At 35.9% G+C, this 72,089-nt stretch overlaps 1 pseudogene; it reads right to left on the reverse strand.

Moving 5' to 3' along the window:
- Positions 1-29,682: 29,682 nt before the first annotated feature.
- On the reverse strand, positions 29,683-38,722 carry LOC107874103 (annotated as a pseudogene).
- Positions 38,723-72,089: the final 33,367 nt, after the last annotated feature.

Below are 72,089 nucleotides of genomic sequence, written 5' to 3' on the forward strand. Positions count from 1 at the left end.
AGTAAATTGCTTTTAACTGTCTCGTGAATTCCCATGGACAAGATTAGATAAATAGGTAATTAACTCTATCGCACATCTTTGTCCACATTTCATGCAGTGAATGTTAATATGCATGTTTACTTGCTTGAACTGATTGAGCTGTACAAAAATATCATAACAATAAGAATCTATGATTTGTCGGAGTGATAGAAACACCAAAAGCCTTCAGAAAAAGTAATTAAACTCAAACTCTATTAAAGGCAACCTACAAGAATAGTTGACAACTTTATCAGTTGTTTAATTTTAAAGGTCATTACCCCAAGAAAGTCTGACAAGAAATGCATCAATTATCGACATCAAAATAAAATGCAAACTTAATGAATATTTTAAAAAAATTATTTTGAAAACTGTCAGATGAGGAGCAATAAGAAAAAAAATGGGTAGAGGCGGCATACAATGATCAAGTATCTAGCTATTTGAATCAATAAATAATAACATGACCAACATTAATATTCCTTGAGTGAACCTGCATCTAAATCATAAAGGCCAAATTCATCGGTAGCCCCTAAACTTGGCACGATCTTTCACTTGTTATTTTATGTAGTTTGGGTACAAGAATCTATATAATTGCAACACCAACTTCAACAATAGTTCATGTATAAACAAGAACACCTTTGAAATTCTTTAACACCTTCAATACAAGATTACTTAATAATCTATCCAAGAAGTGCATTAGATTTGAGAAAATAGATGAAAGAAAATTTAAGGCCAAGTCCCCTGGCTTCACGGAGTGTCCTTAAGAATAATTTCCCTCACTGTACCCGAGGTTATGGAATCTTCCTCCCAGGATAAAATGGCCTACAATTCGAACAATAGCGGTACCTCAAATTGTCGGATTCTAGAAACTCACTCAACAGTTTGATTGATCACACATAATGTTTTTAAGACAAGAAGAGAGTTTTTATTTCAAAAAAATTTCGTATCTAAACCTGTGGATGAAAGCAGGTTTATATAGCCTTCATATGCCTCTTCTGAAAAGTGACAATAGTTCACTTAAAAGGTGTGACCTTTCCAGAAAATCATGTCTGTTCGTCCAAAGATTGCATTTTTTTCGAACAGACAAACCATTTCATGAATCAGTGTGTCATTTCGTTGAAGAATTGCATCCTTCCAAAGCATCAATTCAAAACAGTGCATCCTTCTGAAGCATCAGTTCGAAACACTACATGCATGCATATAACTGGAGGATCAAAACACAAAAAATTTAATGCATTTTTATTTTTCCTTCGGATTAAATTTTTGTCAAATAAATTTGTCCAAAAAGATATATCTCATCAATCGATCATTTAACAAATCCAAATCCAAATCCAAATCCGAAGCCGAGCCAAGCGAGCGACGACGACGCGAGGCATCTCTTATTTCTTGCCTCACTTACCATGTGGAGTAAGTATTCTTTATTTTAAATACTCACAAGTTCTCTTCTTCCATCAATGTGGGAGAAAGAGTGAACTTTCCAATTTGGGAGTACACTTTCTAAATTACTGTCTCCTTTCTCCACCATTTTTACTCCATTTTTTCATTCACACTATTTTATATACTTTGAACCCAACAATATCCCACATGAATGGTAAATGACTATTTTTTCATAAAATTTTTACGGACAAGTATGTGATCATCAAGCAAAGACTGATTGTATCTAGAAAGTGGGTTTCCCTTTGAACTTTACGTAGTGAACATGCCTCGGATGTACTCGGTCAATCAGTTGATTTTATATCTTTGAACCGTCGAGTTTTAGTGTACACCTAGACAACACATGTTACACAACCAGCCTTTTATCTTTTATGGTTTCCACGGTTTTGTTCTTTTCAGCCATGAACACATCCTGGTTTTATGAGAGCTTAGAGAATGGGCCTTTACTAATATTCTCCTTGAAGCGGCTTCCACTTCGCCTTCACATAGGTGATTTCTAAACGTTCAATCCTACAGATTAAACTATTTGGTCAAATCTGCCAAATTTCGATAATCATTAAAAGACTTTTCACCTTAAGTCTTATCCTTGTTTACTAAACATTATCTACATCATGAGAATGTGTTAGGTAATTGACAATGTTGAACCTGTCAGACACAACTTTGTTTGATCTCCTTGAACCTAGCTCTTGGGATCTATAGTCTGCTAGGTAGAGTTACTGCCAAACTGACTTGTCCTAGGCCTTAAACCCATTCCCTTGGATGTCCTTTCCACTCCTTCTCTAGATAGAAATTTTGTAAGTGGATTCGACACATTATCCTTTGACTTAACATAGTCAACAGTGATAATTCCACTAGAGAGAAGTTCCCTAATGGTATTATGTCTCCGTCGTATGTGACGAGATTTATCGTTGTATATCATGCTCCCTGCCCTACTTATTGCCGCTTGGATATCACAGTGTATACATACTGGTGCCACTGGTTTGGGCCAATAAGGAATATCTTCCAAGAAATTTCGAAGCCATTCTACTTCTTCACCGGCTTTATCCAATGTGATAAATTCAGTTTCTATTGTAGAGCGAGCAATACAAGTCTGTTTGAATGATTTTCAAGAGACTGCTCCTCCATCGATAGTAAAGACATATCCACATGTTGATTTTACTTCATTCGATCCGTAGATCCAATTTGCATCACTATATCCTTCGAGTACCGCGTGATATTTATTATAATGCAAGGCATAGTCTTGAGTGTATTTAAGATACCCTAAAACTCTTTTCATTGCCATACAATGAGTTTTGTTGGGATTACTCATGTACCAACTCAATTTACTAATAGCGCATGCTATATCTGGTCATGTACAGTTCAGTATATACATTAAACATCCCAATACTCTTGTGTACTCCAATTGTGAGTCACTTTCACCTTCATTCATTCGAAGTGAAAAGCTCACATCCTGAGCCAGTGTACCACCTGAGCCATTAGCACATCGCGGAGCCAGCCAAAATGGCAATTATCAAAAACCAGTGAGCCTCCGCGATATTAGAGCTTTACGCCAAAGCTCAATTTCAGAATTGTCCTTTCTAGTGTGACTCTACGATCATGGCACATCGCGCCAAAGAGAAATTTCATAACCAGTGAGGCACTGGGATGGCACCGCGTCATGCCATCATCCCAATTCCCAATCGTCAGTTTCCATTGACATGGTGCGATAGCGCTGTGTCATGCCAAAGGCCCAGATCAAGATTTTTTAGTTAATTTTTAGTTTTAAGTTCCGAGCTTTTAAATCATTCTAGGGGTAATTGAGTCTTTTTCCATGACCTTAGTCAGCCTTTAACACAAAAATCAACCCTAATAAACCTAATTACACCATTATTCATTCAGTTTTTCCCCCAAATTAAATCATTCTCTCTCAGGAGGCAAAAACCCTAGTTCAAGAATCAAGGTCAATACTCAAGAAACACACCAAGAAATTTAAGAAATTCATCCATTAAGGTAAGTTAGATGTTCATTCATGGATCCTTACCTTCCATGGAGCCCAAGAATCCCTTTTCAAAATACAAGATTTATGATTTATGATTTCCATGTCTGAATTTGATTGAATTTATGTTCATGATATTGTTTGAGTTTAATCCATGATTTAGATTACAAGTTCTAAGAATTGATTCTAGTATATGTTGAATTACATGATATTCATGATAAACCCTTCAATTTGCAATAGGATTGTTGTAGCCATGTTAACCCTAAGTATTTATGAGTTAATGAACCAAGTATGCTTCCCATGTGTTTAATAAATTATCTATGAGAATAAACTAATACCATTATGGCATGCTAACATGTATTCCCAATTTATGTGCAAGTTAATGCATTACAAGTGTTTGATGAAGTATCTCTATGAATGAATTATAACCAAGTGAACATTGTTATGTTATTCAAAATTATGCTCTGCCTTACTTTTCTTGCTATCAAGTCCTGAGGGTATTTAATACCAGATAATTTAGCTGTTTATCTAGAGCCAGTGTCAGTTACAGAATAGTATTAGTCATGTCACGATTAGTAGTACTCTCAGTCCATTATAGAACTCAATAGAACTCATTCAGTTATAGAACTTAGGAAAACTCAGCAAGCTTAGTATCAGTCTAGTCCAGTTCAGTATACCCAGTTCAGTGTCTTTTAGTTAGGAGTAAGATTCAATACCAAACGAGCCTAAGGATGGGAGCATACCCTTTAGTTAGGACTGGGTCCCTAGAAGCAATCCCTAAGTTCCATAACTACATAACCATCTTAGGTTATAAGATGCCACCCGTTAGATAGGACTGACAAGATCAGGGATCACCTGCTAGTTTAGGACTGATCTCAGGGCCCCCCATTAGTTAGGACTGACTCCACAGCAGTTGTCTTTACCCGCGGAATGGTACTGACACCCTTCCAATTGGGGTTACAGATTGGACCCCAGCTCAGTTATTTATTAGTTCAGATTGGGATATGTCGATTAGATGATTACCTCCCATATTTTCAGTTTCAGTCTCAGTCTTCAGAATAGAACTCAGTTTAGTTCTACAAATTAGGACTGTTAGATACAGCCACTCAGTTATCAGTAATTCAGATTATCAATGATCTTAGATTATCAGTATATTTGGTTATCAGTTATTAGATCCAATTCCAGTATACTCAGTCATAGTATATACAGTATGTTCAGTAGTTATAGATCCTCCGTGTATGCTAATCCAGATCTTGCATATCATGCAGTTAGTTATTGTTCATGCATATAAACCCCTGCATTCAACCTTACCTCATTTAGAATGCCAGTACATTCCCAAGTACTGATCGCATACCAGTTTCTTGCGCTATGATATTCCATTTCATAGGTTTGGATGCTCAGGTTTCTGACCGCGCTTAGTTAGATTTAGCTACCAGTAGCAGATTTAACAGTGAGTCCTCACATATATTATGGGTATGCTTTTATTTCAGTACTTCAGCTTAGCAGTATTTTATTAGATGGAGTTAGTTGGGGGATTGTCCTATCAACTCCATTTTCAAACAGATCCAGTTAGAGGCTTTTTAGACTAGATTTTCAGACAGTATTTTAGATTCAGATGTTATTATTCATTATTAGTATTTTAGATGTTTTGAACCTTATGGCATTTCAGCTTATTATTCTGCAATTATTTCAGTATTATTGTTCAGTGCTTATAATAAATATCATTCATGGGTTAACTTATGGTCCTTCGGGGTCGCAAGCACCGTATGATGACTAGAGGGTAGTCCTGGATTGTTACAAACTTGGTATCAAAGCCTAAGGTTTAATAGAGTCCTAGAGAGTCTGAAAGCCATGTCAAGTAGAGTCTTATGCCTAGGTGTGTAGCACGCCACACTTACAGAAAGAAGGCTATAAGATGTTTTAGGAAAAATTTCCCTTCTTTCAGTATTCATGTCGTACGAGTGAGTGTGAGATCAAGTTAAACTCTCAGTCTAATCCATTTTTTCCTTTCGTTTATAGAATATGCCTCCCAAAAGGACTAACAAAAGAAGAACCAGAAACCAGTCAGCTTCTCAACCAGTCAGGAAGATCCCCTGGACGAACATGTCTCTCATGCAGAGTTCAGAGCTGCATTCACTACCCTAGCCAATTCAGTCACAGCTCAGAATGAATGGCCAACTGTTGTTCCGGCTAACCCAGTGGACAATACTACTGCAACCAGAATTTGAGACTTCACCCGGATGAATCCTCCTTCCTTTACGGGATCTAAGTCAGAAGAGGATCCACATGAGTTCCTCCATCAGGTTTAGAAAGTCACAAATATCATGGGACTGACTTCTAGTGAGAGTGTTGAGTTAGCCGCCTATCAGCTACAAGATATATCCCATACGTGGTTTAAGTAGTGGAAGGTAGACATGGGTATGTATGCAGAGCCCATAGAGTGGGAAGAGTTTACTACTGCCTTCCTAGATAGATTCTTTCCCTTCGAGCTGAGAGAAGCCAAAATGTTAGAGTTCATCAATCTCAGACAAGGTAGCATGAGCATAAAAGAGTATTCCCTTAAGTTTACTCAGTTAGCCATGTATGCTCCCCATGTAGTAGCAGACAATAAGTCCAGAATGAGTAAGTTCATATCTGGGGTATCAGATAGTATGGTTAAGGAGTGTAGAACAACAATGTTGATTAAAGAGATGGACATATCTAGGCTTATATTCTATGCTCAACAGATTGAGGAACATAAGCTTAAGAAGAAGGAGAGAGATAATAAGAGGGCTAGAATAGGTAGTTTTAATTTCAATCAGCCAAAGTCAGAGGGCGCTAACCATTTCCAGTTTCATCCAAAGTCTTCAGTTCCAGCTCTATCCTCAGCCAGTGCTCCAGTCCTTAAGTTCTAGGATGACAGTCATGATTGGGTGCTAGGATCCAAAACCCAGGGTAGTGTGAGCAGTAGTCGTACCTATCCGCTTTGCAAAGAGTATGGTAAAAATCACCTAGGTATGTGTAGAGCAGGGAACGAAGTGTATTTTGGATGTGGTAAGCCAGGCCATAGGATGCGGGAGTATAGAGTAATGGATTAGAGGGGAAAAGATTTGCTTCAGTAGGGCGGCACTTTTAGTACCACTAGTGGTCAATGCCAGAACAGATTTTATACATTCCAGTCTCACCATGATCAGGGAAGTTCTCCTGATACAGTTATGGGGTACGTTATAAGTTTTTTGTCTTTATGTTTATCCCTTGTTAGATACCGAGGCTTTACTTTCTTTGTAAACCTCATATAGATGTCAACTTCGGTGTCAGCTACTACAATTCTTATTCAATAGTTTAATATTACTACAATGTCGTGCTTTTAACATCTAACCCTTGTTGTTTTGGGTACCCTAAGGCAAAATATTGGGAGTTTAAATTTCCTAAGCCCTCATTAACTCAAAAATCATCCAACGCTTAGTTTTAAACAGATGAAGGAAGTGTATTTTTTCTCCAAAGTGCAATTAGGTTTCTTTAACTTCTAACTTCGATTCCAAAGACTTCTTCAAGCATTTTATCTCTATGTATGTGGGATTTCATCAATTGGTTCCTTCCACCAATTAAGTCCTAAATATTTCTCCAATACATAATCTAAATTCACTCTTCAAGTTTAGGGTTCCATTAAATACACGAGTGTAACACCCCGAAAATTTGTCCTGAGGCGTCACACGGTGCTTAGGACCATAGGTGGTCCAAAGCTAACCCTTCTACTTGCATAACTCATAAGAAACTAAATAATATGCATAAAACAACTGAGTTTACAATATGGAAACATAATAATGGTGGAATCTGAGAAAAATACAATACTGATATAACTTTTACATTCTGATAAAGTCTAAAAGAGGGACTGAAAATACATAACTCATACTAAGTGACATCTGTGAAGCCTCCACTATACTGACTATAGATATCTAGGATGTGACCCCAGCTATCACTAATCAATATATAAGTATAAGAAAGTGAAGTAGATAAATAACATCTAACTAAAGTCCTTGAAGTAGGAGGACTCATCATCTGCTGGCTGGAATCTGCAAGCTGTCTAAATATAGTATGCGTGCTACAACTCGTACCTACATTATAAGACAATATAGCATATAGACATATATATGGATCAGTACTTTGAGGATGTACTGAGTATATGGGGTAAAATGCAAAAGTAAAACATCATCCTATCATCAGAATTTGTAAATTAATGCATGCTAAATGTAAATGACTCACATAACCTGGAGTGTCTGAAATACTAAAATCTGAAGTAATAAGAAGCAAATCATACTTTATAAATCTAGTGAGTTATAACATTTAGTTCTAAAATCTGTATTCTGTTCTATTCTCAAATCATTTAGGCTAAAAAAAGTCTGAAACTTATTCTGCATAGTAAAAACTTTATCTCAAGACTTTAAATAATTAAAACTATTTTACAAGTGGGGGACATCTATTTGGGAGGTTCTTCTAACAGACATGTACACCATGTGAGCATCCATGGTGTCCCACAACTAGCCCCCGTAAGGTTAGGGCTATTCTACCCTTGCCATCGGAATAGAACAACCTCATCTCAGTGATCACAATCTCAGTCATCCACGTAGAACTGGGAATAATCTAAATCCTATGTTGGCACGTAGTTTTGGGGTATGAAACAGTAGTAACATACCCATCTCGGTGCTAAATACTACTTCTAATCTCATTCTCAAAATCTCAAGAAAAATCTAATTTAAAATTAATCTAATGGTTTATAATGAAAACCAACTATAAATTTGTAAAGTGGATTTTAAATCTGTTTTGATACCAAAAGGTCAAATCTTTCTCAATAATCTAAAAGCATTCTAATCAAGGGGTGCATATAGCACAACAATTCATTAAAACAATAATATTTAAATGGGGTCTATTGAACCATGCATCAATCTCATATTAAAACATCTCAAAATTCATTCTTGGTCATGTAAACATTCATAAATCATCTTAAAATCTAGAAATTTCAGCAATATTCATGGAAACATAAACATAATTATGTAATTCAACTTCTAAAACATGAAAAATCTCATAATCTTGCAAATAATGATAATAGGTATAAATTCTAACTTGAATTTCATTAAAAATCATATAAATTACAGTAAATTTGTAATTAAAATAAAGTTTTGGGCACAAAGATGAAAAAATTATCCTTGTTAAAATCCCACATACCTTAATAGTTTGGATTTGATGAATTGAATGTAAAAGCTTGAACATTGAATCATTTGGAGATGATCTTGATATCATTATTGAAGTTCTTGGATTAGAAACCCTAAATTCTTTATCTTTTTGTTGAAGAGAAGAGATGGGGTTGATGATTCTTAAGGGAATTGATTAGGGTTGTTCTTGAGGGAATAAATTGAAGAATGGGGTCAAATAATGCCCTAATTGAAGCCTTAGATCGTGTTTTTATGACTTGGGTTGAGGTGGGAAAAGATCCCATTGCCCATTATTAATTTAAAGAAAAAATTCGTAACCCGCATCCCGGTTTTGTCCTTTAACGCGATGCACTATAATCGCAGCAGCTTACTACGTCACACTAAAATGGCTATAACTTTTTGCTCGGGTATTGGATTTTTGCGAAATTGGTATCGTTGGAAATCTAATTCAATTATCTATAATTTTGTGGGTATTGGGATGGAAAATTCCATGTATATAAAAAGTTGTACACATTTAATGTAGACCTTTGTAGGATTGAATGCTAAATTTTTTATAAATCTGATGTTCTTAGCTCCACTTAGCTCTAAGTGACTTCTATGAACATTATTCACCTAAAAAGGACTTCACATACTTAGGATTACACCTTTATTGCAATGCGGTGAAATTGCATTACGTTACTGGAAAAGGAGGAGTGCGAATTTGCACTCTGGCGCGACGCAGTGCTATCGCCTTGCGCCACTGGAAATTAAAAATTGGGAATTTAGACATCTCCGTGACGCATCAATATCACAGAGGTTCACTGGAATATGACGATTGTTATTTTGGCATCCACCGCGATGTGGTGAGTGCCTAGGTGGGACACTGTATTACTAAATATGCTTTAACTTCTTTACCGAGTGCCGGAATTGGGCGAATTTGGTATTGATGGAAAGCTTATTCAATTTACCACACAATGGAAGATCTAAATCGGGAAAATTTCATATGTAAAAAAAGATATTAAATTTTTAAAGCAACCCCTTTGATATTTTAGGAGCGAAATTAAGCTAGAAAAAGTATGGGGTGTTACAATATCTCCCCCTTGGAAACATTCGTCCTCGAATGTTGATAATTAAGCTGAAAATACTAAGGAATCTGTGGTTATAAGCTATCATGCACAACTAAAATAAACTGAATAATTGAAACTTAAACATAATGAGCTGCTAAACTGATCTGTGAGTGCATGAATTCTTATGAAAATAGCTAAATGGCTGAGATAGAAACGAGAGCATCAACTTATGAGTAACCATTACTTTAGGCTGGATCTGATTTCATAAGAAAAGAATGAGAGGTTTATGACATGAAACTCAGGGTATTACAACATCTTCCCCTTGGGATCGTTTGTCCTTGAATAATACTGATTTGATTGAAATACTAGGAAATGACTGAGATGACGAATGGGAAGTTTACGAGTTGAATCATGACTGATCATCTAGATTCTGAAACTGATGCATAAACTGAGCTGAATTTCCAAGGTACACAAAGTAAGCAAATTTCCTCTTAGAATGATATGACTAGATGGGAAGATTGAAAACCATAGAAACTTGCCTATATGGCTGCTAGACTGAATTATTGGCTAAACGGGTTAACTCATACTGTACATTTCACTTCGACAACTACATTCAACCTTTTACTAGGATCTCACTAACGCCCAATACATCCATCCATATAGATACAAACATGACATTCAAGCTTATCTTCATAACCACGTATGCAATTCTAAACAAACACACATAAAAGAATCTTTCTCTTATTCTCCAATACCTTCATCAATAATATCATCCATGCACTATTCAATTCTTAGGAAAACACACATAATATATTCCTAACTAACCAAATTATACTAAAAATTTTACATCAATATTCCTCCATTTATAGACCTACATAAAACAAGCATACAACAATCTTCCTAGACCTGACATATAAAATTTCAACTAACCATGACATGTATCAAAGACCTGGCCTCAATCTTACTTCACATTTACTGTCTTAGCTAGGATAAGAATACAACCACCTTTCATCAACAAGAAATATTTACTCATCACCACTATCCTTACATAAAAAGGAGTCACTGAAAGGCTAGAACATGAGACCTGAAACATGAAGGGATACTATGTATAACTTGACACCTTACAACGGCCTGAGGAATAGGTCATTCACGATATGAATTCATTAAGGAGATTTAATCTGAGGAAGAACATGATATAAATCTAAATTTTGCTAATCATTAAGAGTGTTGTATAAATACTAAAACTGAACTTACTATAAAGCATGAGTACATGAGTACATGAGTCATGATTTGCATGACCTAAGCTCAGAATCCATGATTTCATGGAACATAATCTATTCTGCTGAGTGAATTGGAAATGCTTATGCTAGGAAGTGGAAGTATACATGATTTTTCTATAATGTGTATAAATATGAATTTTGGTCATGGAACCAACATGTAAGGCATGAGTAGATAGAGGTATTGGGATAACTGAAGATACTGAAGTAGGAATGGGTTGAGCCTCGTCCTCACTTACTACACTATACTGACATTACTACTAGAATCTGGAAGTCCAACTTGGTTACTCATGTAGGGCAAGATGATGAACTCCTGAACTAACTTCTTCAAACCATCCTCCACGTAAGCAGCACTACCTATAGATATCCTACTGAGAGCATAAGCCACTATATTGTCTTTTCCCGAATGATACAAAACACTCATGTCATAGTCTTTCAACAACTCTTAACACTACCCATAGACATTCTGCTGAGAGCATCAGCCACTATATTGGCCTTGCCCGAATGATATAAAACACTTATGTCAGGTCGTTCCGGGAAAACACATACTGCAGGATTTTATGGTTTGTGAGCAGATAAATATGTACAACATACAAATAATGCCTCCAAATCTTTAAGGCAAACACTACAACTGCTAACTCAAGATCATGGGTGGGATAATTCTTTTCATGGGGCTTAAGTTGTCTAGAGGTATAGTCTATGACCTTACCTATCTACATCAAAACACACCCCAAACCAACTCTGGAAGCAACACAATATTCCACAAATCCATCTGAACTATCTGGTAAGGTCAAAACTGAGGCTGTAGTGAGTCAAGTCTTCAATTCTTGAAAACTTTTCTCATAAGAATATGACCACTAGATTTTGACTTTTTTTTGAGTCAATAGGGACATGGGGGATGCAATAGATGAAAACCCTTCGACAAAACATTGGTAATAGCCAGCCAAACCCAAGAAACTCCTGATATCTGATGGAGAGATGGGTTTGGGCCAGCTTTTCACTGCTTTAGCCAAAACTCTAATGCCATCACTGGAAATAATATGACCAAGGAAATCTATTAACCTTAGCCAAAATTCATATTTACTGAACTTTACGAATAACTGATGGGCTCTGAGATCTATAACACTATTCTAAAATAGTTTGTATGATCATGTTCGCTATGGGAGTAGACAAGGAAGTAACCAATGAAGACTATGATGAACATATCCTAGTACTTCTTGAACACGTGGTTCATCAAGTCCATCAAATCTTCTAGGAAATTGGTAAGAACAAATGATATGACAGGGAATTCAAAACGACCATACTAAGTTCTAAAAGTTGTTTTTAGAATATCATATTTTCTGACTCTGAGCTAATGATAGCCTAATTTGAGATCTATCTTAGAAAAGTAGCTGGCACCCGAAAGTTAGTCAAACAAGTCATTGATTTTGGGAAGTGGATACTGGTTATTGACCATGACTTTGTTCAACTAATGGTAGTCAATACACATTCTAAGAGAACCATCTTTCTTACGCACAAATAGAACTGGTGCACCCCAAGGGGATACACTGGGTCTAATGAATCCCTTATCTAGGAGATCATTCAATTGTTCTTTTAACTCCTTGAGTTCTACTGGAGCCATTCTATATGGCGAGATAGAGATAGGCTGAGTATAAGAAAAAAGGTCTATTCCAAAGTCAATTTCCCTCTTGGGAGGAACTTTGAGAAAATCTTTGAGAAACACATCTGTAAATTCATATGCTACTGGAACTGACTCAAGACTAGGAGTCTCGAAAATAGAATCCTTAACTCTAACAAGATGGTAGACACACCCTTTGGATATCATTTTTCTCACCCTTAGGTAGGAAACAAGCAAACCCCTAAGTGCTGAAGTACTACCCTTCCATTCTAGGACAGGTTCATTTAGAAACTAAAAATAGACAATTCATTATGTCTAGCTTTACTAGCATCAAAATCCATTATGTCTAGCTTTACTAAGTCTGATGATGTAACTTTCTGAGATACCATAATCGGATAGTTTTTGTATACCCATCGGGCTATGATAGATTTACCCACTAGGGAAGAGACTAAGAATGGCTCTGCTAGGATTTCAAGATTGACTTTAAAGTCAACAGCTATATAAGGAGTTACAAAGAAAAAAAAAGCTCCTGAATCTAGCAAAGCATAAATATGTAAATGGAAAATCTATAACATACCAGTGACCATATCAAGAGAACTTTCTTGATCTTATTAAGACAGAAGTGCATAAAGCTTATTTGGGTGTTGCCCATAGGTGGCACTAGAAGTGGCACCCTGCTGATTCGGGCAATCGAACTGAACTTGGGGACGATTATGCTGACTTTGTGAACTCACTTGAGGACACTCTTTAAACCTATGACCTAGCTTGCCACATATGAAATATACATCACTGCTAGCTCGACAGACACCTTAATGGTTTCAACCCCACTTCTAGCAAAGAGAATTTATTCGGGCACTACTAACACTACCCTGAGGTTTAGGGCATGGTGCCTATCCTTATTGCTGTCTATGAATTTTGGCACATGAGAGCTGGCCGAGGAAGGAGCTGGAACATAAGATTTTAGGTGGAACTGAGAACGATTGCCACCCTTTAACTTAGGTTGAGTAAAGTTAAAGCTAGATATTCTAGCTTTCTTGTTCTCCCTCTTCTTCTCCTTATTATTATTCTCCTATATCTGCTGAGCATGGACCATAATCCTTGATATGTCCATCTCCTTAATCAGTATTATAGTCCTACACTTCTTGACCACACTGTTAGACACACCCGACACAAACTTACTCATCTTAGATCTGCTATCTACTATCATATAAGGGGAATATCTGACTAACTGAATAAACTAGAGAGAATACTCCTTCACCAGTCATGTTGCCCTATTTCATATTAATAATCTCCAAAACCTTGGTTTTTCTTAACTCCAATGGGAAGAACCTATCAAGGAGAGCAGTAGCAAACTCTGCTCATTTTATGGGCCCTGCATCTGTGCTCCTATATGTCTTTCACTACTTAAACTATGTGTGAGCCACATCCTGCAATTGATATATGACTAACTACGTACTCTCACTGAAAGTCACCCTATGATATCTGTAACTTTCTACACCATGTCAAGGAATTTCTGTGGGTCCTCTTCTATCTTAGACCCTGTAAATAATGGAGAATTCATTTAGGTGAAGTCCCAAATTCTAGCTGCAGCAGTATTGGCCACTAGGTTGGCCTGAAGAATAGCTGAGCGTTCATTCTGGGCTGCCACAAAATGAGCTGGAGTGGTGAAAGTTACTCTAAATTTTGTGTGGGAGACATGCTCATCTAGGGTATCTGCCTGAACGAGCGGAGGTGCTGATTAGTTTCTTGTTCTTTTTTCGTTGTCCTTTTTAGGAGGCATGTTTTGTAAATAGAAGTAAGAAAAGTATTAGAATGAGAGTTTAGCTTGAGCTCATGCTCACTCGCACGATATGAACACCGAAAGAAGGAAAACTTTTCCTAAAAATGCCTTATAGCCTCTTGTCCATAAGTGTGGTGTGCTACATACCCATGCACAAGACTCTACTAGACATGAATTTAAGACTCCCTAGGAATTTGTTCAACCTTAGGCTCTGATACCAAGGTTGTAACGCCCCGAGTCGGCACCCCAAATATCATACGGTACTCATAACCCCGAAAGACCACAAGCTAACCCATGACTGGTACCTGCTATGAACACTAAATAATATTACTAAAATAACACAGAAAATTAAGATGAAATTCCATAAGGTTCATAATCTGAATACTGATAAATATAGTACTAAAATAATATTTGAAAACTAAATACTGGCTGAACTAGTCTAGTCTGAAAAGCCTTTAACTGTTCTATCTAAATATGGAGTTCATGAGACAAGCAGCTAACTAACTCCGATGAATAAAATAATGAAATAAAAGCATATTCTTGATAGATGAGGAATCACTATAGAATCTGTTGCTGCTATCTAAATCTGTCTAAGCGCGGTCGGGACCCTAAGCATCTAAATCGATAATATGAGATATCATAGCGCAAAGAGAAAGTATATGTTAGTACGTGGAATGTACTGGTATACTGGATGAGGTAAGGCTGAATGCAAGGGTTCATATGCATGAACAGTAACTGACTGAATAATATGAAGTAACTAAATAAGAGTACATGGATAATTAGAACTACTGTAAAATACTGAGTACACAATCTGTGCATATATATATACATATATATATATATATATATACTGTATTTGAGCTTTTACTGAAACTGAGTACTGAGCTCTGATAGCTGAGTAACTGATATTTGAGATTACTGGTAACTGAATTACTAATACTGAGTGACTATTTCTGACAGTCCTGATCCTGTAGAACTAAACTGAGTTATGTACTGAGCTGGGTAACTCTGTTTGACAGTCCTAATTCTGTAGAACTAAACTGAGTTCTATACTGAGTCTGAAACTAAAACTATAACTATAAGAGTGTTTATCTAACCAACATACCCTAATTATAAATTGAGTAGGGGTCCAACCTGTGACCCCAGTTAGAAGGGTGTTAGCACCTTGCCAAGGGATACTAACAGTGGGTGTGAGTTAACTATATCTAGCAGGAAGACATATCGTCAACCCTCTCTGGTAGGAAAACTCGTATGAGATGTATTAACTCTTATGTTATAGGAATATATCTCAACCTACGCTGGAGACGTAGTTCTGTAATGTAGGGATTGCTACGAAGGGTAAAACCTTATTTAGGAGTGATATGTTTTTTGAATGCGTTGAATGTTTAAAAGTGTGTATTAAATGGCCTGGTTTTATGGTTTTTAGATTCAGTGTATCATTTAGCCGAGGAATACCCCGAGGTATTTGTGTCTATTCACCGAGGAATGTCCTGAACTATTTTTTACTCGAAGGACGTTCGTGATCAAGGCCCAAGGTGTCAGGCTGGATCTTTTTATAGCACTAGTATAAAATAGGATTTATATTTTTCGCAATTTTTCTGTTTTGGACTGTATAATTGGACTGAACATTATTATTTTTGTTTTGGATTGTTGTTTGATGTTTGTTTATGTGCTTTGTGTGGTTTATATATTTTTGGTGTCAAATTAGCCGATACGCTCCACCGAGTGACCGTGGTTGAACCACGGGATCGAGGGGTGCCTAACACCTTCCCCTCGGTCAACAGAATTCCTTAATCGGAATCTCTATTCGCAGATCAGTTTTAGACTCAAAACCATTTTGAAAAGAATTTTTCAAAGGTGACTTGGCACACTGGATTATGTCAAGTGGCGACTCTGAGCTTTGAATATAAAAGGTCTTTTTTGAAACAAATTTTCATCTTTTGTCACTTTAATAATAAAACCCTTTCGAAACTAACATCCATCTTTTTGGAGTTAAAAAAGGGGTGTGACATTTGTATTTATCAATTGAATTAATTAAAAATATGTAATTTATCAGAAACTGAATATTATAATGAAAACTCCTAAGAGTTAATCGATTAGTTAAACAATTAAAGTACAAAGACGAACTCAATAAATGGAGTAATTTATCATATTATTATGATATACTGAATGCAAAGGCCCAAGTGGCAAGAAAAGAAAAGTATGAAAAAAATAATTTTATCAACTAAATGTCACAATTTTAGTGGGAGAAAGGTAATTTATTAACATGTCACAATTTTTTAGGAAGAAAAGTAATTTTATGAACTACATGTCTCAATTTTAGATATGAAAAGTTATTTACCAACCACATGTCATAATTTTAGAGTATTCTTACAAAATTAAAATTATCATAATCTTATCAATTACATGTCCTAATTTTATCGGAGAAAAATAATTTATCAATGCATATCTCAAGTTTAGAGGATAAATTAAGACTACAATAGTGTCATTGTGAGGACTACTGGTATCCTCTCTTATATATAAGTATAATTTTAGTTTCATAAGAATATCAATTAATTTTTTTTATGAAAATAGTCTTCAGTAGCCAAATCTATTAAGAAATCGGTACTCTTTTGTTATATAATCCATAAGAAAAATATTGAGTTAGAACATATATAATAAGGGTCAAGATATGGATAATATATTATATTCTCTTAAACGAAAACTAAGAACTAATTAAGATTGTTAGATTATTTTTCCGGTGGAATTATTGTAAAATCCAGCTATAGTGACTTTTGTGATGACCGGAGCAAAATAAAATGACTTTTATGTAATGAAAAAATATTTTTTGTGTAATAGATGCAAAGTTTAGTGACATGTATGAAATTTACTCGGCAATCTTGTTTGCTTTTTGTTTCTACAAACTAGGATAACAAGGGCGGAGAAGAAGTGAAGCGCCGTAACTATGTTTAAAAGAGGAGTACATGATCTCCATTAAGAATTACAGAAGTTTCATTTATGAAAAGAGTTTTACACCCTATGTCCGGCCTCCAGGGTGTTAATATACTATCGTCATTCACTCCATCCGTGACTCAGTGGTTGATGTCTTTACAAGTGTGTTAGAGATATGACTCCAACTTTCGAGTCATGATAAAAAGAGGGAAGGGTCAAAAATACATTTTAAGTATCACATTTTTTTGAGTTTTATATCTGAACTATTAGGTGTATGATTTTTCTATTTCAACTATAGTCAAACCTCTCTATATCAACGTTTATCCAAAAATTTTATGGCTGTTATAGAGAAGTGCTATTATATATAATGACATTTGATTTTCAAATCTCATTTAGTTATTATAAAAAAAGAATTCAAAATTAGAAAGAGCATGAATATAAAGGCAAACATTAGTAACCTTTTCCTCATGAAGTTATGAAATAACTGATGCACACCATTTAAATACAATAGTTTTCTATAAATTAGATATTCATACTTGAAATTTATTGTATGCATAATATTAATGATGCTTAGCATAAATAATTTAATATTTTATTTTATACATAATATATTTCTTAAAAAATATTATTACATTATATATGAGTATACTATTACAAATAGATAATTTTACAAAGAGTATACAGTTACCATAAGCGTCATTGCTGTTATAGGTAATTTATAACATGAAAAATCAATTTTGGAGAAAATCAGACCACAGTAGTAATTATCGTTATAACGAGGTGACGTTATAGAGAGGTCTGATTGTATCACCAAATGTTAAACTGTCTGCAAATTTACCCCATCCATAACTCAGGTGGCTCATGATGTCTTTACCCAAAGATATATTAGTCCCGATCGTCATTTACGAAACAAGCTTGGAGTTGTGTAATTTTCCTAGAGCGATGTTAGAGATCGATACGAATGACAAGAAGACAGATGCAACTAATAATATGATGCAAAATACTATGATAAACTCCAACTTGTATTATATTTGTGAGAATCTTTCCTGAAGATCAGTCTACAAAAATTCAGACTTTACTGTACAATACACGCCTCAATGTACTTGAAAACAATTTGATAGAGACTTCAACTTTTTGACACTCAGTAAAAATGTATAGCCTAAGAATCAAGTTTGCTCCATGTGATATACAAACTAGAGGAATGTGTGGTTCTAAATTTCATTCATTTCATGTTAAGTACTAAAGTTAAAGATAATACACCAAGGAGACTTAAGCTCATATTGCATTAAAGATAATAATCCTAGATCTGTATAAAATTATTTTTTCTACTGTTGCGTGTTAGTGGACTTTGTGAAATGCTACAAAACTACAGCTGAATCAGATCTTATTCTTTGAGCATTTCCAAGGCGGTCTTCATGTTGGTTATTGGGTCTTTTTCCCTTTCTATGTGATAAATGAAGTTCAATTTGGACCAAACCACTTTTGCCCATAGGCCCATTACTATGGGGCATATATATTGATCTTTTAATGTCTTATTCACCATCACAAAAAGAGAGTTTTCAGCAACCAAAAAGAGAGAAAAAAAAAGCTAATTTTCGTACCTAAATTCCAGCCACAGCTGTGAACTTCAAATTGCGATTCCCACTTCGTTTCTTGTTCGATTGAGCTGATTTTGGGGTTGCTTGTTCCTCTCATCTCAAACTTTGATTAGGAATTGATGAAGCTTGATTTGGTGGCCTGTAGCTCCTATTCTTTATTCCCGAACAGTAGTTGTGTTTTTTTTTCTTTCACTCCTTTATTTCTCTAGTGTTTGGTGCTATGGTTTATGTATTATTTCTTATTGTTTGTCACTTGTTTTGTGGCAACTTTGGAGAAAAATATTGTAACTACTTGGTGATTATAGTGGAGGTTTGGTCCCGTGATTTTTTACTATTCACACCGAAGGGTTTTCCACGTAAATTTGGTGTCTTGTGTGATTGCCTTTATTCTTGCCCTATCGTATTTGTGTGGTAATTCATTTGCTGCCATATTACTTTTTTTTCTTGGTTTACTTGTCTCCTCTTAATTCAAATTGGAAGAAAAAGTTTAGACTTGAGTATTCTTCCGCTGCTACCTGTCGGGCTCTTTCATAGTGCCCCTGTCTTTCAAAATAAAGTGTTATCAGAGCGTTAGTTGTTATTGATTATTGATTTGAATGATGGAGGAAAATATGAGCAAGATGGTGTGTTTGAATGGTAGTAACTATCATTCTTGGAAAGGAAAGATGAAAGATCTTCTATTTGTCAAGAAAATACATATAGCTGTCTTTGCGTCTACTAAACCTCAATCCATGACAGACGAGGATTAGGAATTTGAGCACTTACATTTTTGTGGTTATATCAGACAATGGGTTGAATATAATGTTAGAAACCATATTGTGAATGAGACACATGGCAGAAGTTTGTGGGACAAGCTCGAGACACTTTATGCTTTGAAGAATGACAATAACAAGTTGTTCCTGCTTAAGCAATTGATGAATATCAAGTATAAAGAGGACAGTCCTATTTCTGATCATATAAATAATTTTTAGGGTGTCCTTGACCAGCTGTCTGGAATGGGTGTAAAGTTCGATGAAGAAATTTTGGGACTTTGGCTTCTTAATACTCTGCCAGACTCGTAGGAGACTCTTCGAGTTTCTTTGACAAATTCTGCTCCCGATGGTGTTGTAACTATGGAATATGCTAAGAGTGGTGTTTTCAATGAAGAGATGAGAAGAAGATCTCAAGCCTCATCTTCTTCATCTTCACACTCTGATGTTTTGGTTACTAAAGAGAGGGGGAGAAATAAGTCTAAAGGTCCGAATAATAGATATAACACTATTAGCAAGTCGAGGTCCAAATTAAAGAATATTACATGTGACTATTACAACAAAAAAAGGGCATATCATACAATATTGTTACAAGCATGAGAGATATATGAGACGGCAAAACAACAAAGGCAATAATGAAAATCATGTTGCAGTTGTTGCTAATAATGATCTTCTTGTTGCTTGTGGTGAGAATGCCATCAATCTTGTTTATGATGAGTCTAGCTGGTTTGTGGATTCTGGTGCTAATTCTCATGTTACGCCAAAGAAGGAATTATTTTCGTCTTATACTCCGGGTAATTTTAGAATATTGAAAATCGGCAATAATGATAAAGTTAAAGTACTTGGCATTGGCATTGTTTGTTAGGACAGTAACAATGGTTCCAAACTAGTTTTCAATAATGTCAAGCATGCTCCAGACGTTCGCTTGAATTTGATTTCTGTTGGGAACCTTGATGATGAAAGTTATGTTAACACTCTTGATGCTGGCCAGTGGAAGCTTACTAGAGGTGTTCGGTGATTATGGATCGAGGTAACAAGTTGTCTAACTTGTACGTATTTTAGGGCTCTACTTCTAGAGGCTTGATAAACTTGGTGGAGAATGATACTTCATCAGAGTTGTGTCATAGAAAGTTGAGTCATATGAGTGATAAGGGGATTGATAGTTTGTCTAAGAAAAATTTACTTTCTGGAGTGAAACAAACAAAGTTCTAGAAGTATGTTCATTGCTTAGCTGGTAAACAGAAAAGAGTTTCTTTTAAGAGTTATCCGCCTTCAAGAAAGCTTGATTTGCTGTAGTTGGTGCATTCTGATTTGTGTGGTCCTTTTAAAGTAAGGTCTCATGGTGGTGCACTTTACTTTGTGACTTTTATTGATGATCATTCTCACAAACTCTGGGTATTTCCTTTAAAGTTCAAGAATAAAGTACTTGATATGTTCAAAGATTTTCAAGCCTTGGTTGATAAACAAACAGGGAAGAAGTTGAAATGCATCCGTTCAGATAATGGTGGTGAGTATATTGGTCCTTTTGATAGATATTGCAGAGACCAGGGTATTCGACATCAGAAAACTCCTCCAAAAAATCCTCAGTTGAATGGTTTAGTAGAGAGGATGAACAAAACTCTAGTTGAGAGGGTTAGATATATGTTTTCAGATGCTAAGCTGCGAGATTGCTTTTGGGAAAAAGCACTTAATACTACTACTTATGTTATCAATTTTTATCCTACTATTGCTTTGGATGGTGATGTCCCTGATAGAGTTTGATCTGATAAGAAAGTTTCTTATGATCATCTTAGAGTCTTTGGGTGTAAAGTTTTTATGCATGTTCCTAAGGATGAAAGGTCAAAGTTGGATGTTAAAACTAGGCAGTGTATCTTCATTGGTTATGGTCAAGATGAATTTGGCTATTATTTTTATGATCTAGTTGAGAAAAAACTTGCTAGAAGTCGTGATATTATGTTCTTTGAAGACCAAAAAATTAAATATTTTTACAAAGCTGAGAAGGTTGCTTCTCAGATTAGTGAGAGTCTAGTTGATGTTGATCCAGTTTCTTTGACTACCAATCACGAAGAAAATCTTCATGATGATGAAAATCAAGTTGATAATCAAGATGTTGATTATCTTTAGAATGACTAGCATGATATTGTTGATGTTCCAGTACAAGTTGATATGGTTGATCAGCAACCAGTTGTTGGTTTTCTAGAGAGTTCTCTCAGACGATCTACTTGAGAGAGAATACCTTCATCTCATTATTCTCCCAATGAGTATGTATTCTTGACTGACGGGGTAAAACCTGAGAGCCTTGATAAGGCCATGGAAAGTGAAGAAAAAGAGTGGTTTGATGCTATGGAAGATAAAATTAAATCTTTGTAAGATAACCATACCTTTGATTTGGTTAAGCTACCTAAAGACAAAAAAGCTTTAAAAAATAGATGGATTTTTCAGGTGAAGCATGAAGATGGTAATCCAATTCCACGGTACAAAGTTAAATTGGTTGTGAAGGGGTTTAACCAGAAAAATGGAGTTGATTTTGATGAGATATTTTCTCCGGTTGTGAAGATGTCATCTATTCGTGTGGTTCTAGGCTTAGCTATAAGTCTAGATTTAGAGGACTGCTTTTCTCCATGGTGATTTAGATGAAGAAATTTATATGGAGCTGCCCAAAGGTTTTGAAGTCCAGGGAAAAGATAATTAAGTTTGCAAATTAAAAAAGAGCTTGTATGACTTGAAACAAGATGCTAGGCAGTGGTATAGAAAGTTTGGTTCCGTTATGAGTCAGCAGGGCTTCAAGAAGACTACTTCAGACCATTGTATTTTTGTACAAAAATTCTCTGATGGTAACTTTATTATTGTGTTGCTTTATGTTGATGACATGCTTGTTATTGGTCATAATACATGAAGGATTCAAAAGTTGAAGCAAGAGTTTAGTAATTCTTTACTATGAAATACTTAGTACCAGCTAAGCAGATTCTTTGCATACAGATTATCCATGATAGGAAGGCCAAGAAGTTGTGGTTATCATAGGAGAAGTGCATTCAAAAAGTAATTTGAAGGTTCAACATGGATAAGGCTAAGGTTGTCAGTACACCTTTAGCTATGCACTTCAAATTGACCACGAAGTAGTGTCCTTCCAGTGATGATAAGAAGGAAGATATGCAGAAAGTTCCTTATGATTCAGCCATTGGTAGTTTGCTGTATGCAATGGTTTGTAAAAGACCGGATATTACTCATGTTGTTAGTATTGTTAGCCATTTTCTTTCTAATCTGGGAAAAGAACATTGGAATGCTGTAAAGTGGATTATGAGATATTTTTGTGGAACTTCTAGTCTGAGTTTGTGTTTTGGTACAGGGAAGCCTATTCTTTATGGTTATGCTGATTCAGACATGGCTGGTGATGTTGATACTCGCAAGTCTACTTCACGGTATTTGGTTACTTTTACAGGGGAGCTGTGTCATGGCAATCTAGGTTACAAAAATATGTTGCTCTATCTACAACAGAAGTTGAGCTTATTACTGCCGTTGATGCTTGTAAAGAATTGCTTTGGATGAAGAGATTCTTGGGGGAACTTGGTTGTGCTCAAGAGAGGTATGTGCTTCATTGTGACAGTAAAAATGCCATACATCTAGGCAAAAGTTCTACATTTCATGGTCGGTGTAAACATATTGATGTGAGATACCATTGGATTTGGGATATGTTGGATTCTAAGTTGCTTGAACTTGAGCATATTCATACAGATGATAATGGTTCTGACATAATGACTAAAGCTTTGCCAAGAGGGAAGTTTGAAAATTGTTGCATGATCGTCGAAATGGCGGTCTCCTCTACATAGCTGGGAGGGAGAGAATTGTTTGGTTATTGGGTCTTTTACCCTTCCTATGTGGATAAATGAAGCTCAATTTAGACCAACCCACTTTTTCCCATAGGCCTATTATTATGGGGCATATATATTGATCTTTTTTAGGTCTTATTCACCATCACAAAAAGAGAGTTTTCAGCAGCCAAAGAGAGAAAAAAAGCTGATTTTCACACCTAAATTCCAGCCACAGCTGTCAGCTTCAAATTGCGATTTCTGCTTCGTTTCTTGTCCAATTGAGTTGATTTATGGACTGCTTGTTCCTCTAATCTTAATATTTGATTATGAACTGACGGAGCTTGATTTTTTGGCCTGTATCTCCTGATCTTCATTCCCGAATAGTAGCTGCGTTGTTAGTGCTTTCACTCTTTTATTTCTCTAGTGTTTGGTGCTATATTTTATGTATTATTTTTTGTTGTTTGGGACTTATTTTATGGACATTTTAGAGAATAATATTATAATTATTTGGTGATTATAGTGGAGGTTTCTTCCCGTAGTTTTTTACTCTTCACACCGAAGGGTTTTCCACGTAAATTTGATGTCTTGTGTGTATGCCTTTAGTCTAGCCCTATCGTATTTGTGTGGTAATTCATTTGCTTCCATATTACTTTGTTTTTCTTGGTTTTATTTTCTCCTCTTAGTTCAAATTGGAAGGGAAACTTAGACTTTGGTATTCTTCCGCTACTACCCTGTCGGGCTCTTTCATAGTGCCCCCCGTCTTTCCTAAAAAAGTGGTATCAGAGCATTAGTTGTTATTAATTGTTGATTTGAACAATAGAGGAAAATATGAGAAAGATGGTTTGTTTGAATGGTAGTAACTATCATACTTGTAAAGGTAATGCGTTTTCTTCTACTAAACCTCAATCCTTGCTAGATGGGGATAGGAAATTTGAGCACATACAGGTTTGTGGTTATATTAGACAATGGGTTGAAGATAATGTTAGAAATTATATTGTGAATAAGACACATGCTAGAAGTTTGTGGGAAAAGCTTGAGACATTTTATGCTTCGAAGACTGGCAATAACAAGTGGTTCCTACTTAAGCAATTGATGAATATCAGGTATAAAGAGGAAATTCCTATTTTTGATCATATATATAATTTTCATGGTGTCCTTGACTAGCTATCCAGAATGGGTATAAAGTTCGATGAATAAATTCAATGACTTTGGATTTTTAATACTCTGCCAGACTCTTGGGAGACTCTTTGAGTTTTTTTGATTAATTCTGCTCCTGGTCGTATTGTAACTATGGAATATGTCAAGAGTGGTGTCTTGAATAAAGAGATAAGAAGAAGATCTCAGGTCTCTTCTTCTTCATCTTCACACTCTGATGTTTTGGTTACTGAAGAGAGGAGGATAAACAAGTCCAGAGGTCTTGGTAATCTAGATTACAAAAATGTGTTGCTCTATCTACAACAGAAGTTGAGCTTATTACTGCCGTTGAAGCATGTAAAGAATTACTTTGGATGAAGAGATTTTTAGGGGAACTTGGTTGTGCTCAAGAGAGGTATGTGATTCATTGCGACAATAAAAGTTCCATACATCTAGGCAAGAGTTCTACATTTCATGGTTGGTATAAATACATTGATGTGAGATACCATTGAATTTGGGATATGTTGGATTCTAAGTTTCTTGAACTTGAGAATATTCATACAGATGATAATGGTTCCGACATAATGATTAAAGCTTTGCCAAGAGGGAAGTTTAAAAATTGTTGTACGATCGTTGGAACGGCGGTCTCCTCTACATAGCTGGGAGGGAGAGAATTGTTTGGTTATTGGGTCTTTTACCCTTCCTATGTGGATAAATGAAGCTCAATTTAGACCAACCCACTTTTTCCCATAGGCCCATTACTATGGGGCATATATATTGATCTTTTTTAGGTCTTATTCACCGTCACAAAAAGAGAGTTTTCAGCAGCCAAAGAGAGAAAAAAAAGCTGATTTTCGCACCTAAATTCCAGCCACAGCTGTCAACTTCAAATTGTGATTTCTGCTTCGTTTCTTGTTTGATTGATCTGATTTATGGACTTCTTGTTCCTCTCATCTTACTATTTGATTAGGAACTGATGGAGCTTGATTTTTTGGCATGTATCTCCTGATCTTTATTCCCGAATAGTAGCTGCGTTGTTGTTGCTTTCACTCCTTTATTTCTCTAGTGTTTGGTGCTATAGTTTATGTTTTTTTGGTTGTTTGGGACTTATTTTGTGGACATTTTAGAGAACAATATTATAACTATTTGGTGATTATAGTGGAGGTTTCTTCCCGTAGTTTTTTACTCTTCACACCGAAGGATTTTCCACATAAATTTGGTGTCTTATGTGTATGCCTTTATTCTAGCCCTATCGTATTTGTGTGGTAATTCATTTGCTTCCATATTACTTTGTTTTTCTTGGTTTTATTTTCTCCTCTTAGTTCAAATTGGAAGGGAAACTTAGACTTGGGTATTCTTCCGCTACTACCCTGTCGGGCTCTTTCATAGTGCCCCCCGTCTTTCCTAAAAAAGTGGTATCAGAGCATTAGTTGTTATTAATTATTGATTTGAACAATGGAGGAAAATATGAGAAAAATAATCTGTTTGAATGGTAGTAACTATCATACTTGTAAAGGTAAGATGGAATATCTTCTATTTATCAAGAAAATGCATCTACCTGTGTTTCCTTCTACTAAACCTCAATCCATGATAGATGGGGATAAGAAATTTGAGCACATACAGGTTTGTGGTTATATCGGACAATGGGTTGAAGATAATGTTAGAAATTATATTGTGAATGAGACACAAATCAGAAAAGAGTTTCTTTTCAGAGCTATCCGCCTTCAAGAAAGCTTGATTTGCTGTAGTTGGTGCATTCTGATTTGTGTGGTCCTTTTAAAGTAAGGTCTCATGGTGGTGCACTTTCCTTTGTCACTTTTATTGATGATCATTCTCGCAAACTCTGGGTATTTCCTTTTAAGTCCAAGGATAAAGTACTTGATGTGTTCAAAAATTTTCAAGCCTTGGTTGAGAAACAGACAGGGAAGAAATTTAAATGTATCCGTTCAAATAATGGTGGTGAGTATATTGGTCCTTTTGATAGATATTGCAAAGACCAGGGTATTCGGCATCAGAAAACTCCTCAGTTGAATAGTTTAGCAGGGAGGATGAACATAACTCTTGTTGAGAGGGTTAGATGTATGCTTTCAGATGTTAAGCTTCTAGATTTCTTTTAGGAAGAAGCACTTAATAATGCTGCTTATGTTATTAATTTATCTCCTATTGTTGCTTTGGATGGTGACGTCCCTGATAGAGTTTGTTCTGGTAAGAAGTTTCTTTTGATCATCTTAGGGTCTTTTTGTGTAAAGCTTTTATGCATGTTCCTAAGGATGAAAGGTCAAAGTTGGATGTTAAAACTAGGCAGCGAATCTTCATTGGTTATGGTCAAGATGAATTTGGCTATTATTTCTATGATCCAGTTGAAAAGAAACTTGTTAGAAGCCGTGATGTTGTGTTCTTTGAAGACCAAACAATTAAAGATTTTGATAAAGCTGAGAAGGTTTATTCTTAGAGTAGTGAGAGTCTAGTTGATATTGATCCAGTTCCTTTAACTACTACTCCCGAAGAAAATATTCATAATGATGAAAATTAAGTTAATAATAAAGATGATGATCATATTCAGAATGACCAACATGATGTTGTTGATGCTCCAGTGCAAGTTGATATGGTTGATCAGTAACCAGTTGTTGATGTTCTAGAGAGTTCTCTCAGATGATCTACTAGAGAGAGAATACCTTCATCTCGTTATTCTCCTAATGAGTATGTACTCTTGACTAACGGAGGAGAACCTGAGAGTCTTGATGAGGCCATGGAAAGTGAAGAAAAAGAAAAATAGTTTGATGCTATAGAAGATGAAATTAAATCTTTGTATTATAATCATACCTTTGATTTGGTTAAGCTGCCTAAAGACAGAAAAGCTTTAAAAAATAGGTGGTTTTTGTGGATTAAGCATGAACATGGTAACCCTGTTCCACGGTACAAGTCTAGATTGGTTGTAAAGGAATTTAACCAGAAAAAAGGAGTTGATTTTGATGAGATATTCTCTCCAGTTTTAAAGATGTCATCCATTCGTGTGGTTCTAGGCTTAGCTGCAAGTCTAGATTTAGAGGTTGAGCAAATGGATGTTAAAATTGTTTTTCTCCATGGTGACTTAGATGAAGAAATTTATATAGAGCAACCCGAAGGTTTTGAAGTCAAGGGAAAAGATAATTATGTTTGCAAATTGAAGAAGAGCCTCTATGGTTTTAACAAAGCTCCTAGGCAGTGGTGCAGGTAGTTTGGTTCCTTTATGAGTCAGCAAGGCTTTAAGAAGACTACTTCAGACCATTGTATTTTTGTGCAAAAATTCTCTGATGGTGACTTTATTATTGTGTTTCTTTATGTTGCTGATATGCTTGTTTTGGTCATAATGCTTACAGGATTCAAAAGTTGAAGCAAGAGGTGAGTAAGTCTTTTTCTATGAAAGACTTAGGACCAGTAAAGCAGATACTTGGCCTGCAGATTGTCCGTGATAGAAAGGCCAAGAGGTTGTAGTTATCACAGGAGAAGTATATTCAGAAAGTACTTCAAAGGTTTAACATGGACAAGGCTAAGGTTGTCAGTACACCTTTAGCTATGCACTTTAAATTGAGCACGAAGCAGTGTCCTTCCAGTGATGATGAGAAGGAAGATATGAAGAAAGTTCCTTATGCTTCAGCTGTTGGTAGTTTGATATATGCAATGGTTTGTACAAGACCAGATATTTCTCATACTGTTGGTGTTCTTAGTCATTGTCTTTCTAAACTGGTAAGAAAACATTGGGATATTGTGAAGTGGATACTGAGATATCTTTGTGGCACTTCTAGTCTGAGTTTTTGTTTTGATACAGGGAAGCCTATTCTTTGTGGTTATACTGATTCAAATTTGTCCGGTGATATTGATACTTGCAAGTCTACTTCAGGGTTTTTGGTTACTTTTGCAGAGGGAGCTGTGTCTTGGCAATCTAGGTTGCAAAAATGTATTGCTCTATCTACTACAGAAGCTGAGCTTATTGCTGTCATTGAAGCTTGTAAAGAATTGCTTTGGATGAAGAGATTCTTGGGGGAACTTGGTTGTGCTCAAGAGAAGTATGTGCTTCATTGTGACAATAAAAGTGCCACATCTTGGCAAGAATTCTACATGTCATGGTCGGTCTAAACACATTGATGTGAGATACCATTGGATTCGAGATGTGTTGTATTCTAAGTTACTTGAACTTGAGAAGATTCATACGGATGATAATGGTTCTGACATGATAATTAAAGATTTGCCAAGAGGGAAGTTTGAAGATTGTTGCATAATCGTCGAGATGGCGGTCTCCGCCATATAGTTGGGAGGGGGAGAATTGTTGGGTTATTAGGTCTTTTTCTCTTCCTATGTGGATAAATGAAGCCAAATTTGGACCAACCCACTTTTACACATAGGCCCATTACTATGGGGCATATATATTGATCTTTTTAGGTCTTATTCACCATCACAAAAAGAGAGTTTTCAGCAGCCAAAGAGAGAAGAAAAGCTGATTTTCGCAACTAAATTCCAGCCACAGCTGTCAACCTCAAATTGTGATTCCCGCTTTGTTTCTTGTCCGATTGAGTTGATTTTTGGAATACTTGTTCCTTTCATCTCAATATTTGATTATAAACTGACAGATCATGATTTAGTGGCCTGTAGCTCTTGTTATTTATTCTCAAACAGTAGCTGTGTTTTTTGTGCTTTCACTCCTTTATTTCTCTAGTGTTTGGTGTTGTGGTTTATGTATTGTTTCTTATTTTTTGGCACTTGTTTTGTGGCCATTTGGGAGAACAATATTGTAACTATTTGGTTATTATAGTGGAGGTTTGGTCTCGTGGTTTTTTACTCTTCACACCGAAGGTTTTTCCACGTAAATTTGGTGTCTTGTGTGATTGCCTTTATTATTGTCCTATCGTATTTGTGTGGTAATTCATTTTCTTCCATAGTACTTTGTTTTGCTTGGTTTGCTTGCCTCCTCTTAGTTCAAATTGGAAGGAAAAGTTTAGACTTGAGTATTCTTCCGCTGCTACCCTGTCGGGCTCTTTCATAGTGCCCCTGTCTTTCACAACACTTCAAAGATAGAAAGGATAGACATAGATAAAACAAACAAAAAAGATATGAATCTCTGACATTTCTTCATTTCAAGTTATCAAACTATCAAAATTCTTGATCATTTCTATGATCTGTGGTAACTAACAATAGATCTTCTTTTTTTGTTGTTGTTATTCCATCTATCTCTGTCTTATCCAGATCTTTTAAATTAGTTCCATTAGGGAGCTCCCATTTATAGTTGAGGAGTAACTGAGCAATAGGAGAAGTAACATTATCTAAGACAAATAACACTCTTGGACACATACTTCGTCCTGCACCAAATGGAATAAACTCAAAATAATTTCCTATAAAGTCAATAGAAGAGTTTTCAAATCTCTCTGGAATAAAACTTTCAGGATCATTCCAACTTTCAAGATCTCTATCGAGTGCCCATGCATTGACTATTATTCTTGTCTTAAGAGGTATAGCATATCCATTAATAACTGTTTGATCCCTACATTCCCTAGGCCCTATAAGAGGCGCCGGAGGATGTAGCCTTAATGTTTCCTTAACCACCAAATTCAAGTATGTCAACTTTTCGAGATCTTCTTCATCATATTTTTTCTATTCTTTAAAAAATTGTCTCACTTCACATTGGGACTTGGCCATACTATTTGGGTTCTTTATAATTTTTGTTAGTGCCCAAAATAATAGTTGTAGATAAAGTTTCAGTTCCAGTAAGAAAGATGTCCTGCATCAACAGACAAATTAACAAATGAAGGCATAAGACAAAAGAAAATGTATACTAAAATGCTTAAGGAGAAACCTTGAAAGGGGTGTAAAGCTATAAACTCCTTACTTTGAGAATGCACTTGGACATTGATTTATGACATACATAATAATTTGCAATTCTTATGATCAGCTTGTAGGAAAAAAAATAATAAGCTTGAAAGATTTGCGTGAGTACTGATTGATGGGGAAAAGGCGAACATCTTACAATAATTACTCAAACACTAAAAAAGACAAAATGAGAAAAATAGCTCTAGTAAATACACTCTGCAATTAGGGTGAAAAATACTTTTTTGATGTTGTCAGAAAATAGTCAAGATTAAACTTTCAGCAGGAGATGAGTGCAAACTTACAAGAATCACAGCTTTAATGTGGTCATTTTCTATTGGAAATTGAAGTTCGGCGTTCTCCTTCACTCTCTTCATTAGGAAAACATCTATTAGATCTTCATCTCCAAATTCACCATTTCCCTTATTCCCAAATGCTTTATTTGCAATATGCTCATTGAGGATGTTCTCAATAGCTGCATCAACCTTCTTATGGGCACTCACAAATCTAGATTTTGTACCGTTTATCTTGTGAAGTAACTTCCAAGAAGGAAATAAATCAGTCACGTCAAATACTCTAATTAGTAATAGTACTTCCTTCACTATTGTTATAACCTCATCTCTATCTCTGCATATTTTTCTAAAGGCTGATTGTTACGACTCATACCGAGGTCCTGGTTGTGACGGGCATCTCAAACCACGAAGGCCTGAGATACCTTATAGCATATTATCATGAATATAATTGTACGAAATAAAGGTGCAAAAGTTAAACTAAAAAATGAATGGTCCCATAAGCAATAAACTATATTTAGACATCAATTCATAAACAAAGGATTCAAAACCCAATCTAACCAATCTACGAAGCCTCTATTGAACTGAACATGCTACTCTGTCTAAACCGGGATAAGGTCCCCGGCCAGACCATAAAACTAAAAGAAAACAACACATGAGTGAAGTACCTTCCTAATTAAGGGAGACTCACCAAATCTGAATATCTAAAAATAATCTACTGGTTTGTGGGACCACGGGACTGTGTCTCAGAACCTGAAATTTAGGGGGTCAATAATCGAAAGTACTGATATGTAGAACAATCCAAAAATAACATATATTTCATATAAAATAAGTAATAGCATTGTGAAAATAATTTATCAGAATATAAATTAAAAAAACACGTGGGCATAATATAAAGAGCTTCAATCCACGTTTGTAAACCATTAACTCAACTTTTGATTTGTACTTCTAAGCTAGGTGGTACACTCTACAATTTTGATTACCCACGGGCTATATGACTTTGCCCTTAACTCGGAGGCTAAGCCCCCAATGCGAGTTTTCCTCAAGAATTTGGGTACGTAATAAACACATAGTATGCCTCCTTACTGACACACTTTGTCATGATAAAGAATATGCCTCCTTGCTGACATACCTTCTCCTAATAAACCCGTATTAGAAAAATAATATTTTGGGCTATGAGTTGTCTGAACTCGCACCTTCTTCGGATAACCATGTAAACCTCTTAAAGCCCATTTTCATCCATTTAAAACATGCATCTTACTGAAATCATGATCTAAAATCTAAAAAGGTCTGTAATTTATTCTATTCTAAGTTTGTCATGATATTCATCTGATTTGGCATCGTCGTACCAAGACTTTCAAGTCATATAAGCCAAATCATGTATTAGTCTTTTCATTCAAAACGTGTTATTGGACCACCAAAAATTTAGACACTTCAAAAGGATTCCTTCAAAAGCACATGAACTTATGCAAAACACTCTCTTTCAATACTTTAACATGGGATTGCCAATTCTTACATAAAAACATGTGCAATCCTTCATTAGAACAAAAAAGCATTTATAAATTACTAACCCCCTCCTCCCTCATTGAATCATAAATCAAGGAAAATCCACAATTAGTGATGAAACAGTTAAACTCGAGCTTTTAACCATTCATATAAACAACTACAACACATTAAGACAATGGATTTCATTCGGGATATGCAAAAACCGAACCGACCGATAAACCGAACTGATAAAAATGTTATTGGTTTATTGTTATTGGGTTAAAATTTTTTTAATGGTTTTATTAAAAAAATTATTGTGTTATTGGGTAAACTGATAACCCAATAAGAATATATATATATATATATATATATATATGTATGTATGTATGTATGTATGTATGTATGTATGTATATATGACTTATTAGATATTTCTCTTAATTTCTCTTTAATCTCTACTTATTAACAAACCTATTATTTCAATTATACAAACTCTTAATTTCTCCTAACAACATTTAGTTCAAACTTAAAGATTCTTGTAAATTAAAACACATTATGTAGGATTTTTGTTTGCAACTAAGATTCGATTATTTTTCAAGTTAGTTACTACTATTTCTATTTTATGAGTATTTTCTTATCGGTTAAACCGAAAACCGAACCGTTAAGGACTAAAAACCGATAAAACATATCTTATTGGTTTTGTTATTGGTTTAGCATATTTAAAAAGAGAAAACTGATAAATCGAACTGGTAATATGTAAAACTGGACTGAACCGACCGATGCACACCCCTGGATTTCATAACAAGAGAGGGAATTTTGTAAGTTGTGCTCTCATACAGATTCTCAAAACTCATAACATTCATACACATGAATATAATTCAAGTTTAGGAAAACCCCATTGTGTAAACAAGATTTCATCATAAAATGGGGTCCCCAATGCATGCTCTTCAATAATTTCAAAACCCATTGCATATACATAATTATATATTCTTAAAGCTTACAAAATGATGAAATCATGCCCATGAGATTTAGGATAGTCACACATACCTTTTTTGATGAACGAGAATTCAAAATAGCTAGAAATCTAGTCTTGGAGTATGAGACTTGGAAGAAATCCTAATCTTTCTTTCTCTTGAGAGTGGAGAGAATTATGAGTATTTTAAACTGATTAGTAATGGCTAATAACTTATTGTATGATTTAAGTCATGGGGGACGATTTTGTGTGGGAAAAAGACCAAATTCCCTTAAAGAAACTGAATAAAAATTGTAGAATTTTTTAGCTGATGACTTAGGAGATAGCTGATGACTTAGGTGATAGCTTATCACCTAGTTGATGACTTATCAGCCTAATCGTCCCCTTCTACCTGAACTTGGACACTTTTTGGTTAAGGGTGACGACTTAGTTGATAGCTTATCACTTAGGTGATGGCTTATCAACTTAGTCATTACCTTTCCTAAGTGATGTAGGGTATTTTCTGGTTAAGGCTGACGACGAGGTTGATATCTCGTCACTTAGTTGACGGCTTATCACCTCAAGTCATCACCTTGTTGACAGATGAACACTCTAAAGTAAAATTAGCTCAACTTCCTATTACGACATCGTACTAAGGTGAAATCAAATGTGTTAAAAAGAAGACTCGAAGATATTTCATTTGATATACAGTAGTCCATGTAACTCACTATATTCCAGGAGTAATAGTCATTGGAATCTGACATAAGTCAAAGCATTCACTAAAACTCAATCGGTAATGAAGTTGTCAATTCATCTTTGACTTAGGAGATTTTTATTACCTTAATTCATAACCAAAGATGTCTCCCGATATATAATTGCTCACCATACCTATATTTAAATAGAAAATCATTGGGTTTTGCTTTATTCCCGTAGGAACGATGGTTAACTTTCTAGCTTGAAACACGTAGGGTGTTACACTGATCTGCAAGTGACAGAGTTTGTACACCAAAAGATTTTTTGTGTTATGTTTGTTGTAGAACCTCTCATGGAACGAATAGATGAAATGAAATTTGAATGCTCTTCTTCTTGAATTGCAGTAAATGATTTGATCATCTTCGTACTAAGAAGTTCAACCATGAAAATTTTTCGTATTTGTCACCAGTAATCACCATATTGACCAAATATAATGTGTTTATGATTGTAAAATATGATGTTTGTGGATGTAAGTTGTGGTCTATCAACAAAAGCAAGATCGTGAGTTCTTAGAATTTGTTTAGCAACAGTTGGTGATGATATGACCACGGTAGGAATTTCCCCGAGTGGCAAGTACATAAGAGGTCTATTCTTTGTGCTAAGCTTCTAAGAGTGCAATGTGGAAGTCCGCATCCGATCAAGTGATGCAAACTTCCAATAAGGGGAAGTCTCCATGGACCTGGAGGCAACCTTATTTTCTTTTTGTTTCTACTAACTAGGTTAACGAGGGTGGAGAAGAAGAGAACAAAGAAACTATGTTACAAAGAGAAGAGTACATGATCTCCATTAAGAATTACAGAAGTTTCTTTTTATGGATATTGCTTTAATTGATTGTAGCTGCTTTTTATAATGAGAGTTTTACACCATCCTTAACTCAAGCAAAGACTAATCTAGTAATCCTAGAGCATTAATACACCATTTGCAGAAGGAAAAAAATGTATTAAGCAAGAATTGATCCCTAGCTAGTCCTCTAGGCAAATAACTCAACACTCAAGTAGCCTTCTTTAATTAGTCAAGGATCATCATTTACAAAACTAGCATGGAATTGATAAGTTACTTCTACAGTTTGACAGGAATGTTAGAGATATGAATGATAATGGAGAAGATAGGTGCAGTTATTATGATAAGACCTCAACTTGTATTATTTTGTGAGACTGTTTTCTAAGGTTCATGTATATAACACACGCCTCAATGTACTATTGATACAGACTTCCAACTTTTGAGCCTTGTTTAAAAAAATTGTATGGCCTAAGAATCTCAGAAGCCGGAACCTAAATGATGGACGGGAAAGAAAAAGTAATCAAAATGATGTGCAAAAATTAAGTTGACAAACACTACTTATAGCTCACTTGTTTGGTGCACTGTAAAAGTTTCAATAACCGACCAGGCTTAACGACCAATATGGTCGGTTGAACTTACATAGTGCACTAAAAGAGTGTGCTGCATGGGAAAAATATTAGACCTTCAGCACGTAATTTTTTTTTGTAGTTTAGGGACGTCTATAAACTTCACAAACATCCCTAAACACAAACAACAACAACAAACCCAGTGTATTCCCACCTAGTGGGGTCGGGGGGATAAGATGTACGCAGTCCATACCTCTACCTCTAAAGAAGTAGCAAGGCTGTTTCCGATAGACCCCCGGCTCAAGTCACGAGATACCACACAAACTCATAGTAAAGCACAGAACTAGATTACATAACATAAATACTGCACCCATAAGTATTAGAAAACAGAGGAAAGCACACAGATTCGTAATAAAACATGGAACACGGAATCATAACAAGAATAAAACCCCCACCAGGTAATTTCCTACACTAGCGACCCAAACCGGCCCTAGTCTTCTGCCCTAATTCGCGTCCTCCAGACCTTCCTATCTAGGGTCATGTCCTCGGTGAGCTGTAACTGCTCCATGTCCCGCCTAATCACCTCACCCCAGTACTTCTTCGGCCTACCCCAACCCCGCCTAAAACCATCCAACGCTAGCCTCTCACACCTACGAATCGGGGCATCATGCCCCTCCTCTTCACGTGTCCGAACCATCTCAATCGGGCCTCCCGCATCTTGCACTCCACTGGAGTCACACCAACCTTCTCCCGGATAGTCTCATTCCGAACTCTATCCCCTCTAGTCAGCCCACACATCCAGCGCAACATCCGCATTTCTGCCACCTTCATTTTTTGGATGTGGGAGTTCTTAACTGGCCAACACTCCGCTCCATACAACATGGCCGGACGGACTACCACCCTGTAGAATTTGCCTTTCAGCTTGGGCGGCACCTTTTTATCACACAACACCCCCGACGCGAGCTTCCACTTCATCCATCCCGCCCCAATACGGTGCGAGACATACTCGTCAATCTCACCGTTACTCTGGATCACGGACCCGAGATACTTGAAACTATCCCTCTTACATACCTCCTGTGATTCCAGCTTCACTACTACCTCATTCTCCCGCCTCACGTCATTAAACTTGCATTCCACATACTCTGTCTTGCTTCTGCTCACCCTGAACCCTTTAGACTCAAGAGTTTGCCTCCACATCTCTAATTTGTCATTCACACCCCCTCGAGTCTCATCTATCAGAACTACATCATCTGCAAAAAGCCTACACCAAGGCACCTCCCCTTGAATACGCCGCGTCAACACATCCATCACCAACATAAACAAAAAGGGACTAAGAGTAGATCCCTGATGCAATCCTGTCAAGACAGTGAAATGCTCTGAGTCTCCTCCCGCCGTCCTCACCTGAGTTTTCGCTCCATCATACATATCCTTAATTGCTCTGATATATGCCAGCGGTACTATACTCACCTCCAAGCATCTCCAAAGCACCTCCCTGGGGACTTTGTCGTAAGCCTTCTCCAAGTCGATAAACACCATGTGCAGGTCCTTCTTCCTTTCCCTATACTGTTCCACCAACCTCCGCACCAGGTGAATTACCTCCATCGTCGAGCGGCCAGGCATAAATCCAAACTGGTTTTCCGAAATAGACACTATCCGTCTCAGCCTCACCTTGACCACTCTCTCCCAAATCTTCATAGAGTGACTCAATAACTTAATCCCCCTATAGTTATTGCAACTCCGGATGTCACCCTTATTCTTATAGAGAGCGATCATGGTACTCCACCTCCAAGCCTTGGGCATCTTTGCCGTCTTAAAGATTTCATTAAACAATCCAGTGAACCACCTTACACCAGCCTCTCCAACGAACTTCCAAAACTCCACCGGTATCTCGTCCGGCCCCATTGCCCTACCCCTTCGCATCCTGCGAACAACCTCCCTAGCCTCTTCTACCTTAAAACGTCTACAGTAGCTATAATCCCGACACTCCTCTGAGTGCTCCAGTTCCCCTAACACAATAGCTCTATCCCCTTCGTCATTCAAGAGCCTATGAAAGTACGACTGCCATCTATTCTTAATGTGCCCGTCCTCCACCAACACTCTACCGTCCTCCCCCTTAATGCACCTCACCTGATCGAGGTCACAACCCTTCCTCTCCCTAGCCTTAGCGAGTCTAAACAACTTTTTCTCCCCTCCTTTCCCCTGTAACTCTGCATACAAGCTCTCAAAAGCGGCCGTCTTAGCTGCCGTGACTGCTGACTTAGCCTTCTTCCTAGCTAGCTTGTACTCTTTCCTGTTTACCCGCTTCTCTTCTTCGTCCTTACTCTCAACCAATTTAGCATACGCCCCTTTCTTGGTCCCCACTTTCTTCTCCACCTCTTCATTCTACCATCAATCCCCCCGATGATGCCCGGCCCGGCCCCTAGAAATACCCAACACCTCACTTGCATTCTCCTTGATGCACCTAGCCGCCCTATCCCACATACTATCCACGTCCCCCCTACACTCCCACACCCCCATTCTTGCCAACTTCTCCCTTATCTCCCACGCATTCACTGGCGTCAAGCCGCCCCACTTAATTCTAGGTCTACACTCCTTACTCCTCCTCTTTCTATTCTTCTTTATACCCAAATCCATAACCAAGAGCCTATGCTGGGTCGAAAGATTCTCACTTGGTATGACCTTACAGTCCTTACACAACGCCCTATCCCCTTTCCTAAGCAACAAAAAGTCAATCTGGGTCCTGGCTATCGCACTTCGAAAGGTGATCAGGTGATCGTTCTTCTTCGGGAAGCCCAAGTTCACCACCACCAGCCCAAAGGACCTCGCAAACTCCAATAGAGTAGCCCCCTCTTCATTTCTCTCCCCATAACCAAAACCACCATGCACATCACCAAAGCCTCCTGGTAACGCCCCGATATGCCCGTTGAAATCTCCTGCTACAACAATCTTCTCCGAGCTAGGCACGCCTCTCACCACCTCCTCCTAAGCCTCCCAAAATCGTATCTTCTCCTCCCCCTCCGATCCCACTTACGGCGCGTATGCACTACACACGTTCAGGGTAAACCCCCGAATGACCAACTTAATAGTCATCAACCTATCGTTGATCCTCTTCACCTCTACTACCTGATCTCTAAGCTCTTCATCTACTAAGATGCCAACTCCATTCCTATGCCTCTCGCTCCCAAAGTACCACAGCTTGTAACCATCCACCTACCTAGCCTTAAACCCTACCCACTTGGTCTCTTGAATACACACAATATTGATCCTCCTCTTCCTAAGAATCTTCACAAGCTCTATGGACTTACCCTGAAGGGTTCCTATATTCCAAGACCCAACCCTCAGCCTACCATCACTATCCACACGCCCTTCACTACCTCTCCCCCCCGCGGTCAAACCTTGGCCTCCCTCCCACTCCCGCCCTTTCCACATCCTCCGCCCCCATCATGGCCCCACGCCCCAACCCCCTCGGACATGACCCTATCCAACCATTATCGCCCACAGCCATAGTAGCAAAGCAGTAGCAAGAAATACAAGGCTCACACAAATTCAAAGGAATAATCCAGGAACAAAACTAAACTCAACTAGAGAGCAAACACCACTGGACTCAACACCCACAGCCCCAAAAACAGATTCCCAAGCCGATAACCCAATCCAAAGCAGTGCAAGAGATGACCACAGTAACAGCAACAACAGACAACAGACAATATCAACAAATCCAACGCAAGTCAAGGTACAGGGGCTACTACTAGCATAATACGAAGAATGAAATAACAAAGGTTAGAAGTCATCGAGTTCTGGGGGATTTCGCTGCTGTGATGGAGTTGCGGCTGCTGGAGACCGAGGGAACTGGTCGTCGTTTGGGTGCTGCGGCTGCTGGCGACCGAGCGGCGGGTGCAGGCGGAGCTGCGGCTGGAGACCGAGCTTCGGCTGTTGGAGACCGAATCGGCGGCTGGAGACCGAGCGGCGGCTGGCTGGAGACCGAGGTAGGGGGGGCTGTTGTATCCCGCCGGCGTCGGAGGGGGTGGTATGGATGGAGAGGAGGGGGGTATGAACGGAGGGGGAGAGAGTGGATTAGAACCGGAGGTCAGTGATGGAGGGCAGCGGGGAGCGGCAACAGGGGTCGGCGCCGGGGACCGGAGGTCAGGGCCGGAGGTCGGGTCGGGTCGGGTCGGCGCCGAAGGTCGACAACGGCGACGGGGGCCGGGGACCGGGACGAGAGAGAGAGAGAGGGTAGGGAGAGAGAGAGAGAGCCGTTAGTGGAGAGAGACCATCCCTAAACACCAAAATTTCAAAGTTATAGAAATCATGAAACAAAAAATACATAAGAATTAGAACAGCAGACAGCCGAGAACTTAGAAAACCACAAAAATTGAATTAAAGTGAAGGAGTACATACTCAAATTTATAAATTATACCAATTTTAAAAAATAACCGATGCAATTGATAACTTGATAACAATAGGTCGTGGGAATTGGGGCAAAGTCAAGTTTACGTTCACTGTTTTTCTTTTATAGGCATGATTCCTAAACCTAGTCGAATTTATAAGAATAATAATTGACAAAAAGTTCAAATAATATTTGAGGGCAAGAAAAGAAAAGAAGCAATGGAACTAAGTTAAAAAGGAAAGAAAAAATGATTTGGGGTGTATTTATATGCCCAAAGGCCATGTTCTGCCCATATTTTATCTTAGTTTGGAGAGTAGATTATCTTATGTAAGTGTGTTTTGTTATATTCACTACTAGAAATTACCTCTATGACGACGGTTTTAAAACCATAGCAATATACAAGAAAACCATGCCATAGCTCTACCACAACAGTTAAGCATGCGTACTATATGCAAGCGTTGCGATGGAGATATGACAACGCTTGATGTGACGGTTGATAGAAATCGTCTCCATAGAATAACCTATAGCAACGATTATTTTTTCTCTTAAGAGGCCTCTTTTGACCTATAACGTCGGCTCCTAACCGTTCCAATATATGTTATTGCAATGATGTTAAACTACTGCAATAGAATCTATTGTGATGGTTTTATTATTCTATTGCAATGATTTTTGCCTGTCTATTGCAAATATTTAAAAGCCTATTGCAACAGGTTATTATTCTGTTGCAACTTCTTTTGACTACCTATTGTAACTATTTCGTTAATCTATTGGGATGATTTTTAAGCCTCATGCAATGATTGTCTATTACATATTGCAACGGATTTGTTGGTCTTTTGCAATGGTTTTTTACTATCTATTGTCATAATTTCTGATACTATTGCAACGGTTTATTGATCTATTGCAACGATTGTTGCCACATGCTATAATTAGCTCAAATACCAGTTGCAACGATTTATATAAAATAGTCACCCGTATTGTAAATTAGTATCTACAGACATAATAAATTATAATAAATAATTATATACACTTCACAAAATAAAATCATTCATTAGTAATCACATAATTCAAAATACGCAACAGGCTAGTTATCTAAATCCAAAAGCAAAATATTAATTAAGTACCCAAATGATTAGTTAAGTTTTTACATAGTATCAAGTTCTAGTCACGATAAGTTTTAAGAAACTCACTATAAAAACTATTGATATTAGAGCCTCTATCAACAATCCCAAAATTTTCTTAAGTGGGGTCAATGTCTCATCACTTTCTTCATCTCTTTCTTTATTTTGAACACCTACAAAAAGAGAATAAATAATCTAAATTACTATTAAATGTTGAAGAAATCATGACAAAACATATTAAAAGAGAACAAAGTACTACAATAATCTCACTTCAAGAAATTAAATACAGAAACAAATAACAAGAAACTCTCAGAGTAATACTACTACTACGAATGAATCAAATATGAATTGTATAGGAATATAAGTGTCTTTAATCAAGTGACAACCACCAAATGTGAATTGTATAGCATTTCCAATATATTTCTTTGACTACAGCTTCATGAGGAGCTGAAGAGCAACAACAGTAATGGTCTAGTAGGAATTACTTCTTGCTTCTCATCAAACAACACTTGGGTACTTTGTAGATTACATTGGGTATATTGCTGGTGTAGTTGGGATTCAGATGGTAGATATGCTAATACAGGAAATGTATCATAAAAACTAAATAGACTAACCAAACAATGCATTGCTTAATATGCATATAAGTTACGATAACTGACTTCCTAACTCGAGATGAACTAAAACTTTCAATAAACTATATTCAAATTCCCATAATCAAAAGGAAACATTAATGCATAAAAGGATAAAATGAGCAAACGGCGGGGAAAGGGGTGGGCACTTGCACATAATTGCATATCTTCCCCCTCATGTTGTTCGGTAGAACTGGAAATCAATGTAAAGATAAAAGAAGGTTCTCTTTCTTGTAGTAAAAATCCCCAACTCTTGAAGAAATAATATATGTTCCACTTTTAACTCCTTTCAGTAGAGAAAGTGAAATAACATTAACAAACCAGCTCCTCCTCTTATCCTACATAACTTTCCTTTTATCCCTCATATATCTTGACTCCACATCTATTACACCCCACTTAGTACCCACCCGACTTCTCAACAAAGTGCAAGGTAGATAAAATTTTGATCGATCTAACCTACAATACAACAACAAACAGTTTCCATGAAAGCTAAGATGGAAATGTCTGATGAATACTTAAAAATAGAAGCACCACAGAAAAAATATTTCTTGCAGAAAGTTACAACGAATGTTCTATGTTTTATAGGATTTCATACATAGATGATTTTAGAAAAATTCTATCAGTCACTTAGGACATTTCAAACTATTAACCAATTACACTGCCAACAGCTCTTATAATTATAGAAAAATCCTATCAGTCACTCAGGACATTTCAAATTATTAACCAATTACACTACCAAATGCTGATAGTATGCTGGGACAAGTTTGATCTTCATGTCAATCTTTCCATATATATACTATTTTTTAGACCTAAAGCCAGAGCCTGAACTTTGGTTAAGGGAAAGAGTGAGAAGCTGCCTATTTTTAAGTATCTTCACCCTGCCATAACCTCATGTAACATCAACTTCCTGGTCAAAACTCATGACCAAAGCTTCTATAGCCAAAGAACACATCATAAGCAAGAAATAAAATATGCAACTTGAAGTTTTCATCATGGTGTTTGATTGGTTTTAATTAAAACTTCTAAAAATAGTAGACAATGATATATTTGGTTTACCAGAAAGAGCTATGAGAAGGGTGATTTGAGCTTAAAGTGCATGGACATAGTTAGAGAGGCATTATATATTGGAGTGAAGAAGTGTTTCTATGGGTGGGGGTTCTGAGGGGTTTTTGTAAAACTAAAAGACAAAACCTCCATTACAGTGTAGGGAGGAGAGTTTTGACTTTCATTTTTGTTGTTTTTTTAGGATGGGGGCTCCTAATATGCTTCTTTTAGATATACATAACAGAAGGAAAGTTCTTGAAGAAATTGCAGAAGCCTACAAACTTGAGTAGTCAACATGAACAACTAAACTCACAAGGATATTGACTTGTACAATAGCAAAATCACTCAAGGCAACAACCAAGCAGGGTCAAACACTTGACCTCTACTACTACTAAAGTTACTAATGCCCCACTTAGAAACTTTTTCCCATAGTCTTCTTTTACCCTCATACCATGTGGGCTAAGGAAAGAAATAAATGTAAGCCCAAAAGGACATATTACAACCACAAATGACTAAGTATGATTCTATATAGGAAATGATGTGCACAGGTTATGAAAACTTATAGTAATAATAAAGCAAGAATGTTGAAGATAGCCTAAAGTCTATCTGGCATCGTGCAATAACCAAATTTGAAAGAGTAAGATACTTATTTGATTCTCTTTTAAGGTAATAACTAAAAAGCAATACCTGTTACAACCATCACGCCAATAGATGCAGCCAAAAAAAAGAAAAAAAATGAGAAGATAAAAAAGAAATGGAGATTGACCTTGATTGTTACTACTAGCAGATGAATGGTTTATTGGTTAAATAATAGTCTCTTCTCCTGATGAATGAACATTGAATCTTAGCATATTAGGATCAACTGTTAATCCTAGATTTAAATGTGGTAGTTGTGCAATGATGATCATTATAATATCTCTTTTAATGACATCTCTTTGAGCATTGAATTGTTTTTGCATTCTTTGTTGTATCTTCTCTTCCAGTTTATCCAACTCTTCTCCACCAGTTCATCAACAATATTTGAAGAGGGTCCAGAGTCACATACTTTCTGTTTCAAAATAGACTTGGTAAACCCACATCCGTATAGTCTTACTCGGCCAGGATGATTAGGTCCAATAACAGTTGTGAATGCATCAGTTGATTGGCTTCCATATTTACTTTCTTGGGTTTCTACTATCTCCATTTCGACCTACAAGTTAGATTAAAAAGCAAGTAAATTTAATTGATTCAATATTTAAGAAAAAACAAATGATCTTGATCAATTTTGAATTAGAAAATTTCATACTATTTTATTTATAATATCTTCAGATGAGTTCTTATATACTTGAGCAGGTTTCCTTCTTCTAGTAGCCACAAAGAATTCCTTATTTGACAAAGCGTCAGAATTTTCCTTTCTTTTTTCTTAATTACATACAAGTCAACATTAAAATATTTCTAAGTAAAAAAGTTCATAATAACAATATGACAAAACATCAAACCTCGCGGATTAGAGAAAAACTTGTTTTGCCAACATTCAACGAATACTTGAACATTTTTTGATTTTCTTTGTTAGTATTGGACGTATCCAGCAAGAATAGTTATGAATAATTTTTTAATAAAAAGATTGAGGTAGTGAAGTGTTAAACACATAGAGTTTAATGCCTTATATTGAAAGAAAGAACAACGTAAAAAGAAAGACCGAACATGATGAATTCAATGATAAATGCATGCTACCAATAATATAACAGTTGTCCATACTGATATCATACCTTAGATTCTTTTGAGTTTTAATACTTAAAGATATCCTCAAATATATATTCTGAGGCATAAAGGTGTTTTTTCTTAAACCTGGCCTTATATCCTCTAAATGCAACATTAATTGATCTCATAGCCCAATCTTTTTCATTGTCGAAAATGTCATATTTCGCCTATAATTTGATTCAATTGGGTTAGTGCAAAAACTATGAAAAACTTTCAAGTAGAAATCACAATATTGAGAACTTAGAACCTGGATATAGCTCCACATATCATCATGTGTCTTCAACATTGTCCAAATAACATTAAGAGGATAAAATATCTCATTCCTTGCCAATGTACCAAGAAAGCTGCCAAACTTAGTGATCGTTGCTTTAGTTGGGCCAATAGGGTGGTTCAACTTATTTAGGACTATCAGTTGACAGTTGTACTGCTTGTATTTGTGTAGCACCTCTTTTTTTTTGTTAATTGAATGTCCTACAATAATATGAACAACAAAACTAATGAAATACAAATAATTTTTGGAATAGCATGGACTAAAATATATATACTCTTGCCTTCGCCAGATTGTTTATTTTCTTCAAAATTAGGAAGTTATGATAGATCTTGATGCACTCATTCATCTGATGGTTATGATGAGCGAGTGGTGGAGTCTGACAATTCTTGTCGCACTTTTTTCTATACTGGTGTTGCTGGAAATATAAAATCTGAAGACACCTATTGCACTTGTTCTATTACTTGAGATATATTTGGAATGTTGTTTGACTTTTTCTTCTGCTTTTGATGTTTTTCCTTTGCATTTAAGTAGCCTACATTCTTCTTCTTCTAGTATTCTATTAACTATTTATTTCTTAAAACTGCTAGTGATCCAGTTGAAATAAAGTTCTTAACTTTCTGATGATTTCTTGAACACCCTTTTAGATTCATAATTTTTCAAATATCTGTAAGTTTAGAAAATAAAATATCATATAGGATAACTGTAATTCCAGATAACACATGATGAAAGAAGTCCATTATATTACCACTATGGTCTCGCAGATAGTAACAACAATGAGAATCAAAAGCATAAGGAACTTATGAGAGTCTCTACTGCTTTCAAACATATTTGGGTGAACTGCACTGAAAAAGAAAACAAAAATAGGACCAAAAACTAGTACATTTACAATAGATGTACAATATTCTGATGTTAGTGGACTGTAGGAGCCAACAAAGATCAGTACTTACACGGTATTTCAATCAACCTACCAGATAACTGAATCTTACAAATCAAAAACTTTATGACAGTACTAGCCTAGAGGATGTAAAATGTCAACACTCCATGTAAAGTCCTTAAAATAGGTGTAAACATAATAAGGATAAATACAATAAATAGGTTATAACCAATTAAGTACATAGAGGTTTGGTATTCCTAGTTTGACATTGTGATAATTACATGGCGGTTCTTTTTTTGCTTGATTCTGCCATTTTATATCTGCTCTGAGACTTCTATTTGAAATATATTTTAGTTATTGGTTTAAATTTTAAGGATGTCACTGTGTTTAAATTGCAATGATGGATTCTCAGGGAGAGGAAATACAGCAAAACTCTTGAAAGTAGAATGGATGATTGCCCCTTTAGGAGTAATTATGTAAGACCCTACAAGAATCTTAGCTCATTTCAGACTTATATTTCATACTAAAGGGTCCAAGACTAGGAAAATTTAGCAAAGTGTTAAGACTTAGTCTCATTTTTGGCCTCGATATTTCAATGGTCTCATTTTTTATCTTTTCGGCCTTAGATTGTCGATTTTTAAATTGATTCATGATCAGGGTTATCTATAGATCATCTCGAGTGAGTTTTAGAATTGTTGGATATAGTTTGAGATATGTTTGGATGACCAAAATAGTGAGCCAACGCAATCAGGCCATGTCGCATTGGATATTGCATCGTCACCATCGACGTGGTGCATCGGCTATCGCGTCGGGTTGATCACTGCAGCGCATCATTGGGCCCATTTTTGTTTATTAAATTATGGGTTTGTGGGGTCAAAGGAATCATTTTCCACCCATCTTAACCCACTATAACATGAAATTAAGCCTTTCACAAGGAAAATTCACTCATCCTTTCATACAATTCTCTAAGGAGCAAACCCTAGTTCATCAAGTCTAAGATCGAGTTCTAAGAAATCACCAGCAACTCACACGAATTCAACAATCAAGGTATGTTAGGTGTTCATCATTGTATTTCTTCCACCCTTGGAGTCCAAGAACCTCTTTTAAATTCAAGTTATGAATTTCACACGATTTATATTATCAAGTGTAGTCTTTCAAGGTGAGTTTATCAATTTATGTGTATTACTATCCCAACCAGATTCTAGAGTAAGGTAATGGTAGTTCAGTTTAGAGTTGTTGATTCAATTATTCATAGATTTAGAATGATGGCTTTAAGCTAAGGGGGAGATGATATGGCAAGTAACCAAGTCAGGCTCTTATATTCTAGTGGTGATACAGTGTATTGTAAAACATCAGTAAGGGGGAAGACACCCAAACCATTCGTATCTCAGTTCAAATTTTTGTACTTCAGTTATCACGATATCTACTCATGCTTTACATGTCAACTCTATGATCATAGCTCATATTTGTTCACCTTATAGAAAATTATGTACTCTCTCTGTTCCTAGTATGAGGTGTTCCAGTCCACTGAACAGTATGAATCCTGTCCCTCAAATTCAGAAACCCCAACATTAGGTCATGCAACTCATGACTCATGTACTCATGATTTATAGTATGTTCAATTCCAGTACTCATGCTACACTCTAAATGATCAAAGAATTTCAGATTTTTATTCTTTATGCCCTTAAATTTGATTTCTTTGATGAATTTATGTCGTGGATACTCTATTCCTCAGGCCTAAGTTTCAGATCCCAGATATTTAATCATAATTCAGTTTGTATGTGTCCAGTACATTATCTCAATTTTCCTTAATATTTCATCCAAGTCTGTATCATTCGAGGGACAACCTATGCCAAAGGAAAGATATCTAAATACCCTAAGTTTTTCATGTACGAAATCTCTCATCTTTTCTTAATGAAACCAGATCCAGCCTGAGGTAATAGTTACTCATAAGTTGACTCTCTCATTCCTATCTCAACCATATAACCATTCTCATGTCATTGCATGTATTCCAAAAATCAGTTCAGTTCATGTATCATGTTTTAGACTCAGTTATGATCTCATGTTCCCATTCGCGCATGTTCATTAAATTACCTCAAGTCCTTTAGTATTCTCAGCGTAAGGTAACAATTTTCCTTAGAATCTCTCATCTCCATACTCAATTTCAACTGCATATCATTCTTATGTCATTCATGCATTTATGAATTAGTTTGGTTAGTCATAATATGTCAGACTCAGTCAAGTATTCACGTTTCAGTCAGGCATGTTCAACATGTAATCTTAGTTCCTTTATACCTCTCAGTTCAGTCAGTCTTATTCAAGGACGAATGTTCCCAAGGGGGAGATATTATAAGACCCCACAAGAATCTTAGCGAATTCAAGTATTATATTGCATACTAAAGGGGTCCAAGACTAGGAAAATTTAGCAAAATCTTAAGACCTAGTCTCATATTTGGCCTCGATATTTCAATGGTCTCATTCCCGATCTTTCCGGCCTTAGATTGTTAATTTGCAAATTGATTCATGATCAGGGATATCTATGGGTCATCACGGGTGAGTTTCAAAATTGTCGAGCATCTTTTGAGACATGTTTGGATGACCGAAATAGTGAGCCACCACAATCAAGCCACGTTGCGTTGGCTATCACATCGTCACTATCAATGCGATACGTCAGTCATCGCGTCGGGTTGATCGACGCAGTGCAGCGCCTATCGCATTACTAGGACCATTTTTCTTTATTAAATTATGGGTTTGTGGGGGGAAAAGGAGTCATTTTCCACCCATATTAACCTACCATAACACTAAATTAAGCCTTCTACAAGGAAAATTCACTCATCCTTTCATACAATTCTCTCAAGAGTAAACCTTAGTTCATCAAGTCTAAGATCAAGTTTCGAGAAATCACCAACAACTCATACGAACTCAACAATCAAGGTATGTTAGGTGTTCATCCTTGGGTTTTCTTCCACCCTTGAAGTCCAAGAACCTCTTTTAAATTCAAGTTATGAATTTCATACGATTCATATTGAATTATGTCCATGTATGTGTTGTTATTTGAGTGTCAAGTTAAGAAAATATGAGTTTCATGTAAAATAAATTAATGGGTATGTTGGTTGATGTAGATCTCACGTCAAACTCTTAATTTAATTGTTGTAGTCATGATGTATTAACATGTTGTACATTCCCTTGTACTAATTTATGCCTCCCAAGTGTTTGGCAAAATGTCTAAGTGAATGAACTTTGCATTGTGTTCTAGTGTTATGTGTTTAAAGTTATGGTACAGTCCTATTGTCAATGATATTGAGTCCTGGGAGTTGTGATACCTAAAATTTAGCTGTTTACTTAGTTTTTAGTAGTTTTATAAGGGTCCCAGTCGTATCATTCGTAGTAATAATCAGTCAGTTAACATGGTTAGTGCGAGTTTAGTCCAACTGAGCCCAGTCAAGTGATCAGTATCATATTCAGTTGTTGGCTTAGTTAAGCTCAGTTTAACTTAGTAATCAGTGTATTTCAGTTGGGAGTAGGATTCAGCACCGAGCGAACCCAAGAATGGAGGCATTCCTTCCAGTTAGGGTGTGAAACTTAGTAGAAATCCCTGAGTTACAGAACTATGTAGCCAGCCTAGGTTGAGATGTCTTCCTGCCAGCTAAGGGAGGATATATCTCGTATGAGTTTTCTACTAGTCAGGGTTGACAAAATGTCTTCTTTTCAGTTAGGGTAACTCACAACCAGTGTTAGTACCCGTGGCACAGTACTAACACCCTTCCAACTGAGGCTACAGGTTGGACCCCATATCAGTCCATATTGGGGCATGCTAGTTAGATGATAGCTTTTACAGTCTTAGTTTCTATATTCAGTATTTAGTATTCAGTACAAAACTCAGTTCATTTCTACACGATCATGACTTTCAGTTTTCAGTTATTCAGTTATCAAAACTCAGTATTTCAGTTTTAGTCTAATTCAGGCAGAGGTTATAGGCTTGGTATTGCATGTTCAGTACTCTCAGTAGTCCTAGTCTTGCATATACTCTTGTTCAGTTACTTCATAGTATTTAGTTATTATTATACATGCATATGAACCCACACATATTAGCCTATCCTTACCTAGCACACCAGTACATTCAAAGTTCTGACACATACTCTCTTTGTTCTATGATGTCTCATATCATCGGTTTAGAAATTCAAATTCCTGACCGTACTTAGCTAGATCAGCCACATCTACAGTAGTGAGTCCTCATCCATCGTGGACGTGATCCTTATTTAGTCATTGGATTACTTACAGTATTTTAGTATTTCACTTATTTTCAGATAGTAGTTGAGAGTTAGTTGAGGCCTGTCCCATCAACTCTTTTATTTCATATGTTTAGAGGCTTTCAGACACTTTGAGTTAGCAGTTACTCCACAGATGTACTCAGTATTAATTTCAGTTTTATAAACCTTATGGCATTTTCAGATTTACTTCTGCATATGTTTCATGATTAGTATTCAGTACTCACAGCAGGTACCATTCATGGGTTAGTTGTGGTCCTTTAGGGTTGTAAGCACCAAGTGAAGCCAGGGTGTACTCGGGGGGAATTAAAAATTATCGCATTTGTAGGATGTATTTTTGTTTTATGGTGGCAAGAACTAAGTTATTCTGGTCATTATGCACATGCTATATGAATACATGTTGATCTTAAACTTTGATACGTTGGTGTAATGTCAAAACTTTGATATTCAACATTTTAAAGATTTGTGTTTTGTTCTAATTCTACAAGTTGATTATCAATGTGTTATAGGAAAACTCAACTTTTTCTAAGTGATTGTTATGCAATGAGGTAGGAGAGAAAAACTATAATCTATTTCTTCACTACAAGGTCAACTCACAGTTCTAATCTTTGTTCATTGCTTTAACAGAGACCAGTTGGCTTATGCCTGAGCATACAACATATCAGTTAAGTCGTTGGATCAGGATGGAGAAAGTAAGAGCCAGAAGAAGTGGTGTGGAGAATAATCTCATCCTATAGTTGATGGACAATTTGAATGAAATAAATAGGATGCTTTGAATACAGGTCCAACACTACTCAGAAGATCAAATGGAACTGCATTGCTACTTTTTGGTGAAGAGAATATTTTCTTGTATCGAAGAAGTTGAACATCTAGTACTTTTATGCTCATTGCAATTAGTTACTTTTTTCAAAATATCTTCTTGGAGGTCTACAACATTAAGACATGCTGAGGGATACACATTACCAGTTTTTAAAAAAAAAAAGTTGCCAAAAATACCAACTAAAAATAGATTCATCTAGATGTTAATTTAAAAAAAAGGTAAATAAATAAAATTAAAGTTCTAAATTCAAGAGAATGTTATAACGTAGGAGATCTGATAATGAATAAATGACAACTCTAAGCTATAATTCACATATGCTAAGCTGATTATGAACTAATTATATTCAAAGCCACACTTCACGTGTGGTAAGAAACCAAAATAAAAATAAGAATCCAAATTAATTCATACTTCAAATCGACTTAGACAATTAAGTTCTTAATCCAAAATAATACCATAACCAAGGTCAGGTATCTGTTAATGAATTAGTATCACGATTCTAAGCCACACATGACACATGTAGTTCTAAGGCTTAAACCGACTAAAATGAGTTGACTTAATTTAATTATCAAATATAAGATTCACTAATAGAAATTACTAAATCAAAAGTTGAAGGTGAAAATTTTTACCAATGAGTCCATCCAATGATTCACTAGCTTTATTTGAATCAGACTTTGAAAATTTTGCAAAATTACAGTATCTTAGAATAAAATTCTAAATGAAAATGATTAAACAATATAAACGAGCATGGATATAAATATACAAAAAAAAGATTTATCACTTAAAAAAAATGAAACTAATGTTGAACATATATTTAAAAGAACTTTCTTGTATAATCATCTGCCTCCATCCAATCCCGATCAGTATCATCCTCCTCTTTTGATGTTTCCACCATCTAAAGTCACCTTTATCTAATCTAGTTGAGGGACCAATGTCATCATTAGGCTCCTTCCAAAATGTTTCTCCTATATTAGGGCAATTATCTTCCTCTAGATCATACAAATCAATAGAAACTTTATTCCTTGCATAATAAACATCTTACTCAATTGGATCCGTAACATAAAAAACTTGATAAACTTGTGATGCCAACACAAAAGAATCATCTTGACTGTATAACTTGTTGAAGTATACCCGAGTTAACCCATACTCATCTACTTCATTCTGACACCGATCACATCTAAATAATACAACACTAAAACAACCATAGTAATTAATCTCGATGATATCTTGAATAATTCCATAATAAACCACCTCTCCATCTATGAGATTTTGGTCCCTAGCACTAGTAAAACTATTAGCTGTTGTTGATAAAGTGACTCCACTATTCTGAGTCTTGCGTTGGGCATCTCGATCTTTTGTATGAAATTGATATCCATTGATAGAATATGAGCTATATCTCTTGGCCACCATATTAGACCCTTTAGCTAGACAATTTAAATAATGGGATACTTCAGCATTTTTAACTTTCTCTTCAAATCAATTGCTGAATTCACGATTATAATTCCTTGTTTTTACCCTTGCATTCTATCTTGTATGATTACTTATTGAATTCTTATATTCCCTACAATCAAGAATATTGCAAATGTAATTACTACTCCTTTAAAAATAGATCTTTATGTACCTTATCATAAATAAATAAATGAAGTTTAATATGTAAATATCTTACTTAATGAACTTTTCCACTTCTTTATCTCGCGTGTTAAAAAGGAAATATCGATGTGCTTCATAACATAACTTTGTATTCATCAAAAAAGTGAAAAAAAAATTCTTATCACCTCCAATTGGATGACCATTCTTAGGGAATATAGGTGATAAATTCTGAATGGATTTCTCATCTTCAGTTTGGTACCTACTAAATCGTGTCTTCATACCATCATGTAGGTATCTTGAGCATAACATCAAACACTCTTCAACTAAATAATCATCTGCTAATGATGCTTCTAGACGAGATCGATTAAGAACAAGCCCCTTAAGATTACATAGGTCCCACTCAATACAATACATCCAACTAAGATTAATGGGATCCCCAAGCTTAATTTCATTCACTAAATGAACAGACAAATGTAGCATTATATCAATAAAAGTTGGATGAAAAATTATTTCAAAATTAGATATAATTTCACCAATTTCAGACTTTAGTTTTTCAAGATCTCTCAGCCTACTTAATTTACTACATATAGCTCTAAGGAAATTGCCCAACCAAATTAATGTCAATGAAACATTCTTAGCTAGCACTTTTCTAACAGCAATCTGTAGCAAATGATGCACTATATAATGAGCATCATGACTCTTGTACCCTGATATCTTTATCTTTTTCATATGCATGCTATATGATATAATTGAAGCACACCATTTAGGTAATTTGACATTTTTCAAGACACTGCAAAATAATATTTTCAGTTTGGGTTTCATGAAGAAAGAAGATTGAGCTAAACTTACATTTTTATTACTATCTTTTACTGGTTAGAGCTCCTCCCGTATTCTCATTTCTTGCAAGTCAAATTGAAAATTTACATGATGCTTTGACTTTCCATAATCTCTAATAAAGTCCCAAGCATACTATCACATTTATTCTTTTCTATGTACATTGGATCAAGATTGTGCCTCAATTTGTTATGTGGCTAAAATGGAAATTAAAAAAAAATAGATCTTTTCTTCGAAGGACCCTTAATATCTCGAGACCATTTCTTTTTTCCCTTTCAAAGAATATTGTTGAATTCACACAGATCTTCAAGCACTTCTATATTTGACAAATGAGTGGGTAAGGGTCTATGTTTCTCCTTACCATCAAATGACTTCTTATCTTTTAGCAATAGATGATAATAAGGCAAAACTCTCCAATGACCCAAATAACAGATCTTATGATTATGTTTGAGATATTGAGAGCATGTGTTATAATTACAAGTAGGGCATGTAAATTTTCCCTAATGCTCTATCCTAAAAGCATTGCTAATGCTAGAAAATCACTAACTATCCATATTAAGGTTGAACGTATTTGAAATATTTTTTTTGTTTCAACATCATATGTTTCTATCCCAGGCACACATAGTCTATTTAATTCATCAAGTAGTGATCTCAAATACACATCTATATAATTTCCTAGAGAAGATGGGCCTGAAATAATCATTGACAACATAAGGTACTCTGACTTCATGCAAATACATAGTGATAAATTATAGTTCATCAACATAACAGGCCACGTGTTATGAGAAATACTCATGTTTCAAAATGGATTGAAACCTTCACTTGAGAGACCTAACCTAACATTACGAAGATCTCTATAGAAGTCTGGATACAATTTATCAAAATCCTTCCATGCTCGCCCATCATTGGGATGCCTTAGATATCCATTATTCGGTCATTCATTAGCATGCCATTTCATTGCAACAGGTATTTCAGGACACATGAACATCATCTGAAGCCTAGGCTTTAAAGGAATTCATCTTAAATTCTTTGCAGAAATTTGAGGGCTTGCTTGGTTGAGGCACCGCCAACACTCTTCCATCTAGAAGTTCCACATACAGTGCAACTCTCAACTTTCTTATTATCCTTCTAGAATAACATGCAATCATTAGGATATCCATGTATTTTTTCATAATCAAGACCCAAATCTCATATCTCATTTTTGGCCTTATTGAAAGACTCTGATATTTGCACAAAGAAAAATGCCTTTTTTATCAACACTAACAGATCTGAAACTGTTGCATTACTTAACCCGTGCAATGATTTAAACAAGAATAATTGAATGGTGAAACTCAGCTTACTAAAATCAGAGTTCTTGAGATTAGATTGGTGCCATCTATGTTTTTCCCATCTGGCTCTCACCGGTAGGCTATGTCTTTTTTGTGTAGTACCATACCTCATTGAATGATTGTTTTCCCTTGTCTCTGTGAAAGAACTCCCTTGTTTCATCGATGCAGCTACTATTTGGTGAGAAAACTCCTTGCTTGTCGATAAGAGGAAATAAGCAACTGTAGTAAGAAAGTAAGGAAGCGAAACTAGTCTTAGATGTCGCTAATCCGCTGCTTCTTCCTTCCTCTTAGAAATTCTCACACCCCAAATATAATTGTTGCATTCCTTTCTCCAATAATTTAAAAAATTTCATAGCATCTTCAGGTAATTTATCTCTAACTCTTTCTCCCTCAATATCATCACGTACATTAGAAGCTTCATCATTATTGATTGGATGATGTATTTTTCTCTAGGAAGAGTTTTCTCTATAAAAAGTCCATTTGGTGTAACCATCAACAAATTCTTTGATCCTCCACCACATCTCTATAATACCAATAGTGATTCTTGCAGTTTCTACAAGGACATAAATCTCATTTCCTTGAGAAGCACGTTCAAATGCCTTTTCAAGAAAATTATTCCCTCCATGCATGAAATCATTAGACCATATTAAATAATTCATCCAACTTTTATCTCCACTATCCATTAAAATCCTACATAACACAATAAAATCACCAAAATTATGATTCATGCTAAGCTAAATATGAACTTTCCCAAGCAATCAAAATGGGCAACCCAAGAAACTTGTACTAAAACATTAACAAGTTTAATAGACTTCAGCAATCCATAATGTGAACACTTCACTGGATACAAGAACAACTTAATAAAGCTATATTTAACTGTCATTAGAACTGTCTATATTGCAATAACTAAGCTGGCTCAAATATGATATGTTGAAGTTACAGATTAATCACAGAAATCCAAGAAGAAAAATGGAAATTAGCCAAAAATAAAGTATGTCCTAAAATAAATACGGCTTCAGTGGATGATTTCGGCAGAACCTATATATGTAAAATAGATTAAGTTGTTGACATGATCAATGGAAACCTAATAATGCCCCTACAAAGCTGGTAAAGTTATCTTAAAAAGGATATAATATATGAAGTCTGAAAACTGTGTTGAAAATTGTAAGGAAAAGTTTACATGATCTCTAATGGTAAGTTTAAGCAGAGTTAGTTAACTTGTGAAAATCTGATAGCTACACCATGGAAAATGCCTTTCGTCCTGGTTTTAGCATCACATGTAGACTTTTTATTTGATGGTTACTATATGTAGACTTTCTTGCTGCTAACTACGATTCTATTCCAAGTTTATGAGTATACGATTTTGTCAAGTGTTTTGAGTTTTCTTCATTCAAGGTTGGAAAATTTCTTAGTGGCAACTTGTGTTCAAGTTGTACAAGTTGGCTCTTAACTTTCAAAGAATAGAGACCTTAAATGTTATTTACTTTGATCGCAACTGGCTCTGCTACACTAGGGTCTTCCTACGGCTCTATGTACTATTCCCTTCTATCAAGTGAATTACACTGTTTTGATCAGAGAATCTCTATGTCTGAGGTCGACCAACTATGCTTTAGGTCCTTTTATGTATCCGTTCTCATCAATGTACGTTGTTAATGATGTCTTGTTATCTCATTAAAAGCAACACGAGCGCATAAAAAACGCGCCTAGCATGACTTTTTTATAGATTTTCTATGTACAAAATCAAAACCCAGAATCTACTCCCTCTGAACATCTCTAATCAATTTTCTTCTCCTTCCTTTCTTTAACATATTTGGAAAATAGAATCAGATATGGACTAGCTAATGTTTTGTTCATTCTAGTCCAGAAGTCATCAATCAATGGTTTGGAGTAAAATTTTCCCTTCTAAGCAATTAGCTTCTCTAATATACGACAGGTAAGTGTTCAAATAGTTAAATTATCTAGGATTTACATAACATGGGGACTGAAGCATCTATATGGTGCAATCATATTTCGCATAGATCTACCACCTACCTTATATATGATGTTTTTAACCCAGCGCTAACCCACTTTTATATTCTTCAAAACTCGATACTTTAAAGAGATAAACTTTATATTGACCAACAGAGATGTATAAAGTCTAGTTCCAGAGACAGAAGAATAAATGCCTTAAGGATTCTCGGTTTTCTATGTGAAGAAGAAATAATTCTTTTCTATGCTGCTTCATACTAGGTGTACTGAAATTTTCTTGTATCCTATAAATTTCGTTTGCCTAATCATATTCTAGGAATCTAATTTAATATCAACCACACACGCTGTGGCAATTAAATAAATGTTTTGTGCTTATCTTCAGTACATTGGATGACAAATAGTGTCCCAATGTATCCATGAAGCTTAAAAGAACTCTAAAGTAAAGTAATCCCTTTATCCACTGAAATAGAGAGGCAAGAGTTAACAACAACTTTTTAATTTTAATAGTCGTTCATATTTCAATCACGTCAGTGGTCATGTGCAACTAATCTATTTTTCTACATTGTAAAACCAATTCCGTCTTCTAATCCTTGCCCTCCAGGAAAATGCCATTGGATTTGCAAAAAATCTGAAGTTTCAGACAAAAAAAGAAGTAATCCATGAACTACAGGATGACCAACTCTTGCATAGAAAGCATTCCGCAGAATCCTTCACTTCGAAACTATTATATGATATGCTATGTTCATATATTTAAAACTTTTATCCTTCATGATTTTGATTTGCTATTCCTTTCTATATATCGAGAAAAGAGTTTTGAGGTCTAAACATTAGCAGCAAATGGACTTCATATGACTTAAGAATTAACAAAGGAACATTCTAGCGACACCCTACTGCCCCCCAGAAAAGAAAAAACAAAGCTGGTTGATTAGAATTTTCTGAACAAGATTTATACAAGAAAAGCTTTAATAGTCATAACGTGATTGCATTTTAACCAAGACATCAAAGCAGTGAGCTTTTTCTCATTACTGTAACATATAATGGTTACTTCTTGTGATGGAGAGTGAGAGAAAAGGAAATATTTCATCTTTAGTTCAGAGGAACTCGTGGATTATACTAAAGGTGAACTACTATATCAGTTAACAAGTAATTTTAACACCACATGAAAGAAAAAAACCAGCAATGTGAAAAGGAAAATTTGAGAACTCAATACTGTACATAGGCAGAAACACGCCTATGTATGACTCTTTAAATTATGAAATCTGAGTGCATCAAACACGCCCAAAGACTAGATAACAACCTATTATTTCCTAAAAACTATAACAGACATAACCAGATAGACATTGTATTTTCTAACATACTCTAATTTCCTAAAGACTAGGACAAACAGTCTAATTAGTATTCTCTTCTCAGTGTTGTGCATTTTTCTACTTTCTTGAATTCTCATGAACAAAAGAGTCACAAATTTAGCAACCTAAATAGCATAAAAACAACATATGAACAAACCCCATGAGACAAAAACATCCAAAATAGAAGGAAAAGGTACTAAATTAAACCCTAACAACTTATGTCGAGAGAAAAACCCAAAATAAGAATAAAAAATTAGGTCAAAATCCTCAATTAGAGGAATGCACTAGCCTTAATATCCCTAAATTGAAGAAGAACACTCCAACATAGCAAGTGGGTTAGCTTCAAAACTGTAAACAACACTATGAGATTGTTGTTCAAAATTTTACTATGAGATTGAGAGCTCTAAATGGATCAAAATTTCACTAAGAGCTCGAAATTTCACCTTAATCGAAATTTGACTAAGAGATTGTTGTTGGAGAAAATTTCACTTTTGTTTGGAAATTTTTTGGATTGATGAGAGCTTTAGAGAAATGGAGCTTTTGTTTGTTTAAAACAACAAGGGTTTTTGGCTCGGCCTTTTGTTCTAATAAAAAAGATGTTTTGATAGAGTGAAATTTTTTTGGTGGACTTGTGTGAAATATTATGGAGGAAAATTAATAAATAATGCCTGTACAGACCTATTGCAACCGTCCATATTTCCATTATGTGCCACCATATATGATTTTATTGCAACAGTTTCAATAGAGTTGTCATACATATACCTATTGCAACGGTTCCTTTTCAGTAGCCACGATCATAATGCTAAATCATAATAGTATAACTATTATCTTTGGCAATGGTTGGAAGCATTGCTATAGATAGTCTATTGCGAAGAATTTACAACCGTCACCAAAAAATCCATTGCCATAGGTCCAATTTCTAGTAGTGATTTTTGTTGTAAATGAGATAACCTATGTGTTAGTAGTAATATAGCAATGAATGGGGCATACGGGGACTCAAGATGACTAAGGATTACAAGAGACGACATTTCATGAAAAACAAAGGCTGCCAACAAGGCCCTGCATCGCACCCCTTAGGGCTATATGACAGGTCTTCCATTACTTTTTGGTGGTGCGTATTAAGCCCTGCGGTGCATAGGTGGCCCCTTTTTAACTAACTCTTTTTATTCAATAAATGTTCAAGGTTGGTTGTAATTCACCATATATCTATAAATACCCCCAAGAACATTTTTTAGAAGAATTACACATTATGTTTGAGCAGTTTATAGAGGCTACGAATTTTCCATTAGGCTTCATCTTCTATAAACTCTTCTACCCTTAATTTATTTGGTATGAACAACATTAACTTTGTAATCTTATTTCAAGTTATGAAAGGATTAAAACCCTTGTTCTGGGATTGAGGCCAAATGCATAATTGTATTTTAGTACTCTTGACTTAGTTTGTCGTTGAATTATCCCATGGGTTGTTCTTAAACTCCTGTTTTTACTAATTTGATACTTGACTGACATTAAAATATATCTATAATCCTCTTGTTAACCTTGAAGGAGAATTATTAGGATAAAATAAGTAGTTTAAGGGGTAAGTTCTCATCTTTTATAAAGTAAAGGATTTGATTAACGTTTAGGGTTAGAATATACTTAGAATGCCTTTGTTTAAGATTTGATTAGAGTCTAGGATTGGAATATACTTAGAACGCCTTTGTTCAATTCAAGTAAAGAAAGACATCTTAATGCATCTAAATTGGATTATTGTATCCTCGTTCAATGATGTAGTTGTAATATACCTTTAGGTAGACTATTTGAGGTTTGGAAGACCATAATTACATTATCAACCCTGTAAATAAACAATGTAGCCAATGGGAGAATATCAATTTACATAATTGCAATGAGCGTTTTGACCTTAGAATTTATCCTCGATATTAATTACAACCCTGCTCAAATTATGATTGCTATATTTTACTATCTTTGCTTACTAATAGTTTGTTACAATTTCACAAATCATCTTGTTATATCACAATACTTATTTGAAATATTTTTAATGAAATATTTTTAAAGATTCAGTTAAGTGAATTGCTAAACTTTTATTCCCTGTGGGTTCGATATCTGACTCTTAAAGAGCCACTATATTACTTGTTAGACCATGTATACTTGCGTGTGTAGTAGGCCACACCAACTTTTTGGTGCCTTTGTCAGGGACTTAAGAAATTAATGATTTTCTAAATTTTGTTTTCAATAATATTATACAAGTTTTGACAACTTGATATTAGCGGCTAGTTTTGCAGGTCTAATTTGTGCCTCGAGCTGGAAAGAAAAAGGGAATTAGTTAAACCGTAATAGGAGCTTGAACGAGTATTTCATCAGTGGTGGTGGGTAGCAGATCTTCAATTTCCAATTCAAGAACTTTAGTTGGTTGATTCAATAGAAATTATTCCTACAGAGATGGCAAAATCTAGGCCAGTTCATAAGGTGGCAATCCCACTCAGCAAAAATGTCACCTCTAACATTTGTAAATCAAATGTAGAAGGTCAATTCAAGCTCAACAGAATATGGTACAACTATTACGCACTAACGGGCAGTTTACAAGACTAGCTATGAGGATTCACAGCAACACATAGAGAATATTCTTGATATTAGTGATACATACATTCCAACAAGAGTCTCGGCTGACTTTATGAGACTCACCTCTTTCCATTTTTCTCTGTTAGGGGAAGAAAAGAGGTTGTTAAAGTCTGAACCACCTAATTCCATCACTACCTAGATGATCTGGCTAGGAAGTTTTTGATCTATTTCTTTCCATTTAAAAAGACTGCAAAACTAATGAGTGAAATATTAAGCTTCAAATAGAAGGATGGTGAGAATCTGTATCAAGCCTGGAAGTAGTTCTGGTCCATGCTTTGTGATTTCCATACCATAATTAAACTAACAATTTGTTGGCGCATATTTTTATAATGGGACTTAAACCCAACACAAAGATTCGTTTAGACTCGACAACTGGTGGAAAAACCTTAGAAAAGACATATGATAAGTTGTACACACTTCTGAATTGTATCTCATAGGGATACATTATAGAATACAAGTGTTTCAAGAAACATCACAACAAGACTGCAAGATTGCTAGAGGTGGAATAATTGACAACCATTGCAACATAGATTGTCTCTTTATAGAATCAAATAAACTCTCAGTTCAGTAACCTAAATTTGGGACATTAACAAGCTCCTATAAACACGATATAACATACTTAGACTTGGTGTGAGGTATGTGGAAATAGTGATCAATGGCAGATGCCTGTGCAACTAATCCAGAATTAGAAACTTTATGGGTAATGTACAACGCTAAGGAAATTAGAATTTTTGGAGCGCATATAATGCAAATTGGAAAAATCATCCCAACTTCTCATAGGATATAAATGAAGGAAAAAATGCAAATCAATATGGAAGAAAAATGGGCAATCAAAATCTTCAGCAACAGGCTTAGAGTAGTCAGTCTAATACTCAATCCAACAATAGTGAGCCGATGTTGGAGAAAATCATAGCTAACCAAGAATAAATGGCTACTAACATTACAAATCAATAGTTAGCCACAAAGACTCTTGAGGTGCAGATAGGATAACTTACTGGTGTATAAAACACCAAAACTCAGGGAGGTATGTGAGTCACATTGATCAAAATTTTGAGCAGGTTAATGCAGTTTCTACTCTAAGTGTAGGTAGTTGGAGGAATTAAAGATCAAGAAAGCAAATCCCAAGGTAAAGACCGGAGATAAAAGCAAGCAGATAAGGATAAAAACATGAATAATGAGATCACTATAACAAATGTGAAACAATCTCCCCACTCCCTCAAAGGCTACAAAACAAAAGAGAGAAAACATGTTTTTAAAAGTTTATTGACTTTTTAAAATAGGTGTACATTAATCTTTCTTTTGTTGTTGTTATTTACAAAGTCCTTAAGTATGCCAAGTACATCAAGGATATTATGGTAAACAAGATAGGTTGACAAACTAAGCCACTATTGCACTTACTGAAGAGTGCACCTCACAGATTCAGAATATACTACCTAAAAAGATCAATAACCAAGGAAAATTTACTATTCAAATCACTATTGGGTAGTAAATCAATGCTCAGGGCTTGTGTGATCTTGGATCCAGCATAAATCTAGTGCCCACCTTTTTATTTAAGAAGTGGGGTTGGGTAGTCCGAAGCCCACCATAGTGATTTTGCAGTTGGTTGATTGCTCATTTGTCAGGCCTAATAAAATAGTTGAAGATGTGTTGGTGTAAGTTGGTTCACTTATGTTCCCTATGGATTCCATTATATTGTACTTTAATGGAGACCCAAAAGTCCCATTTGTTTTGGGATGCCCATTTCTGGCTATAGGACATGCATTGATAGATGTAGTTATCGGGCAGCTAACTATGCAAGCTCATGATAAGGTTGAGGTATTTGATGTGTATAGAGCAATGAAGTTTCTAGCTATCTATGAGGAATTATCTTCCATCACAGTGATAGATCTCGAGTCAGATCTCCCATTTATTTTTTCAAGAATCTCTTAGCAAGGGATTTAGTAAGATATGAGATCTTCGAGGATGTAGAGGCGAATAAGATGGTTCATATTCTAGGTGCGAAAGCATTTTGATCCATAAGATAAATTCGAGCCTCTAAGAAGGACCCTTGGCCCTTCTAGCAAGTCTTCTATTGAGAAATCTCTAAAATTAGAGCTGAAGTCATTGCCTCTACACCTTAAATATGTTTTTTAAGGGGATGATGATATCTTACATATAATTCTCTCAGCAGGAATATCTGATTATAGGTTCAAAAGGCATTGACAGTGCCAAAAAAAGCTATTAGGTGACAGATATCAAATATTCATTAGGTAAGACCCATCTTGTACATGCACAAAATATTCATGAAGAAAGGGTACAAAATAAGTGTGCAGTACTAGAAAAGATGAAAGTTAGTCATAAAAGAAGTGCATGAAAGAATGTGATCAAGTGGTTGAATGCAGGCATCGTGTACCCTATTTTAAATAACAGATGGGTAAGCCATGTTCAGTATGCTTTAAAGAAGAGAGACATTACAGTAGTGACTAATGACAAGGATGAGTTGATATCGACTCATACAGTAACAGGGTAGAGGATTTGCATGGATTACAGAATGCTTACTGGTGTTACCCACAAAGATCATTACCCAATCCCTTTTATTGACTAGATATTGGATAGACTTGTTGGGAAGGAGTATTATTGCTTTTTGGATAAATATTCTGACCATAATCAAATAGCCATAATACTACCAAAAAAGGACAACATTCACTTGTCCTTATAGGACATATTTAGGTGAATGCCTTTTGTATTGTGCAACACACCTGTTATATTCCAACGTGCATGATGGCCATCTTCTATGACATAGTGGAAGACTTCACTGAGGTATTTATGGATGATTTATATGTGTTTGTAAAATCTTGACAAGGTCTTGACAAGATGTGAGGAGACTAATTTGGTGGTAAACTATGAGAAATGTCACTTTTTAATCAATATATACATTTTCCTTAGACATTAGAGATGATTAGAAGTAGACCGAGCAAAGGTGGAGGTTATAGAGAAGTTGTCATCCTAAAGTCAATCAAATATGTGTGCAGCTTTCTTAAGTATGTTTGATTATATAGGAGATTCATTAAGTATTTCTCAAAGGTAGAAAGATCAATGTGTAAGTCGCTTGAAAAGAAAGTGAAGTTAGAATTTATGGTTAATTGTATCAAGGCAATCAATGAGTTAAAGAGGAAGTTGACAGAAGATCTTATCTTGATAGCTCCCGATTGGAATCTTACCTTTGATTTGATGTGTGACATAAGTGATATAACAGTGGGAAAGTACTAGCCTAGTGAAAAGAGAAATTTTTTTATTCCTATACTATGCCATCAAGACTCTAGATGTTTCCCAAACCAATTATATTATAATTGAGATGGAGATGTTGGCTCTAGTGTATGCTTTCAACAAGTTCAAATCCTATCTAATGGGGACAAAGGTAATAGTCCATACAAACCATACTGCAATTAGGTACCTATTTAATAAGAAGAACGCAAAAGCAAGGCTCATCAGATGGGTTTTGTTATTGCAAGAGTTTGATCTTGAGATCAAAGATAAAAGGAGGGTATAGAACCAAATAATAGATTATTTATCAAGGCTAGAGAAACAATCTCAAGTAGTTGAAGATGGGACCACTAGGGAAGAGTTTCCAAATAAATAGATATTACCACTAAGTATAGCAGAGCTCCCATGGTACATAGCTAAAGTGAACCTATTGGTTAGTGAAGTGTATCCTCCTGAAGCAACGGGTCAGCAAAAGAAGAAGTTGTACTTTAATTCACGCTCATATGTGTGGGATGATCCATATTTATTCAAGTAAGGTGCCAATCAAGTGCTCGAAAGCTATCATCCATCACCATATAAAGGTCTCCATAAAGGAGAATGCACAGCTTATAAAGTATTACAATTGGGATTCTTTAGGCTTACTTTTATCAAAGATGTATTTTATGTTGTTAAAGAGTGTGACCAATGTCAGAGAACTAGGTCTATATCGAGATACCATGAAATTCCATTAAACAACATTCTTGAGGTAGAAAAATTTTATATGTAAGGAATAGACTTTGTGGGTTGATTTCCGTCTTCATTTAGTTATCAATACATCTTGGTCACAATTGATTATGTGTATAAGTGGGTAGAAGAAGCATCTCTCCCTACTAATGATGCAAAGGTAGAAGTGAAATTTGTAAACAAGAATATTTTCTTTAGGTACGAAACCCCGAGAATAATCATCAGCAATGGAGGTTTCATTTCTTGAAAAATGTGTTCAATAATTTGATAGCAAAGTATGGCATGATACATAGAGTTGTTAAATCATACCACCCCCAAATAAGTGGTCGAGTCGAGATATCAAATCATAAATTAAGCCGATTCTACAAAAGATTGTAAATGCTCAATGCAAAGATTGGTCAATCAAATTAGATAATGCATTTGGGCATATAGAACTGCTTACAAGATGACCATTGGGACTTCACCATATCAATCGATATATGAGAAAGATTTTTATTTGCCTGTTGAGCTTGAGCATCAAGCTTATTAGGTGGTTAAGAAGTTGTACCTCGATCCAGAGATAGCAAGGAAACAATGATTGTTACATTTATATGAACTTGGAGAATTTTGCATGCATGCTAATGAGAATGGTAAACTCTATAAAGAGAAGATAAAAAAATAACATGACAAGCATATCTTTCCCCGTGTCTTTGAGCCTGGCCAGAAAGTATTGTTGTTTAATTCGAGGTTGTATCCCTTTCTTAGAATGTTGGATCAACATGGTCTGGGCTATTTAAGGTTTTTCTAATGTAATACCAAAAAATCCAAATCAATGTTAGATCCATGTTTCAAGATAATGCATAATACCTTTTAGTTCTTTGGTAATTTTATGAGTGAGTTTGATGTATATTAAGGCCTCAAATAACTCCCATCTATTAGATGAATCAAAATAATCCTTACCGATTAAATTTTTTATAAGAATATTTCTTTAGTCAACTTCAAATGAGCATATATATTATTATACTTAGAATTTTCCAGCTCAAGACCTACCAAATTGTGGAAAATTGAATTAGCTTTCCAACAATACCAATTTCTCTGAAATCCGATACTCGGGTGAGAAGTTATGGCACTTTTAGTGTGAAATTATAGCCCAACGCGCTAAGGCCGCGTTGCGGTGATGGCCAAAATCACGTTTTCCATTTTCCAGTGTGTCACCGCGATAAGCACCGTGTTGCACTAAAGGGCATTTTTGCGTTTGTCATTTTCCAGTGAGGAATCTGATGGCACCGCATCACGCCAAGGTTCCAGTTCATAATTGTCCTTTTTCCAGCGGCACAATGCTATAGCACCGCATCACACTGTTGGGCAAAATGGGAATTGTCAGCTTTCCAGTGGTGCAACGTGATATCACCATGCCGCGTTGGAGCTAAAATTATCAGGATTTCCAGCCCGCGACTTAATTTTCCAGGCACCATTAGGTCATTTCCCAAAGCTCAAAATTCATCCAAAACACATAATTGCAACCCTAAAGGGGCACTATAAGCCGCATACTTCACAAATCCTCTTTAGGAAATTAATCATATCTCAAGAACAAAACCTTAGCCCTCAATATTCAAGATCAAATCTCAAGAATTCACCATAAATTCTCACAAATTCATAAATCAAGGTATGTTTGGTGTTCATCCTTGGGTTTCGTCCACCCTTGGAGTTCAAGAATTCTTTTTTGAGAATTTAAATTATGAATTACATTCTTTAATTGAATTGTGTTCACGTATGTGTTGATTTTATGGGTTTTAAACTAGGAAGATTAGGAATTTCAAGTAAATAAACTAGCATGTGTGTTGATTTATGTAATCCCCATGTCATAACCCATGATTTGTTAATTGAATGTTGTAGTCATGAAATCCCTATGTTATTCTTTCTCATGTACAAGAACCATGCTCCCCAAGTGTTTGACAAAATTTTTATGTGAATAAATTTTGTGTGATATCCTAATTGTAATGTTTTTAAACTTGTGATATGAGTCCATTATTTATGCTATCAAGTCCTGGGGGTATTGCATAACCGAAATTAACTACTTACTTAGTTTCTAGTCATAATAGAATGATCCGTAGTATCTTGAACAGTAGCATTCGGTCAGTTAATAGAATCAGCATGAGTTCGGTCAAGCTTAGAATAGCCTAGTGATCAGTATCGGTTCAGTTGGGAGTAGGATTCAGCACTGATCTAACTCAGGGATAGGGGAATTCCTGCCAATATAGGGTTTGACCCTTAGTAGTAGTTCCTGAGTTACAGAATAATATAGCCAGAATAGGGCAAATCATCTTCCTGCCAAACTAGGGTTGACGTAACCATATACATCTCATGAGTCTTCTTGCCAAATTAGGGTTGACCCAGCTAGTGTTAGCAACCCATGGCATGGTTCTAAAACCTTTCCAACTGGGGTTAGAATTTGGATCCCAACTCAGTCTATAAATAGGGTATATCTATTAGATGATAACTCCCACAGTGACAGTGACATGATTCAGGATTCGGTAGTCAGTACAGAACTCAGTTCAATTCTACACAATCATGACTTATAATTATTTAGTTATCAGAAATTCTGTACTTCAATTTTAGTCTAATTCAGACAAATGATATATGATTGGTATTACAAGTTCATTACCTTCAGTAGTCCCAGCCTTGCATATACTCTCATCCAGTCAATTTATGATATTTAGTTATTATTATTACTCATGCACATAAACCCATGCATATTAGCCTAACTTCACCTAGCATACTAGTACATTTAAAGTACTAACGCATACTCTCTCTTTATGCTATAATGTCTTAGATCATAGGTTTGTATGCTCGGGTTCCTGATCGTACTTAGCTAGTTCGACCGTAGGACAGTAGCGAGTCCTTATCCCTCGAGGATGCCATACTTATTTAGTCATTGCATTACATCAGTATTTCAGTTATTTTAGACTACAGTTGTGAGTTAGTTAGGGCCTATCCCATTAACTCTTTTATTTCAGATGTTTAGAGGCTTTCAAACATTATCAATTAACAGTTATTCTACAGATGTATTTAGTTTTGATTCAGTTTCATGAACCTTATGGAATTTTTAGTTTTACTTCTGTATATGTTTTTATTATTATTATTCAGTGCTCACAGTAGGTACCGGTCATGATTTAGCTTGTGGTCCTTCGGGGTTGTAAGCACCGCATGAATCCCAGGATATAGTCTTGAGGCATTAAAAACTTGGTATCAAAGCCTAAGGTTCTAAAGTTTTCTAGAAAGTCTGAAACCCGTGTCTAGTAGAGTCTTGTACATGGGTGTGTAGCGCACCACACTTATGGACAGGAGGCTATAAGGTGTTTTAAGAAAGTTCTCTTCTTTCAGTGTTCATATCGTGCTAGTGAGCAAGAGATCAAGTTAAACACTCTATATAATTTAAATTTCCCTTTCGTATTATAGAACATGCCTCTGAGAAAGACTAAGGTAAGAAAAACTGGGAACTAAGCAGCAACGCCAGCCATTTAGGAAGATCCCCTGAATGAGCATATTTCTCATGCATAATTCAGAGCAGCATTCACCACCCTAGCCCATTCTATGGAAGAAAAAATATTATACCAGCTACTATTTAGGCCAACCTAATGGCCAATACTAAACCAACTAGAATTTAAGATTTCACTCGAATGAACTCTTCTTTATTTTTAGGGTCTAAGTCTGAGGAGGACCGCAGGAATTTTTTGACATAGTGCAGAAGGTAACAGATATTATGGGGGTAACTGCTAGTGAGAATGCTGAGTTAGCTGCCTATTAGTTTCAAGATGTAGCTCATACGTGTTTTAAGTAGTGGAAGGTAGAGAGAGGAAAAGATCCAGGGCCTAAAGAATTGGAGGAGTTCGCTACTGCCTACTTAGATAGGTTCTTTCTATTGGAGTTAAGAAAGGCTAAGGTATTAGAGTTCATCAATCTGAAGTAGGGCAACATGAGTGTGAAAGAGAATTCCCTTAAGTTTACTCAGTTGGCCAGGTATGCTCCTCATGTGGTAGCTGATAGAAGGTCTAATATGAGTAAGTTCATGTCTGGTGTATCTGACAGTGTGGTCAAGGAGTGTAAGATCGCAATTCTGATTAAGGAGATTGAATTCTCTAGGCTAATGGTCCATGCTTAACAAATTGAGAAACAGAAGACTAAGGAGAAAAGGGGGAAGAGTAAGAGGGCTACAACCGATAGTTTTAATTTTGCTTAGCCAAAGTCAGAAGGTGGAAACTGTTCTAAGTTTTACCCAAAATCATCAGTACCAGCTCTGTCTTTGGCTAGTGCGGCGATGCCCAAATTCAGGAATGATAATAAGGATAGGGCGCCAGGCTCTAAATCTCAGGGTAGTGTAAGCAGTGCTCGAACAAATCCTCTTTGTCAGAAATGTAGCAGAAACCATCAGGGATTCTACAGGGTTGATAGTGACGTGTGTTTTGAGTGTGGTAAGCCAAGACATAGGATTAGAGAGTGTCCTCAGGTGGGTTCACAAAGTCAGTATAATCGTCCCCCAGTTCATTTCGATCGCTCGTCTCAGCAGGGTGCCAATTTTAGTACCACCAGTGGGCAGTGCCCAAACAGGCTCTATGCACTTCAGTCTCTACAGGATTAGGAGAGTTCTCCTGATGTGGTTACTATTATGTTGAAAATCTTTTATTTACATGTTTATGCTTTGTTAGATCTTGGAGCTTCTCTGTCTTTCGTAACTCTTTACATAGCCATCAACTTTAGAGTCAGCCCCAAAATTCTAATAAAGCCTTTCTCAGTCTCTACCCCAGTGGGTAAGTCTATCATAGTCTGGAGGGTATACAGGAACTGTACGGCTATGGTTTCTTTGAAAATTACCTCAGTAGACCTTGTAGAGATAGAGATGATGGATTTTGACATCATTCTCAACATGGATTGGCTTCACTCATGTTATACCTCAATCGATTGTAGAAGCAGAGTAGTTCATTTTTAGTTTCCAAATTAACCAGTCCTTGAATTGAGGGGTAGTACTATAGCGCTTAGGGTCATCTTATTTCATACCTTAGAGCGAGAAAGATGATATACCATCTTATCTGAGTCAAAGACTCTATTTTTGAGACCCTAAATCTTGAGTCAGTTTTAGTAGCAAGGGAATTTCCAAATGTGTTCCCTGAAGATCTTCTCAAAGTTTCTCCAGAAAGAGAAATTAACTTCAGAATAGACCTTCTTCTAGATACCCATCCCATCTCTATTCTGCCATTAAAATGGCTTCAGTCGACCTTAAAGAGTTAAAATAAAAGTTGAAAGATCTTCTAGATAATGGATTCATCAGGCCCGGTATCTCCCCGTGGGGTGTACCAATCCTATTCATGTGTAAGAAAGATGGTTCTCTCAGAATGTGTATTGATTACCATCAGTTGAACAAAGTCACAATCAAAAACAAATACCCACTTCCCAGAATCAATGACCTATTTAACCAACTTCAGAGTGCCAGCTATTTTTCTAAGATAGACCTAAGATCTGGCTATTATCAGCTCAGAGTTAGAGAATGTGATATTTCAAAAATAGCTTTCAAAACTTAATATGGTCACTTCAAGTTTCTAGTCATGTCCCTCGATCTCACAAATTCCCCAATAACCTTTACGGACTTGATGAACCGAGTGTTCAAGCAATACTTTGACATGTTTGTCATAGTCTTCATTGATGACATTCTTGTCTATTCCCATAATGAAAATGATCATGCAGACCACCTTAGGATAGTATTGTAGACTCTTAGAGCCCACCAATTTTTCGTTAAGTTAAGTAAGTGTGAATTTTGGCGAAGATCAGTATCTTTCCTTGGCCATATTATTTCTGGTAATGGCATTAGAGTTGATCCTTAAAAGACCGAAGTGATGAAAAACTGGCCTAGACCCATCTCTTCGTCAGATATCGAGAGTTTCTTATATTTGGCTGTCTATTACTGGTGGTTTGTTAAAGGATTTTAGTTTATTATTGTAATACCCCACAAAGTTCTCTCCTAGTCTGAGCCTTAGAGCATTTTTGGTAAAGCAAAAATCTGAGTCTAATAATTTCAAAAATATCTTACCAAGTATGAAACACTTTGAACTATGTTGTATTTCTCTAATTTTAACTTTTTTTTCATATAGATCATTGAATAAGCTTTCCATCAATACCAATTTCATCAAAATCCAACATCGAACAAAGGAGTTATGGTCATTTTACTAAACAGTATCAGAATTGAACAGGTTTGACGGTCGACCTAGCGGACCGCCAAGTCCTTGGTGGACCATCAAGTGTCCCTTCAGGCCAAGGTAGAACATCCCATTTCTGGCCCCCGAGTGACGGGCAAAGTGGTGGACCGTCAAAAATTTGATGGACCATCAAGGGGTCCGTCAGGTAGAAACAAAATGGCCCATTCCTGACCGTCGAGTGACGGATGAATTATTGGACCGTCAGTCCCTCTGGCGGACCGTCAGATCGACTGTCACAGACCCCGATCAGCAGTTTTCAACTCTTTTTCTTTAAAGAGAATTTTGGTCTTTTCCACTCTTTCCCCAACCTCTATAAATACCCACTTAAGGGCTGAAAGCCTTATTTCTTTTCTTTTCTTTCACCCAAAAACTAGGGTTTCCAAAATCAAAAAATTTTCTCTTCTTCCACTAAAAATTTAGAGAGAATCAAGACCAAAAATCAATAATTCTTCCGAAGGCTTTCAAGAAAGAGTTTCCCCAAGGTATGTAGATGTTGATTCTTGGGCCCCTTTCATCCAAGAAGCTCAAGTAACCCTTTTCTAAATCTTAAAGATTTCATGTTTATGAATTTTTAATGATTCTTGAGAGTTAAAATATATGTTCCTTCTATGATTGAGTTGTGATTTATGTTTGTGTACAAGATTATAAATCCTTGGCCTTAGTATGTGGTATTTGAGTGGTAAATGGATTATGTACTCGTTGATGATGTTGATTGATTCCAAGATGGAATGTTTATGTGGTTTGTATGAATCTATGAGATTATACGGGTTGGAAACATGTAAATTTGGTTGTTCATGATGAGTAGTTGGGTTATTATTCCTATGCCTAAGTTGTGCATGTCTAGTGTTTGTTGAAGGACCCTATTGAGTGAGCGAAGATATGATGGTGGTAAATTCCCCAATTGTGGGATCTTTGTCATATACTAAGTTTTTAACACATATCAAGTGATTAGGAAGTAAGCTATGACATGATAGTGTGAAGTCTCCTAAGCGACGTGATACACAAACACATGTTAAGACTGATATAGGTATGAAATGGTTGAGGTAAAACCTTGTTGAATGGAGTTTGATCTAATAGCATGCTTCCACTATGTTATTATATGATTATTATCCCAAGATGCTTAAAGTGACCCTTCTGTGATTATGATGGTAAATAGAGGTTTATGTTTCCAAAATGCTTGATACGATACTTTAAGGATTTTTTAGGGGAAAAGTATGTTATGATTTCTAATTGCTTGGAGAAGATGCTTTAATAATTGTGATGATGCATTAGTGATGGTGACAATGAATGAATGATTGCGATAATGCATGAATGATTATGATGATGAATGAATGGTTGTGTTAATGAATGGATGATCGTGATGATGCAAGAATGATTAGGTTTTACTTTTATATTATCGAGTCCTCGGGGTATTATACCCAAAAATAGAGTTGTTGTCTAGAGCCCATGTCAGTTTCTCGATAATTCCAACCGATCCATGATTCTCAGAACTTAGTGAGCTGTAGAACTCTGTATCCTTAGACGAGTGTGAAGCTTAATAAAGCTCAGTAATCTCAATTATCTCTGTAATCTCTGTATCGTCAGTTAGATACCATGATTCGATATCCTTTTTGTCAGATACAAAACTAAGAAATCTCAGTGTAATTTAGTCAGATCTTTGAGAAACACGATAGTATCGGATTCAACTCAATATAAGTTCAGTTAAGAATCAGATCAGTGTCTTTCAGTTAGGAGTAGAAACTAGTACCGAGCGAGCTCAAGGATGGGGACTCACCTACTAGTGGAGGGTGTAATCATTAGATGCGATCCTTGTGCTTCAAAATTACGTAGCCAGCATAGGTTGAGATAT

The sequence above is a fragment of the Capsicum annuum genome, chromosome 6 (assembly GCF_002878395.1).
Source record: "Capsicum annuum cultivar UCD-10X-F1 chromosome 6, UCD10Xv1.1, whole genome shotgun sequence".
NCBI classification, from domain to species: domain Eukaryota; kingdom Viridiplantae; phylum Streptophyta; class Magnoliopsida; order Solanales; family Solanaceae; genus Capsicum; species Capsicum annuum.